Raw genomic sequence first — 72089 nt, forward strand, 5'->3', positions numbered from 1 at the left:
TAAAATTACTAAACTTATTCCCATATGAGTTTCAAATTTGTACAATATTCGATCCAAAATCAAAAATTTAAATCAAATCGAGCTTGTTTAGTTCAATTGGTTCAATTTTTCAAGATGGGTGATTTGATTCGGTTTTAAGTTTTAGATATTTCTGATTTTTCGATTTAGTTCAGTTATTGGAGTCAAGGAAAAATAATAAAAAAATGAATCGAACCGATTTCTCTTCTCTCCTTAAAGTGTTGCATTTTTCTACTCTCTTTATATATAACATTTTAATAAATCCTAATATACTTTTCCTTGTTCTTTTATTCTAGCCGGCTCCCCTTCCTAACCTAGCCCTCTGCCCCTCTCCTTCTCTTCTCTTAGAAACACCACGAAGTCACCATCACCTTCTTCTCTCATTTTCTTCTTACTCTTCGCATTATGCCATCACCATCACCATGACACCTCCTTACACTACTTCTTCTTCTTCTTCATACGTAACACCATCACCTTGGTTTTCACTCTTTGGTCTTCTTTGTCTTTGCCTTTAGTCTTTACCCTAAAATCCCAAAAAGGCAAAGTCAAGATGTTGTTTGAATTTGATGATCTAGGTATCGTTGCCCAGACACTTCAAATGACATTTTTTATTTCACCTTTTTGGACTTTAAACATTGAATCTATACATAATTTAATTTTTTTTCAATGAAATTTTATGAATCTATCTGATTGTACTGTATGAATCTTATGGCGACAATTGTATTGTATTGTATTTGGCTATTTGTTGGGGGTATTGAATCTGCATTGAATCAAGTTTGGTATGCCATAATCAAAGTTATGATGTAATCATGATCATCTTGCATATTTGATTACTTTATTTGATAACATAAAAAATTTTGACAAAATAAAATGACAATTACATAATGTAATTAATTATATTTAAAGTAACGTAATGGTTATTACATATAAAAATGTTATAGTCTTGATTACTTGTATTGTTTTTTTTTTTTTTAAATTTATTGTTAATACTATCACCATCATTATAGCTACTATCACCGATACTCCTACTTTGTTACCATCACCACTATCACCAACACCACCGTCTTGTTGCCACAATTGCTATCACTACCGTTTTCAACACTTAACTATTATCACCTCTACCACTACTTGGCAATTATCAGCATCACTATCTCACCTTGCAGCTGCCACCCCCATCTAACTAACGCTGTCAGCACTACCATTACTATCACCACTTAGCCACTACTACTACTCAACTACTAATCACTATAATTATTACTACTTATTATTAACATTATAAGTAAATTAAATACTAAAATAAAAATTATCATTACATTATACTATTTATATTTTTATTTTACAACCAAATAAAGGAATGTAATGACTTATAATTTTGATTGTATTAAATAATTGATTATATTGCATTATATTATGCCTTACCAAATGTAACATTATTGCGATGACTTGTATTGTATTGAATCTGTATGAATCATTGAATGTATTTGGAGATTTATAATTTAAGGTAACAAATTGAGAATTTGCGATTTAGGGCAGTTAATTGGCCATGTGAGAATAACCCATGGTTTTGAATCAAACTGAAACAATTTAGTTTGATTCAGTTCTTTTTTTAAATCAATTTAATTTGATTCTATTTTTTTTACGTGAAATTCATTATTTGGTTCAAACGATTCAGTTCGATTTTAAGTCAAACTGATCTAATGCTCGGTCGTAATTGGTTGGTTAATAAATTATTAATTTTAAAATAATATGAATGATGATTATTGCTTAATTAAATTACTAATTTCTTTCGTTTTCCCCCTTAATGTAAAATTATTGTTTAGGACTGAAGGTTTTTTTTTCTTCAGTTTTTTTATATCATTTCACTAGTGGCCATTAAAAAATTAACAAAAGGAAGGAAGGAGGAGGAAGAGAAGAAAAAGAATAAAGTGACGAAAAATTATTTTTATTAGTCTGAGCCATTGTCAACTTTCCTCTCCAAGACTCCTTCCACTCTGCCTCTGCATCTCTCTCTCTCTCTCTTGCTTTCTCTGATTCTCTCTACCCCTCTGCTTCTCAGAGCCCTGATGTTACCTTTCCCTCTCTCAAGAGCACTCAATCTCGGATTTTTTACTCTTTGCGGAATGATCCATCAATCTCTTGCCATTTCTTGTTCTTCAATTCCAATGCGTCTCTGATTTTCTCTCCGCATTTGATTTGCTTCCTCTCTTACTAGGGTTTCTCTCTCTCCCCCCCCCCCCCTTTCAGTTTCTTACTCTTTTTCCCACTACTTAGTATGATCCACCGCTATCTCACTACCCTTTATTTCTTACTGACCCAATTTCCCAATCCTCTCAATCTTCAAGCTATCAAAATCAAAATCTTGTGATTTTTTTTATCTTTTTGTTGTTGATTGCTGTAAAGTGGGTTTTGGTTTAAAAGGAAATGAGGGATGTTCTCGTGGCTGGCAAGGATAGCAATGGCGTGTTGGAGACCTGTCAGTCGATATGCCCGTATGAGCAAGGATGATAGTGTTAATAATGATGATGATTCTTCCTTCGGTGACTCACTTCTCTGGTCCAAAGACCTCGAGAAACACTCTTATGGGGAATTCTCTTTCGCTGTAGTTCAAGCCAATGAGATCATTGAAGACCATAGTCAAGTGGAAACTGGTCGCGATGCCACCTTTGTTGGCGTCTATGATGGGCATGGTGGGCCCGATGCATCTAGGTTCATTTGTGACCATCTGTTCAAAAATCTCATGAGTGAGTTTTTTTCCATTTCTTTAATCAGATTAGCCTGTGGGTTTATTATATTTTGGATTTTGGTGTTGATGTGAGAGGATTTTTGTGCTTTCTGTTTGAGTTTTAACTTTAGTAGTTTTTGGGTTCTTATTGAATTGGAAAATGTTGTTGGAGTCTCTGAGTTTTTGTTTGCGGTTGAATTGTTTTCTGATGAAAGTCTTCAGATTATGAAGGAAACCTTTTCTGTAATGGTCTTTAAGCAATCCCAGAAAGTTTATTGATTGATATCTTTGTGCATTATTTTCTACTGTAGGGCTTGCTGGAGAAAGAGGAACCATCTCCGAAGAAATCCTTAGAAGCGCCTTCTCTGCAACTGAGGATGGATTTCTTACTCTTGTACGTAGGACTTGTGGACTAAAACCATTGATTGCAGCAATTGGATCTTGTTGTTTGGTTGGAGTTATATGGAGAGGGACATTATTCGTTGCAAATCTGGGTGATTCTCGAGCTGTAATCGGTTGTTTAGGTAGATCTAATAAGATACATGCTGAGCAGTTGACTAAGGATCATAATGCATGTTTGGAAGAGGTTAGACAGGAGCTCAAATCCTTGCATCCAGATGATTCACATATTGTAGTTATGAAGCATGGTGTTTGGCGCATCAAAGGCATTATTCAGGTTTGCTTCTCTTCTGATGCTGCCTGCTGCTGTCCCTGTTTAGAAGTTCCAACACGTGTTGTCCAGCGTTTTTAAAAGGGTGAAAAAGTTTTGTGCATATACAACCACTTTCATTCAATTTGCATCACTAAAATGAGTGCAGATGTGGTTTTTCAGTTTATAATCTTTTCAATTTTCTTTCCAAGGCCATTCAGTTTGCATTTTTACAGAATGCAATTGACATGTACTAGAAATGCATCATTGTGTTTTATTGTTACCTTGACTTGCATAAGTAATCTATTGTTAATAACAAATTCAATATTTCTTTCTGACCCATCTTGTAGCAATCAATGGTTTAGTATACTTGTATAGTTTCTATTCTCATTTTCCATAGTATTATCGTTGAGATAGATGGTAGATTTATGTTAAGGAGATGTGGATGCGTTGGGTACCATTTGTGTCTGATGGATGAGTTTTGACATGTTTACATTGTAGGTTGAAGAATTTATTAATTGAAGATAAAACTTTAAGAAGTCTGGGAATATCTTCTCCACCATTTTTTGCTAATATTTTCTCCTCTTCCTCCCTTTTCAACTTTTGTTTTTCACTTTTCCAGCTTGTATCTGGAGTATTCAAACAGCAGTTTCTTAAGATATTAAATGAGAGAGTTAGTCCAGCAGTATCTGGAGTAACAATTGGACTCATGCATACAGCATTATTAAAACTCTCTGGACAAAGTTAAATTGGCAGAGGCGTGCCTCACAGTGTTAATTCTCCTACCATTTAGTGGTTTATACCATTTTAAACATAATGTTACATTTTATTCTTGTTACCTGTGCAAATATTTTTTAAGACGATTTAGAATTAATGTGGTTGTAAATGTGCCTATAAAACCATAATCTAGAGTCTTTTTTTTTTTTTTTTTGGTAATGAACTTCAGTCACTTACTGCTACAATGGTGTTTAACTATACTAATATTTTCCAAAAATGTCATCATCTTAGTATAGGAACAGTTAGAAACAGTGATAAAAATACTAATATTAATACTGTTGATTATGAGATGACATTAGTAAGATGTTTGAGATCAGAAGTTTCGCTAGCTGGAAGGATTTGCATGATGGTAGGAAGCACTCAGCCCTTCATCTGGAGTTCTTGTTTGAGAACTGGGCATTAAAATAAAAAGAAAAAAAAAAGAGCAGCTCTTGTATGGTTCAAATGAGAATTTCTTTATTCATCCTTGTTTGGCAAGAAATTGGATTGGATTCAACATTTTACATTATATATATGTGTGTGTGTGTTTCTGTGTCTTTCACCTGCCAAGCTCATTGTGCAAGTTGTGTATGATAACTTATGATGTAAAGTTCAAACATATTCATTTAACAGTTAGGAGGGTTTTCCAGTCCTGTTAAACTACTTTTTCCCCTTTATTTCTTGTACAACATATGTGCATTATGAATTTATCGGTTATTGATTAAATACATTTTCCCCTTTGTTCTTTTTCTCTTGGTATGTTATCAATAGGTATCCCGATCTATAGGTGATGCATACTTGAAGAGGCCAGAGTTTTCTCTTGATCCTTCATTTCCACGATTTCACCTTCCTGAGCCAATTCGCCGACCTGTGCTAACATCAGAGCCATCCATATGTTCAAGAGTTTTACGAACCAATGATAAATTTCTCATATTTGCGTCTGATGGGCTTTGGGAACACATGACAAACCAAGAAGCTGTGGAAATTGTGTATAATTATCCACGCACTGTATGTATTGTTTTTATGTATATAGTATATTCTTCTTCTTTTTTGTGTGTGTGTGCGCGCGCCTGCGCTCTTGATCTTCAAGGCACTCATTTTTGCCTTTCCTTTGATTTTCTTCAAATGTTAGGGAATTGCAAGAAGACTTGTTAAAACGGCTTTAAAAGAGGCAGCTAAGAAGAGGGAGATGAGATATGATGATCTTAAGAAAATTGATAAGGGAAGCAGGCGGTTTTTCCATGATGATATAACAGTGATTGTCATCTTTATAGACCATGAATTGCTGAGTAAAAATATCGCTGTACCAGAGGTATCAATACGAGGTTTTTTCGACACTGTTGGACCATCAAATTTTAACATTCTCCATGGAAATTGATGGTAATACAATGTCCATTATCCGAAGTAGCATGCATTGCTTGAAATGGTAGCTTTGGCCACTGAAGAGTTTGGCAAGTTTTTGCCTTCATTCCTCTTCTAGTCTCTCAAAAACATTTGAGTGCTGTTCCCTTACCCGCCCTCTTCTTTTTCTTCCCAATTTTCTTTTCAAATTTAATCTAGTTCATGGAGCCTGATTTCTTTTAACTTTGGTACGTACTGCATGGCGATAAGCCTGTCAAGGAAGCTACTGTCTTTTTTTTGGTTTAACATGCTGGACTTTTGTACACACAAGTTTGTAAAATTTATACACGATGTTTCAATAATTTTCTGCTTGTATTGTTAGTATTGGTTATTTCAGTTTCGATGCTCAATTTAATGTTCTACAGGTTTGGGATTCTCTATCAAATTTGATGGCCTACATGCCATCTCCCTTTGAAATATTTTTTAAACATACCTAAATGATAACAAGAATTTCATTTTATTTGTATATCATAGAAAGTTCGTCCATTTTCTTTCACATTTGGTTTTTCCTTTGTTCAAAATGATCTATCACATTTTGATTATTATTTATTATTTTTTTAATTTTAATTTTTATCTTTATTAAATATAATAAATATTTATTTAATTTTTTAAGTGAGATAAAAAATAATTTAGTCAATTACTAATATATTTTTAAAAGAACAAGATTATCTAATAATTTTTTTAATTATTATGTAAAATTCAAATATGACAATAAAAATAAAAGGAAATAATATATCATAAAAGTTATAAGTTTTGTGTAAAATTCAAATGCGACAATAAAAATGGATGGGAAATAATATATCATAAAAATTATAAATTATATATAAAATTATGGTACTATTTATCTATAATAATTATAATGATAAATTTAATAACATGAGTTAACTCATATATGATATTAATTCATCATTTTAATTATTCCCTCCGCCCAAAAATATATACTTACTTCTACTTTTATATGAATTAAGAAAATGTAATTAATATAATTAAAGTAATAAATTTTATTTAGTCTTTTCTAATAAACTTTCTACTTATATTACTCTTTTAAAAATTTATTATTTCATATTATTAAATTATGATTGAAATTAATAAATTTTATCTTTTCAACGCATACTAAATAGGGACAATATTAAGAAATTTAGAGATAACAATGGGTTTGAATCTAAACTCAATTTATATCTTCAAAACTCGAACGCATCTTAAATTCGATTAAAATTTATTTTTAATTATTTAAGCTAATTCCAGACCTGATTATTATTATTTAAAAAAATCTGAACTCGTTTAATTTTATATATTTTAATTAATAATCAATATAAAAGTTATTTTTATTAATAATTTATATTTTAGAAATTTAATAATTTCATAAAATAATTAATTATATTTTATTTAAAATAAAAAATATAAAAATTTATTATAAAAAACATATATTTAAATTTGATTAAGTATTTTATATAAACAGATTCAAATAATGGATATCTAGTTTGTAAAATTTAAAATTCGATCTGAATCCATTATGAATATTATTTTTCAAACTCGAACCTATTATAAACCTGATTATATACTACTTAATCTTATCTTATGAGGGTTTGATCAGGTTAGATATCATAAAACCCGATCAATTCCATCTCTAAGAAAACTAACAAATAAATTATTATATCAAAATATTATAGAACAGATAAAAAAAAGAAAGCTTATTTTTTAGGATGAAGGAGTGTTAAGTATTATTTTATACAAATTTTGTTTTATTGTAGTATATCCAATAATTATATTAATATTATATGTTAATAAGTAGATGAACTACAGCATAAGTTTTCAAAAATATAATATAATTAAATATATAATATTTTCTATCTTTTATAAATAGTAGTTTATAAATTAATAAATATTTTATATGTAAATTTAAATAAAATAATATTTTAAATAATATAGTTTAACTAATTAATTTATTATTTAATATATAAATAAAATAATTATCAATTATTTAATATCCATGCAAAACAATATTATAAACTTTAACTTGAGTCCCAAATTTATAAAGATTTTTTATTTACTATATAAATGTCATATTACCCTTTTTTTATAATTTATTTAGTGTAATATATATAAAACGCCTTTTTAACTAAACTACATCGTTTCAGTTTGAAGTGCAAAGCCAAAACCTAAAATCACACTCTCATGCCTACTTTGCAGCCGCACGCCCGCGCCTAGTCATCTGTGTCTCTCACTGTCCATCACTTCGCCGTATTCACTCTCTCTCTCTCTCTCTCTCTCTCACAGCCTTTTGGCGTTGTGCCCTTGAAGGAATCTTTGCTGTCTCACCTCCTCCAAGCCAGTAACTCTATTCTTCTCGCCGCCGCCCTAGATCTCGCTGCAAGCGCAGCTGCTGCTTGGCTGCTCTGTCCTCTATAGCAGAATCGTAGAATTGCAGGTTTGATTCTCAGAAAACCAGTGAACAAATAATAAATCTGCGGTTTATTATGAGCAAAATTCAGCATTTTTGTGTCTTGGAAAAATTATATCTTGAGCTTCTTATCTCAGGTTTGGCTCTGCATGTTTGTGGGTTCTTTTCTTAATTTTGTGGGTTTTGATGGTTGTTTACTGAGAAATTTTGTGTATTGTCGGCATGTGGTTTAATTTTGAAACATGTGTCCTCGTCTGCTCATATATTTCTGTCGGAATTGACTCTGCTTGAAGAACACACTGAATTCAATTCGTGTCTTCACTTTGGTCATGTTTTTCACTCGGAATTTACTCATGCTTAGACGTGCTGGGGCGTTATGGGTTTGAATTAATATTCATCATAAATATCATCAACTAATTAACTCTTGAGCATGCAAAATGAGAGAACTTTTTTTCTTTATTCATACTATATGAAGTTTTAGATTTTCTTATAAAAATTTTAGTCTTTATGTCTTGAAATGTAGTTTGAATATTTTATAGCAAAGTAGCTGATGAAAGAAGTTGCTGTAAAATGGTATATATATATATATATATATATATAACCGATTTAACCAAATTTTAAAAAAGTGGGTGGATAATATTGGTGCAATCAATAAAAAGTTTCATAGGTCCGATATGCCATTCACCATGAGCCCAACTAAACATATTCAAAGGCTTCTGCTATCATTTCCTGGAGGCTCTTTAATGCAACTAAATTATATCAATTCTTTAGGATCTAATATTTTTGTACATATTTTTTGAGATTTTGGGCAACTGTTTTATTTTTTGCGGGTGTCCTAATTATTTACTCTTACAGTTGCTTTTTGTACAGCTAACAATGCCATGATTAAGATATGAACTTGCAAAGTTAGCAAAATTTCAGTTTTTATATTGTAATTTGCAGGTGGATGTAGTTTATTCATATGTTATATGTATCCATCATTGTAATATGCATCCATTTATGTAAACTTTGTTGAATTTAGTGTGATTTGTTTAATTTTTGTTAAACTATTGATTTTTCGTTGCTGTTGTTTTGATTTTTTTTTTTTTTCAATTTTTAGGATTTGGATATGGTGGGTGCGTGACCCGTTTACTTCTTTTATTGAATTTCCTTAAAAAATTACGAAAAAAAGGAGTTTGGGTAGATTCATTTAAACTCATGAGCCATACTACAAAGTTGTGGAGCATCGACTACGTCATGATACTTCTATCTCTCTTAATCAATTTGGTTTCATGTCCGGTCGTTCAACTATGGAAGCGATCTTTCTCATTAGAAGCTTGATGGAGAAATATAGAGATGTGAAGAAAGATCTACACATGGTTTTTATTGATTTGGAGAAGGCTTATGATAGTGTTCCAAGAGATATCTTATGGAATATGTTAGAACAAACGAGGGTATCTATTAGATACATACAAATGTTGAAAGATACGTATGAAGGAGCAACTACTATTGTATGCACAGTGGGAAGGGACACGAGATTTTCCGATCTCAATTGGATTACATCAAGGATTAGCCATAAGCCCTTACCTTTTTACATTAGTTTTAGATGAATTGATGAAACATATACAAGAGAGTATTCCTTGGTACATGATGTTTGCGGATGATATTGTTCTGATAGATGAGACGGGAGAAGGAGTCAATAGAAATTTAGAGCTTTGGAGAAGTATTCTAGAGTTAAAGGGCTTTAAGTTAAGTAGAACGAAAACAGAATACATGCATTGCAAGTTGAGTGAAGGTCAAACTGGTGATAGGGAAGGAGTTAGTTTGGATGAAGTGGTACTGTCCTAAAATAATCACTTTAAATATCTTGGCTCAGTCCTTCAAGTAGATGGGGGATATGAGGAGGATGTTAGTCATAGGATTAAAGCCGGATGGTTGAAGTGGAGACGTGCCGTGGGAGTTTTATGTGATCGCAAGATTTCCAATAAGTTGAAAGAAAAATTTAACCGTACAATGATCGGCTATGTTATATGGTAGTGAGTGTTGGACACTAAAGGAGTCGTATGCGTCTAAGATAAGAGTTACAGAGATGAGAATGTTAAGGTGGATGATTGGCCATACTAGACTAGATAAAGTCTGTAATGAGAGTATTAGAGAAAATGTAGGAGTGGTGTTAATTGAAGATAAGTTGAGAGAAGGGAGATTGACGTGGTTTGGTCATGTGAAGCGTAGACATACGGAGGCTCCAGTTAGACAAGTAGAGCATATTAGGTTAGAGGATAGAAAGAAAAAAATGGGTATACGTAAATTGACTTTGGAGGAGAGTAGTACAACATGATCTAGAAGCATTACACATTTATGAGGATTTAACCCAAAATCATTTAGAGCAAAGAAAGCGAATCCATATAGCCGACCCCAAATTTTTGGGATAAATGCTTAGTTGAGTTGAGTTGAGTATAATCACATGATTATATTGTATTTGTATTCAGTATCTTTGAGAAAAAAAAAGTTTATTGTCTTTTATGTTCATACCATGTATTGTGTTATTATGTCCATTCATGGATTGTGTTTGTCTAATTTAGCCAATTGTAAAATTAATTTAATTTGATCAGATTTAAAATTAATTTAATCACATCATCTGTGCTTGGACATAAACAAATGTGCAGTACGGCATTATTGGTGTTCATTCTTGTGGGTTCTTGCTCAGTTGCTCGGTGGGCACCTACATTGTCATTGTCGAAGTTAACTGCTTTGCTTGCTACTTGCTTTCCCTTGCACTCAGCACTGAACCTTAAAAAATTCATAAGAGAAATATGTATGGCTTGATTACCTCCTCCGCTGCTACCACGTCCGCCACTTCCAACTCTCTGTCTTCTCGCATTCCCTTTGCCCTACTTCGTCAAAGAATCACCAACACCGCTTCGTGCTCTCAATTGGTAAATACAATCTCAACAAAACTGAAATTTCTCCAAAACCTTTTTCTTTTCTTTTATTTAAAGTTTGAAACTTTGCACTCTTGTCTTCTCTTCCATTCTTTTTCTTTGTGTTTTTGGGTGCCATTTTATTAATTTTGATGGTTTTTCAGACTTCAATTGTGTGCGTTCAAGTTAACGGTAACTCGTTGCGGTCAAGTTATAGTGCTATTAAAGCCATGGCTGACTCTCATACCCTTTCAGTGCCAAAGAATGAGCCTCAAGCCTCTGCTTCTGGTATGTTTGAATGCTGTCCTAGGATGTCAAGACTTGAGGTTCTTCAGTATTACTATCTGTGCAAGTTGTCTCTTGGTTTTACTAGTTTTATATTCCTTTTATTTTTTCAAATACAGTGGCTATGATTTATGTATGAGGTTTATTTGGATTCAGTCAGCAGGCAAGCTCTGATATCTTTATCGGACAAAAAGGACCTGGCTTTTCTTGGTAGCGGGCTACAAAATTTAGGGTAAGTTATCTGCAATTTCTTTTTTATTTGTTTCATCTTTTTAATTTTGAAAATTTTATATTTTACTGCATTTATCCTGGAATTATTGCTTTCAATTTGTTTGATTCTTTTGGGAAAAAAAAATATGAAAAAAAGGAGGAAAGCTTGGAAATCCATTTTCTATTGGATGCTGTTTGAAACTGGATTACCGAGCCCCTCTTCTCCATCCTTCTTTCATTTTTCATTCTATTTTATTTTTAAATTAAATATTTAAGCCTCATGGAATTTAATGTCTTATGGTGATCTCTTCTGTAAATTGGAGGTACACAATTGTTTCAACAGGAGGAACAGCATCTGCTTTAGAAAGTATTGGGGTGTCTGTAACTAAAGTGGAGCAACTTACTCGTTTTCCTGAAATGGTAAACTGATTCTTAGTTTGTTCTTTTTTATTTTTGCCTTTCTTTTTATGTGGTTATTCTAGCATAAGTTGCTCTTGCAAGTCGAATTACTGTGAGTGCAGTGTTATTTTCTTTTCTTCATCAGAATATGATTATTCATGAGGTTGAAATTTTATGGTTATGAGAATATTATGTTCGCTATTCTGATATATGCATGTTCTTTTGTGTAATTTATGGCTTATGGATTTTAGGCATGTACCAACATATGACATGGACACTATTAATCTTCTCAATTCATTTTGTTTCTCCTTATATTTGGATGATCAAGTTTGCTATCCAATCCATGTTTGTTCGAGGTGGCCTGTATGCATCTGACTTAGGTATGATCGGGTAAAGATTTGGATTATCTGAAAAGAGTTATGGTTCTAATCAATTCTTTAAATTTTATCTTGTTAAGAACATTACTGAAAATTTCAACTTATTAAACTTATATTAATATAAGAGACCGCTTTTGCATTGGAAAATGTAGCAAAGTGCATTACACTACATTCATTTAAGTAGCCATTTTTAAAACCCCTCTCTCCATTTAATCTCCCTTTGATGAAAATATTTTATTCAAAGCTGATGTCATTTCTATTCTCTTGTTATAGCTTGATGGTCGTGTGAAAACTTTACATCCCAACATCCATGGGGGTATTCTTGCTAGAAGGGATCAGAAGCATCATATGGAAGCTCTTAATAAACATGAAATTGGTGAGTTGTGGTAAACTTTGGTACTGTAAATCCTTGATTGTAAAGTATTGTCTTTTGGTACAATATATTTTGTGTAGTTGGTAGTCTTTTTCTGCTAAAAGAGTTGTCCTACAGGTGTTTTTGATGTAGTAGTGGTGAACTTGTATCCCTTTTACGATAAAGTTACATCAACTGGGGGAATTGAGTTTGAGGATGGAATTGAGAACATTGACATTGGTGGCCCTGCAATGATCAGAGCTGCTGCAAAGGTTGATCTTAGTATTAATACTTAAGCATCATTGATAAGATTGCTTTCGTTGCTGTTTTTTTTTTTTTTTTTATAGTTAAAATATACACCTGTAATGTTTAAATAAATTTACTATTTATGATACTAGTTTTTCATTTTCATGAGAATTGATAAAAAATGTGTTGGTAATCCACTGGGTCTTTGATTAAGCCAGCAATCAAACTGTACTGGTAGGTACCATTAAGTCTATGGTGGAAATCCAGCCTGGCCATAACTGTAGACTGGGTTTGGCTTGGGAAAATCTAGGCAAATTTTACTAATGGTGAGCAGTTGCCGCTGCTGCTGCTGCATATTAGTTGATTACATTATAATCATTTTTTAGTTTTATCATTTTGGAGACTTGACGAGGTGGCAATATCCAATTTCTTTCAAAATGTAGAAATGGCTATGCCACCATTGTATGCATACTGCTGTGAAATAAATAAATAGGGGCATTCTATTTGCAAGGAAGACCATAATGTTGCTTTTTTAAGCATTGAGTTGAATGCAACAAAAGTGATTAATTTGTGATATTCTAAGGAAAATTTGAATTTTTTTTTTCCTATTTCAGATTATAATTGATCTGTGTGTGTTGAACAGAATCACAAGGATGTCTTGGTGGTTGTTGACTCTCAAGACTATCCCGCACTGCTAGATTTCCTTAAAGGAAACCAGGATGATCAGCAGTTCCGTAGAAAGCTTGCCTGGAAAGCTTTTCAACATGTTGCTTCTTATGATTCTGCAGTTTCTGAGTGGCTTTGGAAACAAACTGTGGGAGGTACAATTTTGATCCTCATGTTTTTCAGCATGCATTCTAGCTCAGCACTATTAATGGGGCAATCATAAAACACATGCGAGAGAACATTTAATTTGTAATAAATGAAGACATCATCTAAATTAAAATAATCTTCTGAAATACAAATTCATGATGGAGAAGGAAAAAAGAGAGACAATAGACGAAGAAAAAATGTAAACAGATGAAGTTTTTCCTGTGACAATGTGTGGCAGTAAATTTGATTTTCAATTGGTTGTAGTAGGTATTTAAATTTGTAGATTGACTGGATTATTTATATGTTCGAAGATAAATTCCCTCCCAGTCTAACGGTGCCTCTCTCGCTTAAGAGTTCTCTTCGTTATGGTGAAAATCCTCACCAAAAGGCTGCATTTTATGTTGACAAGAGTATTTCTGAGGTTAATGCTGGTGGAATTGCTACAGCTATTCAACACCATGGGAAGGTGAGGCAATCTTGATGTATTTTGATTATGACCTTATACGCTATTGCTTGCTTTTATTATTATTATGGCAGTTATATTGGATATTGGGTGATGAAACCTCTCGAGTTTGCAGTGAAAATGTGTAGCATGTGTCTACTTTTGTAAGAACATTTTACCGATGGAAAATTTTTTAGTACACCCGGGTGTATATATACCCCATCAATAAAAATTGGCATACCATGATTTTAGATAGGATCTACCATATTTTTTAGGACCCATTATGATTTTAAATGATGTGTCATTTATAGATTGGATGAGTGTATACATACCCATTTGTAGGTAAGTATTTCCCTCTACCAATTGGCAACATTACTATCAATATAGACGTGAGTTTTGTTGTGGGAAGCACATAGTGAGATAAGAACTTTTATGTAGTAAAAAAAAATTATACTGGCCAGCTCTAATATTATTTTTATGCCCTTTTTTCTATGTGACCTTTGCTTTCAAATTGATAGCTTAAGGATGTTTTCTTCTGCTACTCTGTCCCATAAAGGTTGTAACCTTTCATTTTCCACAGTTTAAGAAAACATAATTAATACCATGCAACTCATATTTTTCATTTTGTAGCTCATTATCTTCTAGAAAAATTGGCATCTTTCTCGTTATTTAGAGTTGTTTGTCTTGAAATACACAAAGTTATAATTAATAGCATATTATACAGTGGAATTAATGAGGGTAGAATGCAAAGTCATTCTTTTTTTTTTTTTTTTTTTTTTTTTTAAATGGCTTATATTTTAGGACATCCTAAAAAGTAATCATGGACAACCTTTATGGGACAGATTGTTTGATTATCCTGCAAATTATGAACAATATTGCTATTTGCAGTTGCTGTTACTCTGACAGAAGATTGTGTCAATGGCATCTTCATGGTTTTATGCTTTTCAGTTATATAGAGGGTTTTTCCAGATAATATGCAAAAAAATTTGGAAAGCCCTTTTGTTTTGATATTAGCTGCACTTAAATATGTTCATGTGTGTTTTTTTTCCTGCCTTTTCTCAGCAGGAAACCTTTTCCCTCTTAGTATTCTATTTTTATTTCTCTTATTACACAGTTTCTTATTTTTATAAAATTAAAATACAAAAACTAAGTATCCTGCGGTGATACGTTTATATCCATGTTTTGCTCCACAGCCAGTGAAATTCTTTGTTTTGTCCCTTATTTTTGTAATGACCTTTAATTTAACCCATTTTGCTGCTTCCCAAGCACAAGTTTTTAGTGAGAAATCTTCAGTGTTAAATCATATAGTATGTGATGTTCATAATTTTGAGCCTTTGCCTCTTGACTTTCTTTGGATTAATCTGCATTTTTATTTTCTTGCTCCAAATAATTTGTATGAGATTTGACACACTTATGAGTTATATTGGTGCAGGAGATGTCATATAACAACTACTTAGATGCTGATGCAGCTTGGAATTGTGTATCAGAATTTAAGAACCCTACTTGTGTTATTGTTAAGCACACAAATCCTTGTGGGGTAGCTTCTCGTGATGATATCCATGAAGCATATAGGCTGGCTGTGAGAGCAGATCCAGTGAGTGCATTTGGTGGCATTGTAGCCTTCAATATAGAGGTTGATGAGGTAAGTTATTTTATGGGTTTCATGCCCCAACATAGGTTGTATTTTTTACCTGACTAACCTGAGAAGCCAGTCCGACAGTGAACTAAACTTGTTTTATGTAGGCTGAGCTTTTATTTTGCTTTGCTTCTAGGCTCTTGCTAAGGAAATCAGGGAGTTTAGAAGCCCAACTGATGGTGAAACTCGAATGTTTTATGAGATTGTCGTTGCTCCTAAGTATACAAAAAAGGGGCTTGAGATTCTCAAGGGAAAATCGAAGACACTAAGGATCCTTGAGGCAAAAAAGAATGAAAAAGGGAAGCTGTCTCTGAGACAAGTTGGTGGTGGATGGTTAGCTCAGGATTCAGATGACTTGACCCCCCAAGATATTCAATTCGGTGTCATGTCTGAGAAGGCTCCACAAGAAAGTGAACTTTGTGATGCAGAGTTTGCATGGCTGTGTGTCAAGCATATAAAGAGCAATGCCATAGTAATAGCTAAGGTTTGTGTTTTTCTGATGTTTAAATTTTAGAAAATTCTGCTTAAAACTAAATGTGGACACATAATCCAAAGGATTTTCTCATCCATGTGTCATTTTGGGCAGAATAACTGTATGCTAGGCATGGGAAGCGGGCAGCCAAACCGGCTGGAAAGTTTGAGAATAGCCTTGAGGAAATCAGGAGATGAGGTCAAAGGAGCTGCTTTGGCCAGCGATGCATTCTTTCCATTCGGTAATTGTTCCCAAATGGAGTCATTGCCATTTAAGTTGAATAAACTGATTTTGATAATAAATAGAAAGTTAATAATTCATGAGATTAGTTCTCAATAGACAATTTTAGTTGCTGATTATGATCTCTTATTCATGAGATTAATCAAGAATCAATACTTTTGTCTCTGTACTAACATGCTTAGACCACTGGTTCTTGAACAGCTTGGAATGATGCAGTGGAAGAGGCATGTGAGGCTGGGATTGGTGTTATTGCAGAGCCAGGTGGGAGCATCAGGGATAAGGATGCCATAGACTGCTGCAACAAGCATGGGGTTTCATTGCTTTTTACGAATGTGAGACACTTTAGGCACTGAGAGATTTCGGCAATCTCTACATTTTTGAGTTATAAACCTTGCGCCTAGTGCCCTCGCGGCTCAGTTTCATTGTGCAATTTATAATGATGTGCTGTAAGGGCTCCAGATTTTCAAATGCCCTTGTAATCAAATAATGTTCCTTGAAACAATGCTGCAAGTAAACTATAATGTCTGCACTTCGCAAGTTCTAATTAATGCCTTCTTGGTGCATTAAATCAAAGCTGGTTGGCAATGAATTTTCAGATGAAGCTGAGCTAGAAGCCTAGCGGGTAATCTTACGTTGCCCCTTTAAAAGAAATCAAAATCATCTAACATGGCAATCTGCTTATCAGAGAGGCTGAGAGAGATGGCAACTGAAGCCGATGCGTGAACAATGCAATCGTGGCACTTGACTTACAAATCTGTTGTTGATGGAGACCGGGAACGCTCGGGGAGATTTCTTGTGTATATTGCAATTTGTTTTTATCTGAAGTGAATAAATGACAATGGCAGCGGCTCTTTTCCTTTCGGAGTAAATTGCATCAATAATCCCACAATTTAAGTGATTATTTTATTTTAATTATTTAATTTTAATTTTATAAAATAAAATTATTTAATTTTATTTAAAAAAATCTCTTTAATTAATTTTTTTATTAACATTAAATTAATATTTAATTAAAATAAATTTATAAATTATTATTTATGATTATTATTTTTTCTATGAAAGTTAAAATATTAATAAAATATCATATATTAATAAAATATTATTTAAAAATTTATTATAATTATTCTGTTTATTATAAATCAAATTTTAATTAATAATAAATAATATACATATAATTATTATATTTATTGTAAATTTAGTTAAAATAAAATAATTTTATTCATAATAATTATTAATTAATTTAATCATAAAAATAATAAAGAAAAAAATAATAAAAAGAAAATAAAAGCGTAATTTTCTTTTTTTTAACTATGCTGTTAAAAAGACTTTTTTTTTTTAAATTAAAATTAAAAAAAGTTATTTTAATAAATTAAAATAACCACATAAGTAGCACTTTCCATTTCCACCTCCATCTAATATCATACCTTGCTCACGACTTTCTAGTTCATGGCCTTACATGCTCAAGGCTTCCATCTCAATTTGATCTCAACTCAAGCTACAGGTCACATCTGGAGGCCTCTGAACATTGTGACCTGCACAACCGGCTTTGCCAAGCCCAAGCAAACTAGACTAGTCAAATTATTTCCCCACCCCACCACCACCGCACCCCCCCAGCGCCCCCCTTCCTCCCAACAACATTTGAGTTCTAAGAAAACCCTTGTAAAGAAGATGGAATGGAATTGAGACTAATGCACATAATCATGATTACAAGCTTAAATCAGGAAACCATACATTACATGTATCATATGAATTTTTGGATAATTTCTCTCACTTGTTCAATCACAAGCTCCTCCAATTACTTATGCTTTCATCTCTCCATCCGTCCATAGCTGCAATAATACAATTCATTGAAGCGTTTGCGTCAAACTTTATCAGGCAAATTTAATACAATAAAGCAAAAACTTGAGGGTGAAAGTACCTGAATTGTAGGCATCTTCTGGCAGAGAGAAGAAAGAAAACAAAGATCATTAGAAGAAGAAAACTTATTTAATGATCATAATTAGAAGGAAATAATTAATTAATAGAGAGGTGAGAATTATCAAACATACAGATATGTTTCCTCTCTTGACTAGAGATTAAGGTACCTTGTTGACATCCACAGAGTAAAACTTGATCCTATGTATTCATATATGTAAAATTTTTATATGAAATCTATTGTTAACCCACCAATTTGCATTAAGCACACAGGAGAGCTAGAGGGAGAGAAGGGTTACTTGGTATCATATTCAGCAGCTAATTTCTCCAACTTGGGCTTCAAATGGATGCATTTCCGGCACCTAGCTGTCATCCTATATATTAGAAGCACAAACCCATAGTTGATACCTAAAAGCATAAGTAAAATTACCATCTAATTGAGATCATCATTGTGCAAATTCGTTGAATCAGTAAACATAGAACAATTAATTAAGGCTAGTCATATTAGTTATATACCAGTCAATGAGAATGGGCTGAGAGATGTTATGAGCCTGGAGTAGAATCTGATCGAGCTGCTTAGAATCGTTGATGGGTTCCATCTCTATATATGGTAGTAGGTCTTGTCATATCTGGCCAAAAAGCTTCTACTCTTAAGTCTCTCTTTGAAATCTTTTTGGAGCTTCCATTGTTTACGATCAAACCAATTGCAATACCTATAAGTTGTTTGCAATAAGAAGCAGCTGCCACCACCTCCACCCCTACTATACAACTACTGCTGCTGTTGGTATACGTGGTAATGCACTTCTCTGTAGAAAATGTGGGAATTCACTGCCAAAATACATCTTAATTTCTCCTCTTTTGACTTTTGCAAGAAAGAAAAAAACCAAAAATATAAGGAAATGAAATATTTAGGCTGGTGGGTAAGGAGGAAAAGTATCCAAGAAAATCACGTCTTTTTGAATTTTGAAGAATGAAGTTTTAAAGGTCTCACTTTTCAAGAGTTGGGGATAAGAGTCGTTGAAGGTTGCTTTCCCTGGTTTAGTTTTTCTCAATTTGCGCCCTTTGGACAGACCCAGCTGGTTATGTTGTATTATCAATTTTTCTACACAAGATGGATCCTTGCCTGTGTTGTTCTTCTATCTGTTCTCGTTTTGATAAATAAGCATTTAATAAATTGTAATCATTTAGCTTACTGTAGAATCATGAGATGCCAATATTTTACTTACCCAAATCTTCCAGGTTAGGCAGGTCAATGTCCTGAGTAATTTCCCATGATTTGAAATAAGTTAATTTGAATTGAAAATGACAAACAAGAATTTTTTATACCTGCTTTGGTATATATATTCAACGACCGATTAACTATTCTGTGTGTTCGTCCTTTCTTTTAATCCAAGAAAATAACCAAAAAAAGAAAGAAAGAAAGAAAAGAGAAGGAGGCATATGTACATGGCAATGTTCTTCTAATTATTAGAAACCTACAAATTGTTTGTGCCTCTAGCTACTAGCTAGTAGCAAGCAAAGGCACTGTTCGGTCAAGTATAGTGCTTATCATCAGCATCCTCCTCCTCCTGCTCCTCCTCTTCTTACCAACCCTAAAATCTTTTCCAACTTCCTGCTGCTGATTCGATCCCCAGTACCTTCGGGATGCATTTGATGGAGGATTTCGACGCCGTTTCTGATCTCTCATCCTTGAGTGATTAATGTGGTGCTCACACATGGCATAGCCTTCTAGTCTCTGCTTGCTGCATCTCCATCCAACACCATTTGCCCTTCTGCACCTCCAACTGGCATTGGTGACCTCCTTCATCTCCTTGTTCTTGTTTTCACATTCTTGAGTTGTGAATCTTTCCAAGCTAATCCTTCTTTTCTTCAATGGAAACACTTTCTCTTCCTCATACCACCATCCTATCACCACCATTAATCAATTTCATGCGAAAATTAACTGAATAATCATTATATTATACAGTATTTTAAATTTGTAGTAGTGTATAGGAATGTCTCATACCATGGCGAGATAAGGATGAAGAAACCGAGTTTGCAGCTGATGTTTCTGTACTAATGGAGCTGCTGCATTTGTCATCATTCACACTACACACGAACATGAAAATTCGTAAAAAGATCTATAAAAACTTGAGATTAAACTAAACTATAATGTTAAAGCATAATTAAAGAAATTAACCTCTCGTTAATTGCAGTGGACCTTTTCTCCTTTGTAGCAACCCCTCCTCCTCCTCCAACGCCGGTTCTTGGGTTCTAATTTATAGCGTCAAAAACGAACAATAATGTCAGCTTTAAGCTTGAAGGAGAACAAAAAAAGCTTCAAAGGCAAGCAAGAAGAATAAAGAAAACCAGTTTCTTTCCATTTTATATGCACCTGATTAGAGCAAATAGAAACGTTGATTCTGCTTTGCTGGTGCAGCAGCTTTTGTGGTCTGTGGGTTCTTGGCCATGGAAGCGGCCGCGGTGGTTGAGCAGTTGATGAGACGAGATCCGGTGGTGCTGGAGGCGGTGTAAGTGACGAAAAATAACGAGGAGCATCCCAGCGTTTCCTGATCCTCATTGATGGAAAATATGGAAGATTATTGGAGCGTTAGCTAAAACCCTAATGATCAGCCACCTACCTCTTTGTGTGTGAGTTGCTGCGGCTGTGGAAAATGAAGGTGGTGGCTTTTTCTTGGTGCTTTGTGTTGGCAGTGGTGGCACACTACGGTGCCACGAGGCACTCAGGGAGCGTCTACGTACGGATTTTTAAAAATCTATCGTACAGAAGCCACGCCTCAAGAAGGCTCGTGGAGGACACCCAATGCTTAGGGAAATTGTGTTAAATTCTGATTGGCTAAAATTGCTCATGTTAGCGGTGAGGGAGCAAGCATTGGAGCCCAATCGAATCTTATTATCTTAATAAGATGACTTTCAATAGTGTATAATAATATGTTTAAATTTGTTGGAATTATATTTAAATTTTATATGTAGATTATTTATTATATGAATATATTTATATAAATATTTAATTAAATATAAAATATATTTTTTATAATAATATTTATAAATTTTATATTTTTATTATAAATAAAATAAAATTTAAATATTTTATAAAATTATTAAAATTTTAAAATATAAATTATTAATAAAAAATAATTTTTTATATATTTTATTATTTAAAATATATAAAATTAAATAAATTTAAATATTTTTTAAATAATAATAATTAAATTAAGGACGAATTTAAATTTAAAAAATATTAATTAAATTTAGATTTAGCAATTTTAATGAGTATTATCAGTAGTTGATCGTTAGCATAACTTTCTGAAACAGTGGAAAAAGCCTTAGCCTAACCTTTGGGAAGACTCTTGTTTTAGGCCCAAAAATGATTCCATTTCCTAAGCCCATTTAAGAAAGAGAGATTTTTTTTTAATGTTCAATTTCACTCATATATCCATTGAGAATATTAAATTTAATTATTTTTATTTTTTTATTAAAATTAATTTAAAATTTTTAATTTTTAAATTTAGTTTAATTTAAAAATAAAAAAATTGAGCTTCTTAATTTTTAAGTTAAGTAAATAAATTTACTTAAAAAATTAAAAAATTAAGCTTTTTAATTTGTTATTTAAATCAAGAAATTTAATTTAAAAATTTTAATTTTAAATTAAATTAAATTTAAATTGAAATGTTTAAATTAATTTAAATAAAATTTAAAAATGAGTTCTTGAGTGGCTTGCTGGGCTAGGATGGGCTTCATCAAAAAGATAAATGGAATATTTTGAATTAGTTTATGTATGGCATCAATTGAACATTGTATTCTCATAATTATGCAATAAATTCTTGAGATTTTATTTTATTTTATTTTATTTATAATTATATAAACACATTATTCATAGAAACTACTAGAATATAAAGGTGGCTTCATTACAGGTGGAGCTTATACCTTTAATTATAACTTTAAAAAGATGAGAGACTCAAAATGCTTTGCCCCAGGAAACATGCTTTAATCACTTTTATACATTGCTAGAGTGATTTATTCACATAATTATTACTGCATAATCCATTTATTTTTTTTACCTTTTGTGGGCAGTTATTTTGTTCAGAGGTGAATGGTGAAAAAAGATCATATAATTAACCCTAATTAGTTTGGAATTCGTTCAAAAAGTACTCGCAAAAATATAATTATAAATAAAAAAAATTGATTATGAAAAAAAAAATTTATATTTATATAAATGAGAATTATATAGGAATAAGAAAAATTTTGAATTCTTTTTAATAAAAATAATAATAAATTTTTTGAGAAGTGAAGAAATTAAAATACTTAACTTCCCATTCCCCAATGCTCTCATGTTAAATCTACTGATGGGCATGAGCCCTAATTTTTTTTTTTTTAATCTTGATGATTTAATTAATTGACTATAAAAGGAATGAAATAAATAAAAATAATAATTGAGTAGAGGATATTTTATTAATTCTCTTAAAAATAATAAGTCATATATTTTATACCTCGAAAATATAATAGATAAAGTTTAAATAATAAAATTTCATAAATTATCATTTAATGAATTTTGAGCTTTTAAAGTTTCGTATAACTCTATTAAAATTTAAATTTAAGATTTCATAATTTTAAAGATAACTCTAATATTACTGAGTTAAAGTTCATTGTAGACTCGTTTATTCACCAATGTATATATAGCTCTCTTTATTTTTAACAATAAAGGTGAATAATCTTAAAAGAGATAAATAAAATGCTCAAATTCGAAACATTCTCGTTCTTTATACTTTAAATATATAAAAATAATAAGTTTTATTTGACGCTGAGGTTGTAAGGGTCAAAACTAATTTTTAAGAAAAGAAATTATTATTTAATTATTTAAGTTTTCTTTTTATCATAACTTATTAAATTTAATTTTAAATTATTTTTAATACTCTTTTATTAATGTATTTAAAGAAGTATTTTTCTTAATAACATCTCTAGTAATAATACCAAACAGATCCTAATCGGACTATTGACGGTCCCCTTATTGGCAATTTTAAACATATTTAAATGGAAAAAAAAGAAGCAATTTTATAAAGTGTACTGTTTAATGGCATTAAAACCTAAGGCATCACATTGTTTCTTTGATAAAGGTATTCCAAAGAGAGCAAAATGAATAATTAAATTGTTGCTAATTTTAACTTTCCCGTGCCATAATGATAAATAAGATGTCTTTATTCCATCTGAGGGAAGGTGGAGGTGAAGCTTTTTGTGATAGTTGTTGAAACAGTGGAGGTGCTTGTTGGACTTTATTCAAGAAAAGCCATTATAAAGGTTGTGTTCATTAGCAAACAAGCAAATAAGTGGGATTTTTTTCTAAAAAAAAAAAAAAAAACTTACATTAAAGTTTAAGTTTAAGATTTTACATATTTTAAAATATTTTTTTTATAATTGATTTTGATTATTTTATAATTTTAAAGACTGTTATAATATTATTGAATTAAAATATATTAATATTTTAAAAATAGCATGAATATTATTAAATTAAAACTTATTAATATAAAATAAAAACCTTTAAGCCATTTATATAAAGTTATATACATGATGTGAATATGCTGATTTGGGTAATACTGGATTGCCTGCAGCTACAGGGTGCTAAACATTTTCCTTTACAAAAGAAAACATATGATGAAAGGAGGAAGGCATGGATTTTCAGCTTACTTGGACCCCAATTTGATGCTTGCAATCCACTCCTACCTAAGTTGCTGGTTTGCTTAGCATCATGAATAGAAGTAACTGTATGCTATCATCCTAATTACATATAAGATAACTTACATGAAATGATAAATTAATATTATAATAATAAATTAATATTTTAAATTTTTTTTTTAATTATAATTATTTTTTATTTAATTGTCACATTATGATTAATTTGTCGTTACATGTGTTAGCTGTACATAGGATAACAGGAATATAATATATGTAATTTCTCCATAAAGACGCTGTTTGGATTGAGATTGAAATTGTTTTATTTTTTAGTATACTTTTACATGTTAGAAAATTAATTTGAAAAATGTTAAAAAATAAATATTTATAAAATAAAATTTTCTCAATTTCTAATTCTTCGTCATACTCATGAACTCTTGAATTTTCTCCAATTAAGTTATATAAAAATACAATTTTTATTTAAAATAAATAAAGAGTTTAAATTTAGAAATTTGAAGCCATATAACCCATTTATAAAATTTATTTCAAGAGTTTAAATGATATATGAAGATTTGATTGATAGTAATTTGATTTAAGTTCAAATTTATATGATCTCGTTAAGTCAATTTATAGTATATATATTTTATGATTACTTGATTTTATTATAAATTAAAATTATTTTGTTATTAAAAATAAAATGATTTAACAAAATTTTACATTCATCTTAATTATGAAATATTAATTACGAAAATTTTATTATTTTAATAAAAAAATAAAAATTAAATTTTCCATATAAAATATGTATATAAATATTTTTTAAATCTAATAAATAAATTATATGCGTCAAATTTCATAAAAAAGTTATAGTAACATGTACACTTTCATCATTGGAGTATTTTTGAAAAATGATCATTTTTTAATATAAATTAAATCAGTAATTAAAATATTTCAGTTAATTTGATTTAATTCATTAATTATTTGATTAAATATATTTTTTATTTCAAATATAATATTCATATAAATATATTCAAAAATTTATATAAATTGATTCAATTCATTATATTTAAAATTTTATGATCAAATTAATTTATTTTCTTAAATAAGATTAAGAGTATATATATATATATATATATAATTAAGCATTAATGATAAAAATCATTTAAATTAATTCACATAATTTCAACATTATTTTTTGTAGAATCCCCATAAGGCCAAAGGACTATGTGAAAGGGGAAAAGAAAGATGATAGGTGGAGTTTGTCTTCTTGCAAAGCCAAAAGAATATGATGCAATTGTTAATAATATATATATGGTAGATAGCTATGGAGCAGCGCATAGTCGGTGGACAAAAGTGGTTGAATGTGGGACTTTAAATGGAGCTCTCTCTCTACTTCTTATATTGTCATTTTCTCTTTGCTTTCATTGCTTCTGCTTTGTGGGGTTAATATAAGACCTAATTTCCACCAAATGATTATCAAACTTTTTGAAAATCGTCTCTTAAATAACCATCCATAATCCCATTATCATAAAAATCAATAAATATCATACATCAAATGTAACTACATAGATATTTTGAAATTTTTTTAGTAAAAAAACTAAATCTTTTAAGTGAGTGATATACTTTTAACACTAAAATAAGTTAGACTAACTATTTTGAAGTAAACCACTCAGGCATGTGGCAAAAGTTAATTATAGTAAGTTACTAATATTGATTTAGGTGTCGTTTGTTTGAAGGAAAATGTTTTCCTGGAAAATATTTTCCTTCTTTTTTAATGTTTGGGGGGTGTTTGAAAAATTTAGTCAAAGAGAAATAAATTGTTGATCAAAGGAATTTGTTTTGTGGAAAATATTTTTCTGAAAAATATTTTTCACATTTTCTGATATTTGGGATATTCAGAAAAATTGATTAATAAAAAAATATTTTTTTAGTTAAAGAAAAAACTAACTATTTTCCTTAAAAGAGAAAATTATTTTTTATTTTTTGAATTTTAATAATATTATAAAATGTGAACACACTTATACATATATAAAATAAATATATATAATTAATTTAATATTATAACTAAATAACTAAAAATATTTTCACTGAAAATAATTTTTTAGAAAATATTTTTTTTAGAAAATATTTTTTACAGAAAATATTTTTTATATATAAGCTATTTTTCGTGAAATAAACGAAACCTAAGAGAAAATAATTTTCCATTTTTAAAACCGAAAGTCATTTCTTAACCTCACTTTTTCAACTTTTACAATACTTGCCTTGATAAATTTTATGAATAATGATATAAAATACTAGACATATACTAAATAACAAAAAATATTTTTATAAAAAATATATTTTTTTTAAAAATAGTTTTCATAAAAATATTTTTCACATATAAATAATTTTTAATCAAATAAACAAATGCTTAATTAATTAATCATATTTAATGTTCTTTCAGTTTCAAATAGAATCTACTATAGTTTTAATTAGTGTTCAAGGGTTGGTTTTTATTGTGCTGAAAAAATAGATTTAATACATAATATGCAATATTATTTTATATAATATTGGCAAAAATAAAAATGAGATATGTATGAGCAAATACTAAATATTTGACAGAATATTCAATTTAGTCCCTTTATTTATTAGGAAAATTTAATTTAATTTATTTTTTATTTTTTGTTTAAATTAATGTAGAAATTTTAATTTAAATTCAATTTAACTAAAAATTAAAATTTATGAGTTAAATTTTTTGATTTAAATAAAATATTAAGAAATTTAATTTTTAAATTTTGTGAATAAATTTTTAATTTCTTAATTTAAACTTAAAAATTAAGAATTTAATTAAGATTAAATTAAAATTTTTAATTTAAATTGAATAAAAAGTTAAAAATAAAAATTTTTTAATAAAAAAAGGAATATAATTAAAGTTTAAGCCGTAAATATTCCTCACCGAATAAAATAAAATAAACAATGAACTGTCACCTTTTATAATTTGGTATGATGATCTGGTATGCGTGCATGGCAGCTTTTGCAGATTCAATAGGCGCCATTACAGTCCAACTCATATTCTGGTTGCATTATTGCTTATGGAATGGTCAGCTCCCTCTTTTTATGAGACTAAGCTCATCAATAAATGTCCATGTGTGAAAAAAAAAAAAAAAAGCCCATGTGTCTTCTGTTATGGAGCGCATATATATATATATATATATATATATATATATGAAATTTGGGAAATCTCATGTTTTCCATAACCATGTTATATGGTCATGTAAAGATGTACTGCTACTTTAAAGTTAAGAACCTTCAACAACACAGATAAATTATTAAATACATTATAAATGCTAAAAAAAAATATTTTCTCTGAATCCTTATAATATGAAAAGTGAATCTCATATAATTATAAAAAATGATGCATGTACACTGGATAACCTAATAATTTCTCTTCAGTGCATGCATCTAAGAGATATTGTGCTAGAAACAAATATGGTTTTCAATATGTTTTTACTGTTCTTAAGAGAATTATGTTATCACTGTTGTTCTTGGATTGATATCTTTTGTATTATTTATATATGATTTTTTTTTATCTCTAATTACATATATAGTGGGTATTGCATTTTTCAAAAATTTTCTTTTAAAAGTTTTTTCTACTATTATTTTTGGAATAGTCTTTAGAGGAATGTGATGCTACATTTTTATATATGGCCATATCATTAGCTAGTAGTTGAATGCAAAGATAGATTGCAAGCTTCAAGCAATGAGAAAAGAGGAAGGAGAAGAGCACTTTTTGTAAAGAGAGATTCCAAATGTTGTGTTTCCTTTATATCATTAGGTACTGGAAGTTTCTTTCAAGTTGGAATTTGGGTAAACTTCCCCCTTCAATGGATGCCTTTTTGTTTGTTCTTCTCTAAAAGCCCTTTGCAACAAAGTCAAAAGATTTCCTATATTATCGCTCTCCAGCATGCACACAAGTTTAATTAATTTTCTTTCACAGTAGTAAAAGTTTTAAAGAAAATAGCTCAAAATCTCCCTCCTTTAAAAATTTCAAGTACGAGGAAAATGATTCTTCACACTGAAGTCGATGATAAATATTGGGGTGCTATTTTACTTAAAAAACTTGATGGAAAGCGACAAATTTATTGTCATGCAAGTGGACAATTCAAAAAGTTTGAAAAATATTATCACACTATCAAACAAATCTGGAATGAGATTGAGATGCCCTTTTATATGTTGGACGGTATAGTCATAGTTATCAAATCAGCTTTTGAGCCCCAGCAGTCATGGTATTAAAGCCCTAAGTTGTTTTAGGAAGAGGATACGAGTAAGGTTTAATTTGAAATGAGTAAGGGGGATCAGTTAACCATGAGTTGTACAACACCAATACCATATTTAAACATTATTATTGAACTAGCTTCATCCTCTTTATCATTTTCCTCTGACCCAATCAATCTCACTTCTTTCCCTATCACCTTCTTGTAGACGAACCTTAGCCTATAAAATAGATAACCTGGCTGAAATTTCACACATACCTGATGGTGCACAGGTTGAACAATCTCTTCTTCCTTTGATAAGTCCATATAATATCTACAGACACTCTGGATCTTTTACTAAAAGCATTAGAACTCTCATATCCTCTAAAAGATCTATTACTAAGAAATATGTTCAGACTTTAAATCTAAATCAGTGTGCTCTTAAATCCACAATTGCAGAATAGTATGTGACTCTTAAAATTCCATCAACCCTTATCCCATCATGGAGAAGACAAGGATATTCTCATCTCCATTATGGAGCTGTTCACCTTGTTCTCACCCTAGATGGTAGACGAGACCTTCTAGTAATAGCTAGATTGTCTTTATTAGATACCATGTTTTTCAATTATGAACATGCTGTGATTAGCACATGTATAACCACTCTCCACATTGAAACTGTGGTTCTTACTTTTTTCCCGAACTATAACATGTCTTTTCAAGACCCTAATCTTTTCACTACATTAAAAGTCCAAGTTTAGCTTATTTGGAGCAGAACAGACTGTCTCCTTTATGGTAGCTACCTTACACTACCAGATAATCTATAGGTTTCAAGATCATGCCATAGATTTATCTCAGCCAGGAGTATCCTTTGATGCTCTATTCATTCTTGCGGACACAGAGACTATACCCACTATTGTCCAAATTCCTCAACAACTGTCAAAAGAATATTTGATAAAGATCATTCCACGAGAGTGGTTTACAACTATGAATAGTTGCATGACAATTCCCGACATATCCAAGTAACAAAGCCCATATTTTGTAGGCAAACAGATGGCACAATCAAGATAGTTTTTAAACTATGATGATTTCTCTAGTTTAAGAGACAAGATAAAAGATTCATGTTCACTCCTTTCAGGTAGAAGGACAGCCAGTCTATACAAGCAAAATCCATGGACATTTCATCTGGGATGCTCCAGGATAAAAAATGTATGATGAAGGGTGCAATTGTCATCTAGAACACTGGAATGATGATGATGATGATAATTATCGCAGTCGCAAGAAAGAGGAAAAAAAAATAAAATTCTCCTTACAAAACTCTAAGAGCTAGAAGGGATTTCTCTCCAAACTCAGGACCCTGGATTGGCATCCATAAGGACGTTAAAAGGAAAAACGCTTTACAAATCTAGGAACTGGGCTTAAAAATATTGAGAAAAGAAAGGGAGAAAGAGAAAAAGGTTCTACCTTCACCACCTCCAGTACTTCCTCTTATATAACCCTGTATGATGTTCTCACAAGAAGATGTATATGAATCAGACTTTTTGCCACTCAAATACTGGATTGACCTAACACAACAGACCATTTATTCAAACATCTGTTATTGGCCCAGAAGGACAGCCTAAGCTATTAACTCATACTGAAGAAGTCCTAAGCTAGCAAACTTTGAATGCCAAGGCTCAAAACGCTTTCTTGGAAAAAATTGATTCAAAAATGGACTTAATAGTCGAGCAAGCTTAATTAACTGAAACAAAGGTTGATAATTTGTCACCCAAGTCAACAAGCTTTATGTCGATTTTCAGTTTAGGGTTAATTAACTTGATAAATACCTCAGAGCCTTACTTTAGCAAAAAAAATTTGGTTATGAATTTGATCAAAAGAAGTGAAAAATCAAAAGTCTAAAAGCTCAAATTGCATAGATTAAAGCTGATTTAGTTAAAAAGAAACAAACACCATTTGACTATAATCATAACCCGTTTTTTCCCTCCTTTAATTATGATCCTTTTTCTTCATTTTATACACATTCTAGCTATAAGCCATTCTACCAGACAAACCCTTAATCCTTTCTAAGAAAAGCCTAAACCAAAAGTTCAACCTTCTTCATCTACTGCTCAACCTTCCAACAAATGGCAATTTTAGCTAGTCTCTTAATTAATGAGATAGACTCCTCATTAGAAGATGATTCTGAAAAGGATCTGGCAGATATTACAAACTTGCTGATAGCAACTTCAACAAGCTCTAATGATGGGATTGCAAAACTTCATGTAGAGCAACCAATTAATACTCATGATGGAGAAAATCTAGATAAGGTCCTCTTTAAGCCAACTTTTGATCCTTGGTTCACTCTTGATAATATTTCCCCAGCCAAATAGAAGTATAGAATGATGAAATTTTATGCTTAGCTTGATATCTAAATGTCTAAACTAGATGCAAAATTATCGAGTGTCTTGAAAGAATTGTCCTATAGATTCATTAGATCATTAAGAGAATGGTTCTAGAGTTTTAGAGATTATAAACGTTTCCTATTTTATCAAGCATCAATCATAAGAGTCATGAATGCTCTCTATAAGGAATTCATTAAAGACTACACACTCTACAATGGACAAGTGCAATAAGAATACTTTGAGATGAAATGTTACTCTTTAAAGAACAAAGATATTGAATTTCATTATCAAAGGATGTCTCAGAGATACTATTTATTGAATGGGTACAATAATGTCAACTTGAAACACAGTTATATTGCTTCTTTGATAGAATAATTACAGCCTAAATTACAATAATCTATCTTGGCAACTTGCAAAGCCATGACATAAATAACTCTGGGAGAAATTCATCAAATGACATTAGCCACTCTTGAAAAGATGTGTGATCAGCAGCATTTCCTGAGGGATATGTTAGATAATAACAAATCTTTGCAAAAAATGTGCAAAAAGTCTTATTTTTTAATCAAATGAAAAGAAAAGAATTGCACCTGCAAATCCAAAAAGAAGAAGCATATGAGGCATTACAGAATCAATAACGGCAAATACAAAAAGAAAGGAAAATCTATTTGATTTTTTGAGAAAAAATCAATCAGGGGAAAAAAAAGTTGAAAATAGATAGATGTTTTATCCATGGATAAAAGGGACATTTTTCTAAAGAATGCCCTCAAAAGCCTAAACAAGCAGCAAAATTGATCCAATAAATTCACCGAAGTACACATCTAAACCTGAAAAATGTCGAAATTGAATCCTTATTTTTTGAACAAGAAGAAGCTGATAAAGAAATTGTCGTTGCCCTAGAAGAAATATTTTTAGATGAAGAAAAATCTTCATTAAAAGATGATTTCGAATACTCAGTATCAATACTCTTCAATCATGCCATCTAGTACAACTTTTGACCTTAATTCCATTGATACATATTCATGTACGACCTTCCAAGTATAAGAAACCAATTCCTATCATTGGTTTTCTTGATACTGGTGCCCATAGAAGTATGATGAATCCTGCAATGTTACCTGATGAAGCCTAGATGCCCCATTTAGAATATTTCAAAACTATAGATGGAAAAGTTTTCTGCACCAACCTCATCACTAAAAGGCCCATTGGAATACAGTTCTTTCCAAATTGAATCATATGGACAAAAGTGATTGGGACAACTTTGCCTAATAAGGATTTATTAATAAGATTTGATGTCTAACAGCATGCTTGACATCTTCAAATCCTTCCTACAAGTTTAAAATACAAAAAGTTTTTCAAAACTTTCACCTCTGTTCCAAAGTTATTCTCATTGTCTGAAGTTTTAGAAAAATTTACCAAATACAAAGATTTGCTTATGCCATCCTGAAGGAGCGGAAGCATGAAAAACATAAGTTTATATCATTAAATTCAAAATTTTTTCACCTAGGGTCATATGCATAATGCAAGATTCATTTTTATCTATTTGATTTCAATGATAAACAGCGTATTAAAACTCTTTTAATATGTTTTTGGATCTATATTTGCCATTTAAGATTTTAGAATTAACAGATTAATTTATTAGAACCCTAGGTTAGATAAAAAAACAAGTGCACTAACCTTTTTGATGCACTGCGGTGTGTTTGGCACTTTTGGAATGCGCGTAGGACACCAGATGTTGTCCCTTTAGCTTGTCCACACCAAGATCACCAATGGCAACCCCTTGAACAGCTTCTAAGCTTTTTCAATCAATTAGAAAATCAAGTTTTGCCTTTTGAGAGGTTACAGATGTAAACAGGACACTAAAAACGATTTTTAGTATTTTTAATTCAAGAGATTGTTTGCTAATCTCTTTAAATTGATGAGAGATGAAGAAGAAGAGAAGGGAGAGGCAGCCAAGGGTGGCGGCACCAAAGAGAATGAACAGCTTGTTATTTTTTTCTTTTCATAACAACACATTATAAAGCTAGGTCACCACTTAAAACCCTTGCCACATTTCACCTTTTGATTAGCTCTAGGTTTAATTGACCCAATCACATTGTGCCAAGTGTCAAACCTATATTTAATCTTGACTTTGATCATCTTACATGATTAAAAGACATATGACAAGCTTATGTGTAGTGCCATATGTCACCATCTTATGGTGCTACATGTCACCCTGTGAAATGACCAAAATACCTCTGTGTCTTAATTTTGAGTTCTCAACCCAAAATAATTATTTCTCTTCTTCTAATCAATTTATATCAAATATAAATTAATTAATTAATCTTTATTAATTAATTTCTCATTAATTAAATTCATATTTAAACACTTTAAATATAAATTTAACTTATACTATACATCTATTAACCTAGATTTGGTTTCAAGCCATGCTAGGGACTTTGCAATCTAATTGCAAACCAAAACTATTTAATTAATCAATTAAACTCTTTAATTAATTAATTAAATCATATTTAATTTGGTGATTACTTGTGTATGTGTGTGACTTACTAGGCTCATCACTAATTGGCAATGAGACATGATATCAACTCTTAATATCATCAGAACTCTTTCTTACCATAAATGATTTCTCTAAATCATTTTATGCACCTCATAGACCATGGTTAACACTTAGTATAGCATGCCATGGCCACCCAATTAGTAATAAGGTTTACGTTAAATGAACCTATAATCATATGTTACCATGCACTAGAATCTCTCTGTTACAAAATCCCAATTCGAGCTGGAGTCATGATTTATGTCAAACCCCATTTGCTATGAATATTATGTTCTCTTTTAATTCTAGTTCTTGATTAAAAAGATTTTCTCATCAGAAACTCTTTTCTGATTAAATCTATCTGTCTTGGCCAGGAACTTGAAACATCAAGAACAATTAAATGAACATAAAATTTTATCTCTATTTACTTAGAGGAACAGATTCCATCTTGATCAACACCTACCTCCATATATAACTAGTAGGAGCCAACATGTAACACCCCAAAATTTTAAATTTTATGAGCATTTTTGGTATTTTAATTTTATTTAAATTTTAGGAATTTTTTTGAGATTTTTCGGATTTTAAAAATCGGGTTCGATTTTCCGAAAATATAAACTTTGATGATTTTTAAAAATTAATTTAAAGACCACGTGGCAAAACTAAAAATATATTTGGAGTCTACGTATTTTTCTGAGTTTTCTGAAATTTTTTCGAAATTTTTGGACCTCGTTTTCGGTCCCGAGGCAGAGTAAAAATTCAAAATTTTGTATTTCGAATCGAACCGGCCGAATCGAACCGGACCGGATCGGACCGGTCGAATCGGACCGGTCTTCTTCTCTTTTTCTCCTCCCTCCCGCGCGCGACGACCCTCTCCCCTTCTCTCTCTCTTTTCTCTCTCCTCCCTCCTCCCCTTGCCGCGCCGCCGCCTCCCCTGCGTCCCCACCTCGCCGGCGCCCCACCTCGGCCCTTCCCCACGGCCGGCCGCCGCCTGGAACGCCGGAAAACGGCCTTGGAAGGGACGCGCAGCGCGCGCGCGCCGTTTCGGCTTCTCCGGCCAAATCCGGCCGATCCGGCCACCAATTGGACCGGGTCTTGTGTCTAAAATCATCTACTCGGCGAGAGCTTTCCATAGACACCAAGAACGCCGAAATCCATCGAGCGGTTTGTCCGATTTTTGCTCGGGAAGATTTTAGCCCATTTCGACTTTTGGGCTAGATTTCTCGAAAACCGTGAATCCCACGAGAAAACCGAGGCTACCAGCACGCTCCACTCGTCGAGAGCTTCGCAACGACATAAATTTCGAATTTTTTCGACACCGTTTTTTGGTGGGTCCCATGAAACTTCGCAGTGTTTTTCCGAGCATTTAATGAGCTTAGAAAATTCTAAAAAATTTATGTACTAACCCCCGTGTTATGGGCTTCGTGTAGGTATCCTCGATTCGCGGAAATTCGACAGTTGACCGGGTCTGCAAATTTCGGGCCAGACAGACCCGTTACCGGAAAAGTCTCCGAATTGGACCGAGGTTTTGGCTAGCCTCCCATTGTCAGATGTCCCGAGCGCGTTCCGAAAGTCGGAATCGACAAAGGTAAACCCGAACCTTGTTTTTACGTAATTTTCTAGTGCTTAAATAGGATTAAAAATCCGTAAGATATTCGTGGTAGCTTAGAAAATTACGATTCTTCTTGCAATAGCTTAGTAATATTGCTAAGGACCCCGGGGCAAAGTTTTAGAATTTTTAGAGCTGATTTGAGCAGTTTTTGCAAAAATGGTCAATTATAGGGACTAAATTGAAATTTTACATATTGTGATGGATGATTGATTTGATGGGCCCAGGAGGGGCTGTGTGATGTGATTGAGTTGTGGATATATGGATTGTGAGTATAGAAGTGTGTTTTGAACCCTTTTGCAGGTTGGGTAGGTTCTAGGTATAGGGGAGACTCACTGGGATTTTCTACACGACTTAGGACGTAATTGGTCTTTTTCTTTGCTTGTATTGAGTCAGATTGTATTAAATAATTGTAATATAATTGTCAGGTGAGCCGGGACAGCCTTCTTCCTCCGCCCAACCTCCACAGTGATTGTCGTCAAGTCTGTGAGTAAAATATTAATTTTAATTGTAATTTCGATATTATTATATGTTCAACATGCCCATGCATCACTTATATGCATATATTTATGTAGTTAAACTCTAGGCACGATTTATGATGCATTGATAAATGTTAAAGTGCCATGATGTTGTTGTGGTAATTTGGAGCAGTGTGCGTGCGTTGGCGTGCGTGTGATGTGGTGTGGACTATGGATAGGACGGGTAGTCACGGCTTGAGTTCTTCGCTGGGACCCGATCCTTCGAGGGGTAGTCATGGCTTGAGTTCTTCGCTGGGACCCTCGATTTGGCTTATTAAGCGAAAGTCCGGCTTGAGTTCTTCGCTGGCACCAGGTTGGATTTAAGAGAGCTGTATAGGGGATCAGCTCCCATATGTTATGATTGATGCTACAGGGTGCGTGAGTGCTCCAAATTACCTTTTTGATGTAATGATGTGAAAATGACGTGGATGTTGCATTTCACTCTACAGGGTGCATTAGTTTTAGATAGTTATAGAGATTATGGTTAAAATTGATATTTTACTCTCTGAGTCGAACGCTCACTCCTGTTCAATATTTTTTTCAGGCTACAGGAGGATTTTATTTTGGTTAACCTGCTTTTCTCCTTCGCAGGTTGTTTATCAATATTTGTGTAATTTTATTTACTCCTAGAAATTTTCGCATGTGTTAGAAGTATTTATTTGATTATGGTCTGTAATATTATTATCATGTTGGACCTGTAAACGTATAATGATATGCATGTTTGATGGATTGGATGAGGGAGCTGAGCTCCCATTTATTATTATGTTGATGAGTATGTGGAGGGTGAGCTGAGCTCCCCAATTGACTATATATTGTGTTTACAGGTCGGGTGAGTCGAAAACTCCCCGTTGGTAAGTCCATTTTATGGCCGGACTCTGTCCGTTTGTTTTCTTGAAACTGGGCCCAAATGGGCCTTAGAGTTGGGTAAATGAATAGTTAAGGCTTACTACGGGCCTCGGGGGCTTTAGGCTGGTCCAGGTCCTAGTGCCGGTTCGGCCCATAGGTTGGGTCGTGACACAACACATGCCCATATACCCATACACAGTACAAGTATGAAAGCATTATCAAACTCAAACCACCTATATATAAGATAACTGTGCTATCTCAGGTCTAAAGATTATATGCACTAATATGATTTATGACAATACATTGACAGGAGTAAACTCCATGTGCTTATCATAAATGTCACTGGTTCGGCCTACTTATCATGTATAAGTCCTATCATGTTTGTTATATGGCATAGACTCACCATTCCATCTTATTTATATCTCATATAAATAACTTAGGAACAAATATGATTACAATCTTTCTAGATAAGTAATGTCCTTATTGTGAAGTATCCTCGATTGTGAGCCAATTTATAATACTTTGTACTAGAAATACTGTCACTCATATTCTTAACAACTTAAGAATAGAATTTCTTATAAAATATCAATGGACCTTTTCTATTACACATAAATATATTATGTAAATCGAAAAGTGAAAATGCCTTTTATTAATAAAATATGTACAAGATACGTACTAAATGAGATGCTCTAGGGCATACTACTAATAATCTCCCACTAGCAATAGAGCCATTCATTACAATATCTTAGACCCATCTTCTCAAGATGTCGGTCTAGTTGAGTTTGTGACATAGGCTTAGTGAATGGATTAGCTGGATTTTCAGCTGATGCTATTTTTTACATGGCTACATCGCCTCGCCCAACTATTTCTCTGATAATGTGGTAGCGCCTTTCTATGTGTTTGGATTTCTGGGGAGACCGGGGTTCCTTAGCCTATATGACTGCTCCATTGTTGTCACAGTGAAATGAAACTGCTGACTCAATGGAAGGAACTACTGCAAGTTCTGTCACGAACTTCTTTATCCAAACAGCTTCCTTTACAGCATTTGATGCATGAATATACTTAGCCTCGGTAGTGGAATCTGTAGTTGTACTCTGTTTGGAACTCTTCCAACTGACTGCACCTCCATTACAAATGAACACATATCCAGAGGTAGACTTTCTATCATTGATATCTGATTGAAAATCAGTATCAGTATAACCATCTAATTGCAAGTCTCCACCTTCATATATCAAGAATAAATCCTTAGTTCTTCTCAAGTACTTAAAGATATTCTTGACAACTATCCAGTGTTCCAAACCAAGATTGGATTGATACCTGCTAGTCAAACTAACAGTATATCCGATATCCAGCCTAGTACACAATATTGCATACATCAAACTTCCAATAGCCGAAGCATATGAAATCCTGGCCATTTTATCTCTTTCTTCAGGTGTCTTTGGAGACATCTCTTTAGAAAGGTGGATACCATGTCTCACTGGTAACAATCCTCTCTTGGAATCAAGCATGTTAAACCTCTTTAACACCTTTTCCAAGTATAGACTTTGGGATAAACCAATTATTCTTTTTGCTCTATCTCTATAGATGCGAATCCCAAGAATATAGGTTGCCTCCCCTAAGTCTTTCATGGAGAATGTATTTCACAACCATACCTTTATAGTTGTCAACATACCTGTGTCATTACCCATCAACAGAATATCATCCACACATAAGACAAGGAAAGTGATAGCACTGTCACTAACCATCTTATATACACATGGCTCATTCTCATTTTTGATAAAGCCAAATGACTTAATAGCTTCATCAAAACGAATGTACCAACTCCTCGAAGCTTGTTTCAACCCATAAATGGATCGCTTTAGCTTGCATACTTTGGAATCATCTTGGGATTCAAAACCCCTAGGTTATTCCATGAAAATGTTTTCTTTAATATATCCATTGAGAGAAGCTGTTTTGACATCCATCTGCCAAATCTCATAATCATAGTATGTAGCTACTGCTAATAGAATCCTAATTGATTTAAGCATGGCAACAGGCGAGAAAGTCTCCTCATAGTCGATTCCTTGCCTTTGGCAAAACCTTTTCGCTACTAGCCTTGCCTTATAATTCTCTACCTTTCCATCAGAACCAATTTTCTTCTTGAAAACCCATTTGTTCCCTATAAGTACAATACCTTCGGGTGGGTCAACAAGATCCCAAACTTGATTCTTATACATGGAATCAATCTCGGATTTCATAGCATCAATCCATTTTGAAGAGTCTATATCTGATATAGCTTCTTCATAGATAAGTGGATCATCTCCATGATCAACTTCTTCATAAGTAGACAACTCTTGTTCTTCTTGTAACACCCCTATTTGCATAAGTCTGGTATATGTTACTGTTCTGATGGCCGGTATCGGTCCAGACAATTACGAGGATTAGAATTATGTTTAAGACACCTAGTTAAGCCCTGAACACAAATAATTAGTAATTGTCAATTAGTTAAGTATAAATAAGAAAAACAGAACATAAGAAATTAAATGAGCCGAGAGTCACAGCGATGGGTGACCTTCTCAAAAAGGACTGCGAGGTCGATTTAAACTCAAATTTCGAACTGTAAAATGTGACGTTGCGGTCCTTAGGACTATTGCGAACACAGTGAAAAAGAGAAAATCACAAAAAAGAATTGTTAAGCCAGTCAAATAATTAGGTCAGGGATCCGGAAGAAATATTAAATTATTTGCAAATCGGGTCGAATCGGTGAGGGGCAATTTAGTCAATTGACCCCGAGAGCTGACTCCTGACCTAACTGTCAAATAAAATCGGAGAAAAGAAAATTTTAGAATCAGAAATTAAATTAAAGAACTAATAGAAAAAAATAAATAGAAAAAAAAAGAAAAGTGAAAAGTGATGACATCATGCATGATGCAATAAATATATAATTAATAAATTTAATTAATTTAAAGTTTATGGTCTTCCATAAGACTAAAAACATAAAAGAAAAGAAAAAAAAAAACAAAAAGAGTTATCTTCAACCCAAGTGCCATCCTCCCTCTCTCTCCACAAACTCCATTAAAGCTCATTTTTGAGCTTGTATATTACAAGATTTCACCATAGAAAAGTAAGCCACCATAGTTAAAACTTGTCTAGGCAACTTGAAAAGAAGTTTGAGCAAGGAAAGAAAAGAGGAAAAGGAAGGAATTGAGGAAGAGGAAACTCCAAGTTGAGGTAAGCATTAGATTGAAATTTAATGTTTAAATTTATATGATTTGAGTTACTTTAGCTTAGAATTTTAATTTAAAATGAAAAGAAAATTATTGTTGAGGGACCATATGTGAATTCGGCCAGCAGTAAATCTAGGTTGAAATGAGTGATTTTGATACAAATTATGAAGTAGTTAAGTGTGATTGAATGTATAAATACTAAATATGCATTTAGAATTCAATAAATGTAACAAATTGGTGAATTAGGGTTTGGACCTAGGGTTTTGGAAGGCAAAAATGTGAGAATTGGTTAAATGGTGTGTTTGACCTTGTTTGAGATGAAAAATGTCATTTGTGACCAATTGAGATGTGTTGGAAGTGTTAGAAGTGAGTTTAAATTCGGATTGAAAATGGTCATACTGCAGGCAGCAGGACCAAGGTCCACTTCAGGGACCAAAACTAAAAATTTACAAGTCCAATTGGTGTAAGGTCAATTGGGAATGAAAATAGACACAAAATGGAACATTTTTCATTCAGGAATCATGCCCAAAAAGTGACCAAAACCTAGTGAACAAATTGATCAAATCCGGATTAGGCAATCTAACCTGTACAAAAATGACCAAATGAATTCATTTGTCCATAACTTGGGCTAGGTAGGTCTAAATGACCTGAAATTTTACCAGTGGATAGCTGAGATATAGACCTAAAGCTTTCATGAAGAATATAAACCAAAATTATGCCCTTAACCAAGTCATTTGGCCACCCAAAATTGGTGACCTAAAACTGCCAGAACCAGTTTAGTGCCTAGAAATCTGGGTTAAGTCCAATCCGACAGCCATGATTCAAATGGCTATAACTTGAGCTACAAAACTTCAATTTGAGTGATTCAAAAAGGAGAATAAATTTAAGACAAAAAGGAACAATTTCTATGAAGAAAACTTAGCCAAATTCTAACAGCAATATGACCAATGGAACAGTGCAACATAAGACACAAAAACTGAAAATTTGCAATTTTGCCTAAAAGACTTAAAATTTGAGAAAACAACCAAAACTAACAAATTAGGTAATCAAAATGTGGTATGTGGGTGAAATTAGAATTCCCATACCTATTAAGCATTAGAAAGTCAACAAATTAACTTGAATAGTGTCATGAATAGTAACCCCAAAATATAAATTTCAAAGAACATAATGTTTAGCATATTAAAGCTAGGTATAAGTAGATTTGAATTTGTTTTTGGAGTTATGATAAATGGTGATACTGAAACACTGTGAAATTGTGTGTTTCAGTAGAAAAGAATACAGAGAAAGAACCCGAGACATCGAGTCAAGGCCGAGAGGCGACTCGTATATGGTTTGTGCACAACTAACTATTTTGTTACTTTTCACTTCTAAATTGATTTGAACAAGTTTATTTTATGATTTATAATTTTATTGTGTTGAGGATTTTAATTTATTGAATGAAATTGTATAAATTAAATGTAAATTTTCTTATGCATTTAAGGATTTATTGCATGGTTTTGAGGATTGTAAATTTTAAGTTTGATGTGTTGCCAACCTTGAGCATGAATTTATGATGATTAAATATGTTGATGATTTATAAACACTTTGTAAATATAAATTATTTTGAATATGATTTGAAATCACAGTTGACATGGTAAAATATGTTGTGAATTATCATTAGCTTGTCTAGTGAGATATCTCCACCACTATATGGGGCGAGTTCCTTCCTCTCTGGCTTGCCAGTTGGGGAAGAGTTTGAATGAGTACTCATATATACTAGCTAGTCTTTGTTCCTCCCTTTTAGCTTTGGTTATTGGGAGAGTGTGAAATGTCATGGTGTATAACACGGCATCTATTTGAATTTTGGGTCATGGGTTCAACTGTATGAATTGTTGGCAACGCCCTTTAAATTATGCATAGTTTGATAAATTGTGATTGAAATAAATAATTTATCAGTGATTCAAAATATTTTCGTATTGTTTCGAGATTTAAAAGAAATGTGGATAAATAGTTACTATTTGATTAAAATGTTATTCAAATGAATAATTTGCATGAATGAAAATATTGATTTCTGATTGTTATGAATTTTGAAGAATTTAGAAATTTTAAATTTTTATTTGTTATGAATTGTCAAGCATAACTTGTATTAAGTTTTAAATTATTAGTTTGTGCACCACTGAGTTCATCACTCAGCGATAGCTTTGTATGCTGTCGTAGGTGAAAGAAAATATAAAGCAGCTGAGCAAGATTACTGAAAGGCATAGTGAGACTATCTTCGTGTATATCATAGGTATACTTTTGTACTTTAGATTTTGATGTAATTCTGTAATTATATGTATGAAATTTACTTTGAGCAGTTGTACCAACTCTTTTGTAATATATTTTTGGATTGTAATGAAATACAAATTATTATAAGGTTATCTTGAGATTTTATGTATTTATAAAGTTTTGCACTACTAAATTTTTTATGATGCCATGAATGTAAATATTAATTTTGTTACCTTAATGAGAGGTTTCAATGTTTGATTTAATTTAAACTGTGTATTGAGTTGCTTGTGTTAATTTGTGAAATGAGATTGAATAATGGAGTTGTGATTGAGAAAAATATTGGGAGTGTCTTTATTTTCAGGTTTTGAAGAACTGTTTTTTCAAAATACAGACGGCACTCTGCCAAAATCTTTGAAAAAATTGTGGAGATTTTAAATATCTAAAAATTTAATTTATGTTTGGACTTTAAATAAATGTTTTTTAAAATGTTAAAAAAAAAAGTAATTTACCCACCAATTTAAAAATAAACGAAAATTATTTTAAAATCTCTTGTAGTATATTTAATGAGTTACCGGTAGGTGAAGTACGGTAATTCATTAGATGTACTACGGGAGCATGTTACATCATACGAGGAGTAGGGTGTGACACTTCTTCATGAAGAAAACCATATCTCACTGGTGGGTGAGATACCCTAGTTGTTCTACAAGGAACAACTGTAGATGTTTCATCAATAGGTGTAGATTGACTTGATGGATCTATATCCATCTGATCTGTTGGTTGGTCAGAATTCTCCAATTCTAACTCTATTTGCCTTCCTTTGCCTCCTTCTTGAATAAACTATTGTTCAAGAAATGTTGCATCTCTACTTATCACAACCTTTTGTGAGATAGGTAAATAAAAATAGTATCCAAAACTATCTTTTGGATATCCAATAAATCGACCTTTTCTGATATAGTTTCCAATTTATCAGTGTTTAGCTTTTTTATATAAGCTGGACAACCCTGAATCTTAACATGCTTAAGACTTGGTTTTATTCTATGCTTTATCTCATAAGGTGTGGAAGAAACTGATTTTGATGGAATCCTATTCAGAATATACAAAGCTGATTCTAATGCAAATCCCCAAAAGGAGATTGGCATATCAGTATAGCTCATCATACTACATACCATATCTAATAGGGTACGATTTCCCCTTTCAGATACACCATTCAGTTGTGGTGTTCCTGGAGAAGTCAGCTAGGAAACAATGCCAGGCTCTCTCAAGTATTCATCAAATTCAGTACTCAAGTATTCACCTCCACGATCTGATCGAAGAGCTTTAATACTTTTTCCTATTTGATTTTCTACTTCAGATTTAAATTCTTTGAACTTTTCAAAAGATTCATGTTTGTATTTCATCAAATACAAATACCCAAACCTTAATTTATCATCAGCAAAGGTAATAAAATAATAAAAACAGCCTCTAGCCATTTCTTTAAATGGACCACATACATCACTATGTATTAGCTCCAAAATATTTTCAACTCTTAGCCCTTGTCCTACAAAAGGTGATCTAGTCATTTTGTCCTGAAGGCAAGATTCACAAGTTGGAGTAGGTTCAGAGCCCAATGAAGATAAAATCTCCATTTTCTCCAGTTTTGTAATCCTATCTTTTGCAACATGACCTAACCTTAAGTGTCAAATATATTTCGAACTTGAGTTGATTTTCACCATGGCATTAAATTCATTTAGATCGCTTACATTCATTTTGTGTTTGTCATTATTATCCAAATAATAAAGACCATCATTCATATAACCCGAACCAACATATTTATTTTCAAAATAAATATTGCAAACATTATCTGTGAATTGAAATTCATAGCCATTTCTAGTCAAACTAGATATAGAAATGATGTTCTTAAAAGCATCAGGTACATATAAAATATTATCCAAACACAAAACATATCCAGACATGTAAAAAGATTTAGATCCTATGGCTAAAGCTTCAACAGTTGAGTCATTGCCAATCCAGAGTCTAATATCTCGAGAATGCAAGCTGCTACTATTTGCTAGTTCCTGCATATCATAAGAAATGTGAGAACTGGCACCAGTATCTAAAACCCAAGCTGTAGAAAAACTATGAGTATCATCAGAATCTAAATAACAAGATATTGACATACCTTCCGAAGGTGTATCCTTCTTATCCTTCAGAGAAGCAAGATACTGCAGGCGTTCCTTTTCCGAGGCCCATCCTTCCGATGGAAACACTTTCCTTTGCCTCCATCAGCTTTAGTCTTCCCTTTTTGTTTAGCTATTTTCTTGGAAGGACCAAGAATCTGAGGTTTCTTTTTCTTATTGCCCTTCTTCTTATTGGACTTTCTAGCAGAAGAAGATGCAATCAAAGCTACTTCTTTTCCTTTATTGCCCGGCATATTCTTTTGGGTAATAACCAGCATGTTGAGTAAACCAGCCAAGGTGCATTCCTGTTTAGTCATATGAAAATTTGTTACAAAATTCCCAAGAGACTCAAGAAGGGACTGAAGGATCAAATTCGTCTGCAGTTGGAAATTCATGTTAAAGTCAAGTTGTTCCAACTGCTCAATCAGCCGAATCATCTTGTGGACATGATCTCCAACATTCTGTCCCTCAGACATCCTCATACGGAATAGCTGCCTAGATATCTCATACCTATCATTCCTGCTGTGCTCACCATACAACTCTTGTAGGTGAAGGAGGATCTCACTTGCACTCTGCATGTTCTCATGCTGCTTCTGTAACTCATTACTCATAGAAGCAAGCATGTAATACTTTGCTCTCATATCATGCTCCTTCCACTTATCCAAAGTTTCATGTTCCTCTTGTGTGGCCTCTGGAGGTAAGGGACTAGGAACCTATGAGTCTAAAACATATCCAATATGTTCAAGGTTTAGGACAAGTTTTAAATTTCTTAGCCAATCAGATAGATTAGGTCATGTCAACCTATTACGATCAAGTATGCTTGCAAGGATATTAGATGGTGGTGGCTGTTCTGTGCTTATTATTATTAGAAAATTAACTGTAAAAAATAACCAAATTAATTAGTAAATGTATCATATAATTAACCAAAATAATTATGGTCTTTTAATCAAATTAGTCCTCCCACTAACTTATCGAATCCTACACTTCCAAAGTAGAAAACGGAAATCCTAGTTGGATAGATTTCTATTGGGTGATTGAATTCTTATAATTCTATTGATCATCCTCAGGTACATCTATTGTCGACACCATATTTTGGCCGATCCCCAAAATCAATAAAACTTTGAAACCGATCCCCGGTACTAAGTCTCCTTTGGACAGCTAATCACATTTCCGATCCCTCTTTGATAGGCAGTCACAATTCCGATCTCTCCTCACAAAGAATTAAATCAAATTGTTAAGTTCTCGCATCAGTCAAAGCTTTACCAGTCTATCGCTCACCGATCTCTCAAACCCATTGTCGAAATTCAGGACCCGTCAAGTATATTCCTGATAAACGAAATGAACTGGCACTAGATCTTTTCTTACCAGTTTTATTGCCGATCTCCCTTTCGAAAGTTTAAGAGCTAAGTTTTGGTTCGGTTTAATGAGGATTCCGATCTTAAGTGTTCGAGTTAAATTTTCAATTTTAATCAAGTCCCATTCAGCATTTCTTCCCCACCGATCTCATGCTTATTGTGCTTTCCGATCTCTTATACTTAGATTAATAATTGCATTTAGTTCTTGTTTCGCTATGCTCATACAATCAAATATTTAGGCAATTCAGAGATTTTCCAATCACATCCATTCACTGAACAAAAGAGACATTCCATTTCATTTCATTTTTTTTTTGTACAAGTTATTCAGCTGGAGGATCACCCCCAGCCTGATTTACATTTTGCTCACTCTCTCTCTCACCCTCGGCTTCCTCCTCACTGTCCTCATCGTCGCCCCCAGGAGCCAGGTCGGCCATCCAAGAGAAGTCCTCCTCTGGGTAACGCTTCTGGAGTTCGACCAAGAGGTCCTTGTGAGCATTCACATAGGCTCCGGCTATTCCCGTCACCATCTCTTCATCTTTCTCCTTAAGCTCCTCGTCTTTCTCCTTAAGCTCCTCGATGAGTTGAGCGACCTGAGCAGCTTCGTTGGCCTGTAGCGCCTGGACTTCTCCGAGAACCCGATTCCTTTCCGCCAGGACATGAGACTGTTCGGCCAGCTTGTCTTCATAAAACTTCGCCCGCCCCTCAACTTGAGATATATAATCCTGAGCGGATGAGAGTTGAGATCGGAGGGAAGCCACTTCCTGATTTTTTCTTCCCGATCTCCTTACCCAGACGCTGAACCTTTTCCCGAACCATGGTCTGATTCACCAGGCACTCCACGTTCAGGCTCATGGATTGAGTCAAGATATCATCAAGGCTGTTCGGGGATAGCCTGTCCCGATCCTCCCGAAGGAAGATAGAAGACCCCAAGACTTTGGCAAAACCGGGGTTCTCCCGAACAGTCCGGTTATTCTTCAGGGAATCGATCAGTACCTGAGCGCCATGAGAAGAGGCCCTCGCAGAAGATTGAGAAGGACCCCTTTCTGTGCTTGGAACAATTGGAAGAGGTGGAGGCTGCTCTTCCGATCTAGGAGGAGATCGGACAGCTCTGCGCGGCGGACCGAGGGTTGAGGCAGTCCCCTTGTACTTCCCGTGTTCATGACTGTGTGTTCAAGCATTTCCGAACGCTTCATCTCCTTTATTTTCCGTGAGATCTATTTGTCCTTCTTCCGCTTACTAGAACCCTAACCACCCGCAATACCTGCACAATGAAAAGGTCAGTGAGATCGCTAAGGTGCTGAGATCTGAGATATAGTAAATACCAATGCTGAGGTCAGAGAGCGGAAGTTCGCGGTCTTGGCCGGTGAGCAGTTGAATAGTCCAATGGTGCAGCTCGGCAGTCACCGCATCCAAACAAGAATACTTTTGAGTGGCAGCCTAACTCTTCAGATCCATCACTATTAAGCTATCCTCCTGGTTTAGGGTAATACGCTTCGGAAGCAAGGGCCCCTGGTGCCACCAGCTACGGGGGAAGTCCTCAAAGCAGCTCGGATCTTTGCTCCTCAGAATGAAGAAACGGTTCTTCCAATTCTTAAGGGACGAGGCGATCCAAAAGAGCCCGCAATGAGGCTTCACTGAAAGAACCGATGTTCGTCATCCTTTCAATGAGTTAGCCTATGCATTCGGCGAACACCTTAGCTGTAGTCCGATTCCCTTAGCTCAAGCACGTGCCTCGGAAGGCTACTAAGATCCTCCACGAGTTAGGGTGAACTTGAGCAATGCACACTCGGTGAAGTTTTAGGACCTCCTTGTAGAAGTCATCTAGAGGGAACCAAAGACCGGCTTTTAACTGTTCCTCGTATACCATAACTCTGTCATTCTCCTCAAAAAAGTAATCGGCTCGGTGATAGCCGTGACATCGGATAAGTTCATACGAATCAGGACGAATACTGTACTCCTGGCCAAATGATTGCAGATCGGATTCTCGAAGAACCAACGGTAGCTCGTCTATAGGGAGAGTCTCCCTCCCTGAAGAAGGTGCACGCCTTGATGGTGCGATCTGCCCCCGAGCTGGAACGGAGACCCTAGGGGGTTCAGGTTGGGTGATTGGCCCGACCACCTCTTCTTCATCGGACGACCACGAGAACTGAATGGAAGGAGGGCTCGCCGCTCTCTGACCTTCGGCGCCGCTCATTTTCAAAAGAAACAAAGAACTAAAACTAAAAAGAAGATCAAAGCCCTTACCGGAGTCTGATCGGCGTCGGAAGAAACTTGAGAAAATGAGAGAACTTCGGAGTTGTGAGCAAGAGACTGAAAATGGAATGAAAGAACAACTGGCTAACCCTTCACCCCTATTTATACTAGTCCGAGCATTTAATGCTCACGAGGTTCTAGGCAGTGCATCGGTTAACGGGATTCGCCAGCTGTTCTGACACGTCTCTCGAACATTCCGAGATCGGTTAATTGGAGATCGGCATAATAAGTTGAATATTTTGAATAAAGGATCAGTTAAGAGTCGTTTTGTTAGGAACCAGATCGGACAAATATATCAGAGATCGGAAAATAATCAATAAGATAATAATTGGAGAAACAAGATTTTTATTTCCAAAAGATCGGATTACATCATTAGGGCGATCTCTAGGGATCGGATTACAATAAAGGTCTAACTACATCATTTGGGCGATCTCTAAGGATCGGAATACACTAGAGATCTGATTATATCAAAAGGCTGATCTAAGGATCAGTTTATAACTGATCCCAAGGATATGGCCGACCGGATGCTTCATCCGCTGTCGGAACACCCAATGTGATGAGAAGCCGAATGAACTCAGTTGAGCGACTCGAGATCGGTACAATCGAGGTCCGCAATACAGATCGGTCAAATCCAGTTCTCTCACCATCATCAGTTAAGGTCATTCGATCACCGGGATCGTAAATTTTCAGTCGGTGAGTAAAGAAGTCCATCGGAAAAAGATCAAAGCCACAGTTGTAGCCGGAACTTCCGCCGGAGCAGCTAGAACAGGAAAAGTAAGAAGGAAGAGAGGAAAATCAGATGAAGGAAATGTCTCTGTCGACAGGGGTATATATAGGGGAAAATGAGCATTTATTCTTTGAAGCGAAAACGGCTTAACGCCGGGAATCGAGGGGCAATTAATGCTTTGACCAGACTGGATCTGAGGAAGGGAAAGATCGGAATAATAGATCGGAAGATAGGAGACCAGCATGAAAGATCGAAAAAAAGCATGTGAAAGAGATCAGAAAGAGGAGGGATCGGAAGGCAAAAAGAATAAGACAAATCCCAATAACCGTCGTCAGAATCAGAGCCGAGGTAGTTAAAGCGTGGCAGACGAGATCTCCACCGCACGCCTAAGAATCGCCCACAATGCTGACAGGTGCCAGGGTATGTCATGACAGTCCTGTACACCCCAATCTCCACCGTTGATCTCACTTGTAAGGACAAACCCGGAACCCTTGGATCAAGAGAGAAGACGACAATACCAGCGCCTTTCGCTCTTAGCCCTCAGATCGTTCCGGACAAGAAGATTTGGGACCGTTAGATCGAAAGAAGAGAAGGACAAATATTCTGAAGAGAGATCTCAGCCATTCATTTTGATTCTCTTTAGTTCCTGAACATCCGATCATGTCCTTCGAAATCTTGACCCTCCATCTCCCTTCAAATAAATCCTGACCCTTCATGGGGAGCACCCGATTTCAATAAATACCAGCATGAAAAACTGTTCAAGGGAGGACGGGGGAAAAAAAAGAGAGGCTGTTATTATAGCGGAGGAACTCTGAAACTTCATTCAGTTTGTTACTCTGCTATTTAGAAGTGTTGATTAAAAAAAAGGACTTTCGAAACTAGTTTTCTGAAGTGTTTTCTTGAAAAGGATTCTGAATACTGGAACTCTACATTTTCAGTTTGTTCATTATCTGGTCATACTCTCACTTTCAGCCCTTTATCATCTCTGTTTTTATTCCCATTGTCCAAGCTCAACTTCATCCCACTCGGTTTTTATCTTAATCTGACGGCATTTTAGCTAAGCACCCTCCAGTTCACGGTGAACATCAGCTCTCAGGCTAATCAGTCTACTGTCTTATTTCTATTTGCCACCCCGTAATTATTCCTATAGATTTGGCTCCTCACAGGTAAGAGCTCATATTACTGTTTTATTAAGTGTTTACGTTTACTTTTCGCAGTTTCTCTGTCCTTCTTACGTATGCGATTTTCTCCAAGTTCATTTTGTGCATAAAGGACCCCAAAGAATGTTACTCTCGAGTTATCTCTTTAGTGATTAGTCCATCATTTTATTAATCTTCGTCATTTCTGAATGCAAGTTCTCTAGCTCCTAGTAGCGTGTAAATGGTCAGGTAAGACGTAGGTAACCGCAACTTAAGGGTCTCTTTTAAAAGAGAGAACCTGAATAACACGTCAGGAAAATAGCCAAACCATTAGGCTGATGTAAACAACAATTTGGCAGGATGCCATAAAGTGGAATAAAAACAAAGTAAACGAAACAGAATAGATCGGTCATTAATAGGTATTGGTAAAATGACCACATGGAAGGTCGGTAAATCGAGTCTAAGTATTCCCCATTTAGTCACAAGGTATCAAGAAGCCTTATCCCCAGCATCTTTGAATGCCAGAATCCTTAGTTTTAGGCTCTTATAATATGTAGTTGAAATTAAAATTCGGGAGATCGGAAAAGTCCTTTCCAGGCTCCTGTCAATCTGAAAGAGATCGGAGGAGAGTTCTTATTCGGTCTCAACTCAAAATTTTAATAAACATTAAATAGGGATCGGAGGAGAGTTCTTATCCGGTCTCAACTCAAAAATTTTAATAAACATCTAGAGGAGATCGGAGGAGGGTTCTTATCCGATCTCCCCTCAAAATTTTAATAAACATTAAATAGGGATCGGAGGAGAGTTCTTATCCGGTCTCAACTCAAAAATTTTAATAAACGTCTAGAGGAGATCGGAGGAGGGTTCTTATCCGATCTCCCCTCAAAATTTTAATAAACATTAAAAAGAGATCGGAGGAGAGTTCTTATCCGGTCTCAACTCAAAAATTTTAATAAACGTCTAGAGGAGATCGGAGGAGGGTTCTTATCCGATCTCCCCCCAAAATTTTAATAAATAACTTAAAAGAGATCGGAGGAGAGTTCTTATCCGATTCTCACACCAAATCTTAACCTGTACGTAAAATAATCCCAAAACCAAGATGATTCGCGACACCAACTCACTAAGGTTGTCTCATTTACTTATGTATCTGGGTAATCCGAATTTAGTGAAAGATCAAATATTCCTTTTACTAAAAGGACTAACATTCCCATTCAAGCCCTCCTAACCAATTTATAAAAAACGCCAAAATTAAATCTACTTACCCTTATTAAGGGACGAGGTGGGGTGCCTAACACCTTCCCCACCCGTTTACGGACCCCGAACCTAGAATCTCTGTCTTGAAGTGGTTTCATTTTTCCTCCAAATGGTTTTCTTTAGTTTCCCTCAAAACTAAGGTGGCGACTCCTCACTCCTTCCCACTTCGGTGAGTGATCGTCCAGGCGACCGCAAAATCCCTTGCGACATCTATTATTGGAATTACAATAAACTATAAGTGAGCAACTCCTTGCCCATCACATCTCATGCGAGGTTCAATCCTTTACCTAGCCCCTAATGCTCAAAATCTCAAGTACATTCATTATTGACTTATCTTGCATTAGTTAAGTTGATCCCATTGAGCCAGTAATTATGTAAATAATTTTAATGTCCTCAGGTACATCCAATATTGGCCACCAAACCATTTACATATTTACAACATCTCATGCTTAACAATTATTCTTAAGAAAATCTCTTAAATTAATTGCATCTTATGCAAGTATTTAAAATTTCTTAAAATAATTGCCTCAATGGAGGGCCCATATTATAATTACTTTAATTATAGCATTTCCAACTTAATTGTTTATTTGGAAGATTTTGTGGTCATCCTAATTACTATTAAGGTCTCACTTTGCACATTATCCAATTAGCATGCATATATCATATACTTGCATACATTTCCATACATCTCATGCATTCATGGATAATTAATAAATATGGTATGATCATGGACTTTTCTAAGGGATTCAATTCTGAGCCACCAAGAATTGAATCAGGGCATTGCTAGGTGCATTTCATTCATTCATTTTATAAGAGTTGCTGAAGGAGTACATAATCAATACTTGATCTTGAATTCCTCCCATTAGTCCTGCAAATGCTCTTGACCTCCTTGATCTTCTTGCAATCCATTTACATAGTAATTCTTGGCATACTAAGGCGAATTTACAAGAACTAAATAAATGAAATTACAACTCAAAATTATTACAACCTTAATAATATATGCCCAAAAATAAATTAAAATTAATTAATTAATTTACAACCCAAAGAAATATAAAAGAAATAAATCCAATCACATTGGTCTTTTATAGTCCATGATCATCCATCATGCATATCACTATTTAACAATTAAATAAAACATACATACTTAAATTAAATTGAATATCTCATATTCAACTTAAAAATCCAGATTTGAATATGATTCAAACAAATTTAAAAATTCAGATTTGAATCTCATTCAAAAAAATTTAAAAATTCAGATTTAAATCACATTCAAATAAATTTAAAAATTCAGATTTGAATCAAAATTTAATTGTGTGATTAAAACTCTAATTAAACAATTTAATTAGAAATAAAATGGATAGATCATACAACACTTGCTCACACAATAATCACATTCAAAGAAATTTAAAAATTTCATATTTGAATCAAAATTTAATTGTGTGATTAAAACTCTAATTAAACAATTTAATTAGAAATAAAATGGATAGATCATACAACACTTGCTCACACAATACCCATCACTTACCATGCCAACCATGGTGGTGCACAAACCATGCGCACCATGGTACATCCAAGCATGCCGCCACCTTATTCATTGCAACCAGAAATGATTTAATCATCTCATGATCAAATCACACAATTAAATCATATAATCAACAATCTAAATGGCAAATATAGTGGCTCTGATACCAATTGAAGGAGCTGAAGCATGAAAAACATAAGTTTACATCATTGAATTCAAAATTTTTTCACCTAGGATCACATGCATCATGCAAGATTCATTTTTATCTATTTGATTTCAATGATAAACAACATATTAAAACTCTTTTAATATGTTTTTGGATCTATATTTACCATTTAAGATTTTAGAATTAACAGATTAATTCATTAGAACCCTAGGTTAGATCAAGAACAAGTGTACTAACTTTTTGATGCACTGCAGTGTGTTTAGCACCTTTAGAATGAGCCTAGGACACCGGATGTTGTCCCTCTAGCTTGTTTTAATATCCTCATTTTCGTAGTCTGTACGTCCTATTATTCCGACGGCTAATGTCTGCTCTAGAAAGTCGAAATGTCTAGAACTACACTATAATGACAGTGAGGAAGTATAAAATAATGAAATATGTGATGAGAAAAATTAAAGAAAAATAAAAGGGATAAAATGTGACTAAGTTAAATGAGCCGAACCCGTAGCGATGGGTGACCGCACCGGGAAGTTACGGCGAGGACCGTTGACTAGCCCTGGACCGCGAGGAACCCAGGAAAATATTTTCGAGACATAATTAAAGGTCTACTGAGGTATAATTGACATTGAAAATGTCAAAGAAAAATTAGCAAGTCAGCACAAATAAAAACAAAAATTTAAGAAAATCGGCGGGACAAGGATTAAATCGGTATTACCAAAAAAGTCTGAATTTGACCCGAAGAGGGGCATTTTGGTCATTTGACACCTAGAATTGACTTTTGACCTAAATTTCCATGAAAAATAAGTGGTATTATATTTTGAAAATTTAATGAAAAATGAAATTCAAGATAACATGTAATTTAAGGGAATTGGAGGGCATAATTGCAATTAAAGGAAATCTTAAATTAATCAAATTTTTAATTGTGATTAGTGGGGCATTAGTGGAGAACATAAGGACCACTAGGACAGATTTTTCCACTAAAAGATTCATCTTCTTCTTCATTCTTCTTCTTTGCCGAATGTGATTTTCCTCCAAGCTTCCTCCATGGCCATTCATGCATAAGCTTAAATCTACCATGATTCAAGCCATATTTCTTCAAACTCCCTTCATTAAAAGTGGTCCTCACACCATGGGCAGTATGTGGGCAGCAAAAAAAAGAGGAAATTCCATGGATTTGTGAAGCTCAAGTTGAGGTTAGTGCTTAATCTTTCCATTTTCCTTCAAGAATCCTTGCGTTGAGCTTTGGGTAAGTTGAATTGCTAAGAAAAATTGAAGAAATGATGAGTATTGATGAACCTTAGTTTTGGCAGCCATGAAAATGCATGGTTAGTGACTTATTCTTATATGTATTTGATGGGAATTAAGGTTGATTAACTCAAATAGAAGTTGTAGTAAGTTAATATCCAAGGATGTGCTTGTTAGTGCTTGAATTAAGGGTTTAAAAATGGGACTTTGACAATTTAGTAAACTGCCATGTTGGGCAGCCTTGAATCTCATGAATTTGTGTGTGAGTTAATGAAATTTATTGATGAGATATGATGGTGTTGAATTGTGGGCAGCATGTGTAGTTGCCATGGAAGTATATGTGTACTATTGGTATTGAGGTATGTTGAATTTTTGTGGAAGTAAATGTTGACCTTGAATGGTATATTATGTGCATTGAGCACTTGAGTGTTCTGCCCAAAATGCTTGCTGGAAATTGTGTACAATATATATAGAAGTGTCATGGTTAAATGTTGAAGTATTGGGAGGAGGAGGATTGACAAAGACAAAATTAAAAGTGTAATGTTCAAATGCAGGTTGTGTGTGTTGGCAGCACCTAAATTAGGTCATAAGTACAAAACTGTGAACCCAATTAGTATGAGGCCAATGGGGGTGAAACTAGAAACCAAATAGGCTAACTTTCATACAAAAATATTGTCAAAATTCTGCCTAGAACTGACCTTAAAAATGACCAAATCCGGAATGGCAACCTTGCAAACCCAGATTTTTGACCATATGAATAGTAGTCATGAGGATGACCATAACTCACTCAAAACAGGTCCAATTGACCTGAAATTTTTACCATGGATAGCTTAGACATAGAGCTACAATTCTTATGAAGACACTAAAGCCCAAAAATGGCTAGAACCAGGTCAAATAGCTTGCACAAATTCAGGTACCAAAACTACAAGAAGTAAAAGTGACCTAAAATTGACTAAATTTTGCAATAAAGGTGCAATCTGTCCAGCTTTAGTAAATTGACAATATCTTGTTCTATATAACTCAGAATGACCTAAAATTTTGCTCAGAGTGTAATAAGACATAGAGCTATAATTCTTATGAAGACACTAAAGCCCAGAAATGGCCAGAACCAAGTCAAATAGCTTGTACAAGTTCGGGTACCAAAACTGCCAGAACTAAAAGTGACCTAAAATTGACCAAATTTTGTACTAAAGGTGCAATCTGTCCAACTTTAGTAAATTGACCATATCTTGGTCAATACAACTCAGAATGACCTGAAATTTTGCCCAGAGTGCAATAAGACATAGAGCTACAATTTTCCTTCTTTGACCCAAGCTAAAAACCAAGAAAAATAGGACTTTAAAGTAGACCAATCTAGCACACAAAAATTGAGAATTTGACATTTACATACAATGATGCTTGAAGCAATTTGACAATGAATGCCAACTTGTAAAAATGATAAATTACACTATATTAGCAACATATTGAATTACGAATTGTGACATGTTGATACTAGAATAAACTTATGCATGATGTATGAAAAGGTTAACATTTTCCTTGACTAGTGAATTATTTAATGACCAGTAAACCCTAAAAATAAATATTTAATCTTGTACTATGCCCTAATTTGCCTAGTTGACTAGTTTGGATAGGTTGGCATGCCAATAAGATTCTGACAGCTGTTCTGTGAATGACTTTACGTCATATTGTGTTTTATGGCTTATTATGCCATACTATGATTTAAATAGCTTATGGCTATATGGATTGTATTATTATACGCAGCTTAATGCCTGATTGATTATATGGCTTTTTAGCCACAGTGTTTGCACACCGAGAGATACTTTGTGACCGATGGTGTGACGGCCCGAGATACTAGGTACCCAATACTAGTATATCCGTTTATCCAATCCGATCAGTGTATAGGCTATATGGACAGTCATTTAAAACATTATTCAATTTAGGAAGCTAAGTTAAGTTAAGTATAATGAAATTTCAGTACAATTAAATTAAGTATTGAATGAATGAGTAAAAGAGATTAGCAAAGGAAACATAACAAAAATATAAATTGCAGAACCGTAGAGACTTGAAATACAATACAGTTAGAATAATTTGTATATGAGTAGTATTACTGAAAAGTTATAAACTAAGCACTTCCAAAGAGGAACAAACTAGTATATAAGATCGTTGATATTAGAAATACCATACTAAATTAAATTGATTCCTGAGTATCCGAATTATGATTTATTTCTTTCTTTATTTGTATATATTATTTCTTATTATACTATTGCACCACTAAGCAGAAATGCTTAGCGTGATGGAATTGCTTCCTCGCACAGGTACTAAAGGTAAAACCAGTAGACTGTCGACTGAGATTTTTGGAGTCCAGATCTGCAGAAGTGTCAGAAGAGTTTAAAATTGTCGCCTCCTCAGCAATGCATGTAGATAGGACTCATTTTAAGCTTGTTTTCTAATATGTACATTATAATTACTGCTTATATTGTAATGTGAATTAGTAACTATAATTTTATTTGTATATCCTGTACTTGACAAATTTATGTACTTAATTGGCAAATTATATACGTTAATGAAATATAAAAATTCTGATATCTGAGTTGATTATGTAATCATAATGATCCTGAATAAGATTGAGTTTGAGAAATTTTGAGACTGAATCTGAGTTTGAGAAACTGTTGAGAATGCTTTGAGACAATCTGAGTTATGAATTTGAGTATATATTAAAATTATTTTTAGCAGGTTCAAAAGAACTGTTAGTTCAAATTACTGCCGGCACTCTGCTAGATTGTCATTAAAATTTTTGAATTTTCCAAATTAGTCAGATTTTGATAAACAGTAAAAATAGCCTAAACCTCAGATAAAGTTTTTGAACAAGTAAATCTAGAACTATAATGAAATCAGGTAAGATTAGGTGCTCCGACACTCTGTGTGACATGCCTTGCTCGGCTACACTGTAGACGGGTGAGGGGTGTTACACTTGTCCACACCAAGATCACCAATGGCAGCCCCTTGAACAGTTTCTAAAGCTTTTCCAATCAATTAGAAAATCAAGTTTTGCCTTTTGAGAGGTTACAGATATAAACAGGACACTAGAAATGATTTCTAGTATTTTTAATTCAAGAGATTGTTTGCTAATCTCTTTGAATTGATGAGAGATGAAGATGAAGAGAAGAGAGAGGCAGCCAAGGGTGGCGGCACCAAAGAGAATGAACAGCTTGTTATTTTTTTCTTTTCATAACAACACATTATATAGCTAGGTCACCGCTTAAAACCCTTGCCACATGTCACCTTTTGATTAGCTCTAGGTTTAATTGACCCAATCACATTGTGCCAAGTATCAAACCTATATTTAATCTTGACTTTAATCATCTTATATGATTAAAAAATATATGGCAAGCTTATGTGTAGTGTCATGTGTCACCATCTCATGGTGCCACATGTCACCCTGTGAAATGACCAAAATACCCATGTGTCTTAGTTTTGAGTTCTCTACCCAAAATAATTATTTCTCTTCTTCTAATCAATTTATATCAAATATAAATAAATTAATTAATCTTTATTAATTAATTTCTCATTAATTAAATTCATATTTAAACACTTTAAATATAAATTTAACTTATACTATACATCTATTAATCTAGATTTGGTTTCAAGTCATGCTAGGGACTTTGCAATCTAATTGCAAACCAAACTTATTTAATTAATCAATTAAACTATTTAATTAATTAATTAAATTATATTTAATTTGGTAATTACTTGTGTATGTGTGTAACTTACTAGGCTCATCACTAATTGGCAATGAGACATGATATTAACTCTTAATATCATCAGAACTCTTTCTTACCATAAATGATTTCTCTAAATCATTTTATGCACCTCATAGACCATGGTTAACACCTAGCATAGCATGCTATGGCCACCCAATTAGTAATAAGGTTTACCTTAAATGAACTTATAATCATATGTTACCATGCACTAGAATCTCTCTGTTATAAAATCTCAATTCGAGCTGGAGTCATGGTTTATGTCAAACCCCATTTGATATGAATATTATATTCTCTTTTAATTCTAGTTCTTGATTAAAAAGATTTTCTCATCAAAAACTCTTTTCTGATTAAATCTATCTGTCCTAGCCAGGAACTTGAAATATTAAGAACAATTAAATAAACATAGGATTTTATCCCTACTTACTTAGAGGAATAGATTCCATCTTGATCAACACCTACCTCCATATATAACTAGTAGGAGCCAGCACATGCCCATATACCCATACACAGTACAAGTATGAAAGCAGTATCAAACTCAAACCACCTATATATAAGATAACTGTGCTATCTCAGGTCTAAAGATTATATGCACTAATATGATTTATGACAATACATTGACAAGAGTAAACTCCATGTGCTTGTCATAAATGTCACTGGTTCGGCCTACTTATCATGTATAAGTGCCTATTATGTTTGTTATATGGCATGAGACTCACCATTCCATCTTATTTACATCTCATATAAATAACTTAGGGACAAACATGATTATAATCTTTCTGGATAAGTCATGTCCTTATTGTGAAGTATCCTCGATTGTGAACCAATTTATGATACTTTGTGCTAGAAATACTGTCACTCATATTCTTAATAACTTAAGAACAGAATTTCTAATAAAATATCAATGGACATTTTCTATTACACATAAATATATTATGTAAACGAAAAAGTGAAAATACCTTTTATTAATAAAATATGTATAAGATACATACTAAATGATATGCTCTAGGGTATACTACTAACACATCCTATGCAGAATTCATGCTGACTTCTCTCACCCACCACCTCTGTAAAAAAAAAAAAAAGAGACTTATTTATTAAGCTTCCTTTCAAGCTTAATGACGATGTCAACCCTACAAAGGTAACTTATCCAGGAATGACTCCAACAGACCTTCTGTTAGCTCAACAAGAATGTCAACAGGTGCTTCAACAAAGTCTTATTGAACACACCAGTTCAAAATGAGCCTGTCAAGCTTTTTATGTTGAAAAAAGATTATAAAAAAAAATCAAGACAAAAAGAGGCTAGTCATTGACTAGAAGCCCTTAAATCATTTCTTAATTAATGATAAATTTCCACTTCCCAAGATCAGTTTTCTATTCACTCACTTACAAGCAGCACATATCTTCTCAAAGTTTGATCTAAAGCAGAATTTTAGTAGCTGATAATTAATCCAGCAAAAAGATATAAGATAGTATTCTGCATTCCTAATGCTCAGTATCAATGGACCGTAATGCCTTTTGTGTTTAAAGTTGCCCCCTCATTATTCTAAAAGGTCATGGTTTGAATCTTTGAGCCTATTCTTTATAGTGCTCTGATTTACATTGATGATATCTTGCTATTTTCAAAGGATAGTTCAGCTCATAAACAACTCTTGGCCCAATTTCACTCTTTGTTCTAATAATATGGGATTATGCTATATAAGAAAAAGAGCTATCTGCCCCAAACTAATATTGAATTTTTAGGAATGAAATTTAAAAATAGGAAGTACCAGCTTGGATCTCACATTGCCCAAGAATTGCTCATATTTTCATATACAAATCTTATTGTCAAACAGATTCAGCAATTTTTTGGAATTATCAACTATCTCAGAGATTTTATCCCTCATGTGTCCAAATACACTAGCCAGCTTTCTAAAATGCTAAAAAAGAAGGACCCACTTGGGGTAATGAACAGACTATAGCAGTAAAAGTTTTAAAGAAAATAGCTCAAAATCTCCTTCCTTTAAAAATTCCAAGCACAGGAAAAAGGATTCTCCTGACTGACGCCAGTGATGAATATTAGGGTGCTATTTTACTTGAAGAACTTGATGGAAAGTGATAAATTTGTGGTCATGCAAGTGGACAATTCAAAGAGTCTGAAAAACCCTATCACAAGATTTACAAGGAGATCCTAGCCATTAAAAATTAAATCAAGAAATTTGAATTTCATCTTATTGGCCATCGTTTTTTGTTAGTGATGCACAATTCATCTTTTCTAAAGGTATTTCATTTTAAAAATAAGACTCTTCCGAAACTATAACTGCTGAGGCTCAAATGCTAGTTTGATAAATATGACTATACCGTTCAACATATAAAAAGGCATCTCAATCTCATTCTAGATCTCCTCACCAGACCTCCAAACATATCCCTACTCACTTCTCTTCAAACAATTCCTCTCATCTTTATGGTAGACTCCTCTAGCTTTTCTAAAGCTCAAATACAACAATTCCTTATTCCAGTAACAGAAACATTTCCACCTGGATGCACATCAACAATGACTCTATCCCAAATTATTGAATTTGCAAAAAACCATCTGTTCATTTTCAAAACTTATCTAATGTTCTTAGATAACATAAAGACAACCAGACTCAGTTCTGTCTAAATGCTCCATTCCTGATAGTTTTTTATTTTAGTCCCTCAGATGACCTGCTACTTGAAGAAAAATGGTTCTTATGGTTCATGATAACTCTCCATGCCATTGGTTTTGAAATCTCCATCATTCCCATGTACTATTTCCTAAATAATAGGAACAATTAGAAAAAAAAAGTAATATGGAGTTTTCTTGAATGGTTCAAGCCAATCTCTCAATGGTGTAATGACTTAAAAAAAATCATCAATCACTATAGCCTATGGCATAGATCATCAGATGATGGTAAAGAATTCTATTCACTATTCATCCTACATCATCCTTTCTTTAAAAATCCTGAAGGGATACTCTAGACTCAAAATTCAGTCTATGAATATCAGACTTATTTCAAGTCTGTCACCATAAGAGATATCGCCATTATTCTTAGAAAGAAAATTACAGCCTATCTACATGAGATCAACCACTTTAAACCAAAGGCTTAGATTTTGGAATCAACCTCTATAGGTCCAAAAGCAAAGCCTGAAGAAGTTCTAGACTATAATTCAAAGATATGGCAAGATTCACAGGATCTAAAAGATATGGGCCCTGAAACCAAGCCCTTTGATGAGCCTGAAAGCTCTTGGCAGAAGGATCTATATGGCAAGGACATCAATTCTGATGACTTAAACTATTACAATAATAATTTAAGTCCTAGTCAGAATTCCTTCTAAACAGAACCCCTTTTAAGATAAAACCAAAGGACATCCAAAAAATCCAAAATTAAGCTTTTAGACTATACTGGCATAAGCTTCATAATATGTAACCCATGGCAGACGCCATCATAACTCCATGTGAATTGGCAGTAGACTGTCCCTCTAAAGTTGGAATAATATATATCTCTATAATTAATTTCAGTCAAATAAATTATTTATCTTCATATATGACTAAGTTAGGTATGAGTCATGTGCCTACCTAACTATGAGATAGACATGTGTTTGTATGAAAAGTAGTTGTAATAATTTCAACTCTCCTCCTATATAAAAGGAGCTTTGGTTTCATTTATAGCAAGACTTACCAAGAAATAACAATCCAGCTTTTTTGTCTTATGGCTTTTTAAATTTCTCTCTCTCTCCTGAAAGTAAAAAATTCTATCTTATTCATATAATCCTCTAACTCTCCTCTTATATAAAAGGAGCTTTGGTTTCATTTATAGCAAGACTTACCAAGAAATAACATTCCAGCTTTTTTGTCTTATGGCTTTTTAAATTTCTCCCTCTCTCCTGAAAGTAAAAAATTCTCTCTTATTCATATAATCCTCTACTAAGGTATTAGTATGCTCTACACTTACCGCTCTTTGTAGATCCTGTACATCAAAAAATGCTAGTTTATTAATCCATTACTATGGTCCTCCAAATCTTGTTCTGTATAATAATACAAAAGGGCAAAACCTTGAGATTTGTTTGGCCATGGTGGCTTATTGTATCTTTGCATCGCATGAGTATTATTATGCTTAACTCAGGTTTGGGTGTTCCTGGCATTCAAGGGAAAAAGAGGCTGGTCATTGACTATAAGACCTTAAATCATTTCTTAATAGATGACAAATTTTCACTTCCCTCCACTGTTCTTAGAAAGAAAATTACAGCCTATCTATATGAGATTAACCACTTTAGACTAAATGCTCAGATTTTGGAATTAACCTCTATAGGTCCAAAAGCAAAGCCTGACGAAGTTCCAGACTACATTTCAAAGATATGGCAAGATTCACTGGATCCAAAAGTTATGGACATTGTAACTAAGCCCTTTGATGAGCCTGGAAACACTTACAAGAAGTATCTATATGGCAAGGATATCAATTTTGATGACTCAAACTATTATAATAATAATTTAAGTCCTAGTCAAAATTCCTTCTAAACAGAACCCCCTTCTAAGACAGAACCAAAAGACACCCAAAAAATCCAAAATTAAGCTTATAGACTATACTGGTATAAGCTTCACAATATGTAACTCGTGACAGATGCCATCAAAACTCCATGTGAATTGGCAACAGACTATCCCCTTGAAGCTGAAAAGATAAATATCTGTATAATTAATTTCAGTAAGATAAATTATTTATCTTCACGTATGACTTAGTTATATATGAGTCATGTGCCTACCTAACTAGTTCTTATCTTGTTAGATGTCCTTATCTAACTATTAGGTAGACACGTGTTTATATAAAAAGTAGTTATAATAGTTTCAGCTCTCTTCCTAGATAAAGGGAGCTTGGGTTTCATTTGTAGTAGGACCTACCAAGAAAGAACATTTAAGTTTCTTTGTCTTATGGCTTTCTAAATTTCTTTCCCTCCCCTAAAAATAAAAAATTATATTTTATTCATATAATCCACTATTAAGACATGAGTATGCTTTATACTTGCCATTCTTAGTAGATCTTGTGTATTAAAAAATGCTAGTTCATTAATTTATTGCTACGATCCTCCAAATTTAGTTCTGTATAATAATACAAAAGGGTAAAGCCTTGATATTTATTTAACCATAGTGGCTTGTTGTATCTCGACACCGCATGAGTATTATTATGCTTAACTTAGGTTCGGGGGCTCCCAACTAGTCATGGTATCAAAGCTAAAATCCATATATATAAACAATTTGGATTGAAATAAATACACTTCTAACAAGCATCTTTCTAAGATCTGTCATAAGACTCATAAAGTAATCATCTTTAAGATAAAAACATAATTTTTTAAAAAAAAAAAACTTGAGAAATAATATAGATCAACTTTAATTCTATAATCTAACTTAGTTTAATAGTAAAAAACATATTACTTATTTAGTAAATTCAACAACAATAGTAGGATTTAAATTTAGGAGGTCAGCAATTGATGCAAGTTGTATTGCCATTTGAATGTCGGAAGTTAACTACAAATATAACATTTAAACTCATGTGTCTTTTAATATATTTCACTCACAATTTGAGCATTTTTATAATTTATCTTTTAATTAATTAAAATTTTCAAAAATTATAAGTATTAATTTTTTTATTTTAGTTTGGCCAATAAAAAATAACTTTTAAAATTTTAAAATATAAACCAATTAAATTAATTATTTAATTAGGTCAATAAATAAATATAAACATTTTAATTTTATACAATTTTTTTTTTTGTCAAACCTGAGAGTTTATTAAAAATATATTCATTTTCAACTTACTTCTAATTAAAATTTAAAATTTAAAGGGCAAAGCGACTCTGTTAACTCTTTAATTCTATTATTAAATAGACTCAAATTTAAATCTCTACTCTTTCAATCTCCTTATTGAATAAACTTTAATTATAAATTCTTCTCTACTCTTTCAATCTCTTTATTAAACAAACTTTAATTATGAATTCTTACTTAACAATTTTTATTGATCAGATTAATGATATTACAATATTTTAAATCAAAATCACAAAAATGTATTAATTAGAATAAAACACAAATTGTGAAATTAAATTTAAAGTCCTATAAATTCATTATTATATATCCTTGACTTAGGAAAGAAAAACCAAAAATCTTAATATTTTGAGATATTTTCTTTTTTTTTTTTTTTTCTTTACTCCTATAATTCGTGGCATTGCATTTACTCTCAGAAAACTAGCTTTTTCGGTCTTCCTCAGTTTCATATAATGTATTGCCTCCATCAATATATACGATTTCAATTTCAACAATACAAAAAAAAAGGGTAAAATTTGCTTAAGTGGCAACTGCTCTCTCTTGGTAGGATGAAATTTATAATCCTTCAGCAGTCAACTAAGCAAAACCGCTCTATATTTTGATTTGAATTTGGCTTTGAATTTTTTTTTTTTTAAGGTGATTTTGATTTGTAACATAAAAAAAAAAAAAAAAAAAAAACAAAATTAGGCGCCGACAGAATAGTAGCATTGGTTTATTTATTAGCTCACGCGCATTCCAATGTGTACGGAATCATCGGCGGTTATTTTTTGACTCAAAATAATATAATAGTATTCTCTATCAATTTTAATCAAAATAAGTTCCTCAACTTATTTTTATTGAAGTTCAAATGAGTTTAATTTTTTAAAGTTAATTAAATCTAAAATTTTATATTTAAATCTAAAAACATTATGACATAATAAAATATTATTTTTTAATTATAATATTTATTTAATTTAAAAATATTAAAATTATTTACTATTTTTAATCTAAACAAAAAATTTAAAAATAAAAAAATTCAAAGAACACCAAGAACTAACAACACAACCCATTAAGTCCAAAATATAAAACTAAAATGCATCTAAATTTCAACCCAGATTCTAAAAGAATTCTCTTTCTTTACACAATCACATAAATATGAGTATTGTGGAGAAATTATTTGAATCATTTTTTGCCATTCAATTCAATTGAATACTAAATCCACATTAGTGGCAAATCCAAAAAACTTTAATTAATTAGTCAATTTTATTTAAATTTTAACAATTTGTGGTTACTTTAAGAAATTTTTAATAAAAATTTTATTTATTATCTAAAAAATAAAATATATTTTGTTACTAAGTTCAATTGTTACAAATAAATAAATAGAGGTAATTATAATAGAATGATATCAACTAAATGAGTTGAAACAAAATAAAAATTTTGATATACATTATATTAACATCCAACTAAATAAATTGAAATAATTTTTACATGATTAATTCACCAAAATCTATGCTAATTAAATGAAGAAAATAAAATAATATTTATACAATTAGGGAGTTTGTCTTAATTTATAAGTTGATCAAAATAACTTATAAACTCTATCCTATTTATTTATAATAATTTTTAAATTTATAATAAAAAATTAAACTGAAGACTCAATTTTTCATTTTGATACTTATAAATTCTGTACTTATAAGTTAATTTGATCAAATATTTTACTATATTATCTTTATTTAATTTTTAAAATTTTATTATAAATTTTTTTAATATTTTTTTAATTATTTTAATAAATATATTTATAAGCTATTTTTTATTAAACACATTAATTACTTAAAATTTTAAATATTTATAAATTTAAATTAACTTATAAATTAATTTTTATAAATTAAGTTAATAAATAACGGATAAATTTTAATTACTTATCTATTTTATAAATTGCACACCAATTTTTATATTTTAGCTTTTTACACATGTTTAAGTCGAGTTTTTTGACACTTTTTTCTTGAAAATTTTTATCTTCCATATTAATTTTAGATTTTTTTTAGGGAATATTAATTTGGATATTTAAAAACAGTTTTAAAAATTATTTTATTACATTAATATTTTGTTAATAAATATAGTAAATTTAACTTTTAATATTTTTCAGTTTTTTGGGTACAAATAGACCCATAAAACTTGGACAAGTGGCGCTGCTGACAACAGTCAACTTTATTGGTGGGACCCTCCTCTCTGTGAAGAAAAAGGAGGTGCACAGCCAACATTCCAGTATTCGGCCCACCGTCAAGTGACCGTATATGATATATCTACGGCGTTGGTCCGCCTTATATCACGACGGTTCCCTTTTTTATTTTTTAATGTCTAAGTCTTCAACACGTACGATTCAAAGTACGGAATAAAAAATTAAGAGTAAAAACAAAGGGAAAAAAAGAAAGGAAGTTATGTTATGGTAAGCTAAGGGCTCCACGCGGAAGGCCTTTAATTTAATGGGAACTAACTGGCTATAAGTGGAGCACTGCATGATTTGAATTGGAACTTTCAAGGGTATCGCTTATTTGGTCATGGTTTCTAATATTTACTGTTTTTGCCACTCATCAATCGTTTAAAATGGTTTGAAGAGTGTGTTACCTTATTGTGTCATTTTTTATTTTTACTTTTTTCCTAAAAATTAATTTATCATATTGAATATTATTTTTTATTTAAATATTTTAAAATTTTAATTACTAAAGATATAAAAATAATATTTATTTAAAATAAAATTTTATTATATTTTTAAGAATTTTTAAATTCCTAAATTTATAATTTTAGATGTTATAAAATTTTACTTGTCATATTATTCATCTCTAAAATTAATTATTTTTAAATTAATTTTTGATTGGGTTAGAAAAATATAAATTATTTTATAAAATTTATATATATAAATAATTATTTATAAAATTTAAAAATTTATTTTTAAAAACATTTTTTTGAAGTATAAGAATTTTAATAATAATAATTTTAAAATCATCGTATTGCATATGTATTTTTTTTATCATTTTATTGATATTGGTTGTCACAACTGATTCCACGGGCCGAACTGGTATTAGGACTTAAGTTGGCATAAAGTCTCCAAGGTTCGTGGTAAGCCTCACTATTCTCAAATCGATAACCAGAGCCAAAATTAAGGCCCAACATGTAAATAAAATAAAATAAAATATTATATTTTTATTTGAGCTAACCCAATCTGATAACCATCAGAAACCAAAGTTAGGAGAGCCCAGCTCAACCATAATACTATTATATACAAACTATTTAATATCATAAAAAATTTTCATTTATTAATACCATAAATATATAACTCAATGTCATAGCGGAGTTCTAATTATTAAACAAATAAATAAATATTCAAGAAACTATTAAACTAAGAAGTACAACTTGTGGAGAAAAAATATAGGTTAGACTCGAAGAAATAAACTCGCTTCTCTTATAACTTGGGGAAAAATATTTGAACAGAAATGAGTATTGGACTCAGAGAGTTTAGATATTGATTATAGATGCAATTTCTATAACTATCTAAGATTAGTGCAATTCTACCATGAAATACACATCCAACATATAAAAAAATAATTCACTCAATATTCACATGAGAAGTTAATTTAGAGCTACTCACATACCTAGTGTATCACATCAATTTATATATATCTGATTCCCTATATAACTCTTTAATCCAATACTTGCCAGCGAGGTCAATTCAAGCCGGACTTTCACTTAATAATCCAAATGTAGGGGTCAACGAGATCAACTCAAAACCGTACTCATCCCGACTTATCCATATATAAAAATCGGGTCCCAGCAAGTCAGAATCCAACCACGACTACCTGTCTTACCCATATCCATATTTATACCATACTCACGCCAACACACCCACATAGCTCCAAATTATCCTTAGGGCGGCAATCACAAGTAAATAATAATAATTATATATGTAGTAACTAAAATGCCTCTAATATATTAATTATACAAGTGCATAATTAAATATTTATAAAATGCATGAGCATGCTAGATATGTAATTAACATTGAAATTGCAAAAATAATCAATAGCCAACTCACAAACTGATCGACTGAACCGCAGCTGGTCTAGCTGGAAGGAGAAGACAACCGGTATTGATCACCTAAATATATGCACTAACCTCTATCAAAAGACTGGCAAAATATAAATAATTAATTCAACTATAGAATTAAAATAAATCCTAAGGTATTGTTGAAATTTTGATAAAGTCTACCATATAATTGGACCTCACTCTCCTGCAAGAAAAATGAACCAACAACAACACATAGGATCTCAGACTCACAACAATAATTACAATGCCCATCCGGGGCCTATAAGAAACCTAATATAGGTCAAATCCACCAAACTCTAACTTGAGTCTCTAACTCTTCTATAGTTTAAATATTTATTTTCAGCACTTTAAAAATTATAAAAATATTCATAGAGGTCCTCTACATTGTCCTTATATTAATTAAAATTATTTTGTTTAATTTTACTAAGTTAGAAATATTTTACAGATTTATCAACTAGCTTAACCAATGTAAAAATTATACAATTTAAGTTCGGGACTACCTTTATAAATTCTATTACTTGAAACTCGTCCAGGACGTCTAAAAATGTTAGGATCGACTGTAATATTGACTATGTTCTGGTACAGGCCCCCAGACAGCCGAATTAGGTCGAAAACTAGGTCTCAAGCGCCGGTGAGCTATCATCAATCCGATCGCACTTAAACGAAGTCTAAAAATTGTTAATAATTATCATATAATTATTTTAAATTTACAGGAATCGAAAATGATAAAAAAATCTCACAAAGTGATCTGTACCATCCGATGATCGCCTTTTTCAAATGATGTCCAATCGGAGCGAGGCCGATTCCATCTCAAAGATTTCATCACTCTGAGTTCAACAATGGTCTCGAATTTCTGATTCAACAGTCGGATCGTCGGGAAAATAGTCGAAAAGCCGTTGCCACCCATTTTCTCTCTCCTCTCTCTTATCGGAAAACTCCATGGAATCCAGTGAAGGAGGTTGGAAAAGGAACCTATAGAGTAGAGGAGTTATTTGCCACTGGTTTCTGGTCCAATCACTGCCGGAATCGGCCTTGGGAAGTGATGCTTCGCGTCGCTTTCCCTCCTCCAAAACACATCGAACCTTCGCGCAGGTAGGGTGCTGCAACTGTCGTGGAGCTTGCCGATCACCTCTGGAGTTTGATGGTCCACCATCGGGGTCACTGGTTTCGACTGCCGGAAGGAAAACAAGAGAGAGAAAGTGAGGTCAAGGAGAGAGAAAGAAAATTTTTTGGGGGGGGGGGGTCTACTGTAGTTTTGAAAATCTGGGTTTTTTTTTTTACTTTTAATTATCCTATTGGTCCCTAAACTTTTTAGGTATATACAATTAGGTCCAAAATTCTTTATTATATTTAAATTAAATAAAACTTTAATAATAATAATAATCTAAAGAAATTTAATTGTTGTTATTATTATTATTTTAATTTTATCTTAAATAACTTTACTTGATTTTTGATAATGATAATATTATAAATAACAATTGAAAATAATAATAGTAATAATAATACATGAAAAAATAACATTTATAAAGTAAAAATATCATTATCAATTAATAGTCTAATTTTTAAATATTTCTATATATATTTAAAAAAATCAGGTTGTTACATATGTCAACTAATTTAAAAAAAAAAAAATATATATATATATATATATATATATATATATATATATATATATATATATATATATATATATATATATATATTAATCAACTCATTTATTTATATAATATCACTTAAAATAAATTTATAATTTTAAAAATTTTATTATTAACATAATTTTATAATATGATTATAAAATATAAAATATGTATTAATTTATATTATTAAAATAAAATAATAAATAATTTACGTGAGACAGACAAAATAATTAGTTGTTTATTAAATACATTACGTTTTTTACTGTCTTGTTAATCTTGTTGATTTTTTTTTACTAAAGAAAATAAAAATACTATTTAGTTAAATAAAAAATTCCAAGAGAAAAATATATTTCTTAAAATAAAAATTCATTCTTTCATTATTATTTTTATTATGTAATTACATAACATTTCTTATTTTAGCGATATATAATTTGAGTTTACTTTATATTAAAATTAAAATATAAAATTACTTTAAAAGTAAAAGTTAAATAGGTTAAAAAATATAATTTTTTTTAGAAAATAAAAAATAGAATTTTCATTTAAAAAACAGAATATAATTCTAAAGTATAAATTTTCATACTACTATAATTTTACATAAGAAAAATTAAAATAAACTACTTATATAAAATATAATAATAATTATCTTAAATTAAAAAACCTAATCATATTGATTGAGTATCTGATTTAACTATTCAATAAGAAACAAGTTTCATTTAGTAGTAATTAATAATTGTTTGACTCCACGAATTGTTTACGAACTTGATGTAAAAGCCATTAATTTATAATTATTATCTTAATTTTTTAAGATTTATGATATTTTTTTATTAAGATTTTATGTGTAAAATCTTTTTTTTTCTTTTTTTTTTCTAAAGATTTCATGTACTCTTTGTTTTGATGGTTGAATTGGTAGAAATACATCGAGCTAAATAGTGACTGGAAATTGAAATTAAATAAAGTTTAATTTTCTAACATTTAGCCAATTCAAATACTTTATTAAATATATATTTTTAATCAAGATAAATTTACATATATTTAATTTTAAAAATTTATATTAAATTATAAAATGCATAATATCTTTGATTTATATGATTTTTTTTTCTTTTGATAAAAAATTTTATTTTTTAAAATAAAAATACAAATCTAAACAAAGTGGTTAATCCAAAAAGTATTTTTAGCTTTGCCTTAAAGTATATGTAGGGGTGGTCATGGTTTAAAAATTATAGATTATAATTTTTAAATTATCGGTTCAAATTCAATAAAATTACGAACCTGAATCAAATCATCATGGGATAATTTGATAGACGATTTTTAAACCACCAATTCTAGTTCAAATTCTAGTTTAAAACGGTTTGAATAACAGTTTGAAAAAGAAAAGAAAAAGAAAAGGTTCAAAATTATTTGAAGGCACGGTTGGAGAGTTTAGACAAAAAGGCTGAAAAAAAAAATTATTGATTTGAAATTAAGTTATATTTATAAAAATATTTTAATTTTTAAAATCTTTCAATCAAAATAAAATAAAAAAAATAAAATTAATTTATCTTTAAAAAAATTAATAAGAAAATAATTTAAACTTAATTAAAAAATTAGAGATGAAATTACATTTTTTCAAAGAAATTTAAAAAAAGTGTATGAACTTAATTTTGTCTACATATTCTCTTGGGATTCAGAAGAATTAAAGTTTCTAATTTTATTGTTTATCCTTTTTCTAAAATTGCATGATAAAATTTGATAATTAAAAAAAAGTATAAAAGAGAATAAAAATAAAAATAGGGGTATTGAGAATTTTACTGGGGATATAAAATAATAATAGAATAATTGAGATAGTATTTAACATTTCAGTGAGTGCATAAAATAATAAATTAGGGAAAATTTAAGAGTATTGGGAATTAAACAGAATGCAGAAAATAATTTTCTAGAGAAATTAAGATAGTATTGAGAATTAAAAAGAGTGTAAAAAATAATTGTGTAGAAAATTTGATATTTATATAAATGTTGGAAGTAGGGTAATGTATTTATTAATTTTTTTTAATCTAAAATCGGTTTCGTCCGATTTGGTACTATTAGTTTAATCCAGTTTAGAACTATAAGTTCACAATTCTTAAAAAATATGAACCTAAATTAAACTGTAGAAGTGTGGTTTTGGTCCAATTGAAGTCGGTTCCAATTTTAACTGATTTCGATTCAATTTTGATTGAGCTTGTTTCAATTCAATTTTCAATTCACAATTGAACCGTGGCCACCCCTAAGTATATGCCTTATATATTTCTTATAGAAATCTTGCATCTATCTTTGAAGCTCCATTTATTTTACAGAAAATATTTTTTAAAAAAATATTCTTTTTATTTTTTAATATTTGAGACACTAAAAAAATTATTGAAAATATTTTTTCAATTAAAATAAAAGAAAAATAAAGTTATTTCAAAAAAATAATTTTCCCTTTCCATAAATGAAAATCATTTTTTTAACTTTAACTATTTCATTGAAATATAAAAGTATTTATACATGAATGGTATAAAATGTATATATTTAATTTAATATTATAGTAAAATAATAAATATTTATAAAATATATTTTTCACATATAAATTATTTTTTATTAAATAAATAAAATATTAATTAAATGATAAATAATAATATTATAAAATATTTATTTTGACTATAAATATAAGAAATGTAGGGTATTTTTTTAGAGTATCATACAATAATTAATTAAATAACAAACCCTTTATAAAAAAAAAAAAAAAAACCGGTTAAGGGGGACGAGGAATAAAATATTGAAATTAGGAAAGGAGCAAAGAAAACAGAGAGACAGCGGCAGTGGCACTTGTGAGATTTTCCCTCAAAATCAGGACCATTTTCCTTGGACTCTTTTACTACTTTGAATCTCAAATCTACTTCTCCCCTTTGACGGCATTCGCCTTCGTACCCATCTGGTAAAACTCCACTCTCTCTCTCTCTCTCTCTCTCTCTCTCTCTCTACTGTAACACGATATACACACCTTCTCTCTAAAAAGCTCTTCCCTTTCCTTCTTTTTCTTGCTTCCCTAACTTCTCCATTTCCATTTTCTGAGACCAAGAAATAGAGAATCTAAACCTTCTGTGTCTGTCATGGCTGATGCAGCCACTAAGCACCTGTCCATCAATGGAGGAACCCTCGTTTCTGACCTGAAGAGCCTTTCTTCTCTTCTTAAAACTAGAAGAACTGTGGCGTTTGCTTATGGGTTTGCTTTTGTTTTCGTTGCTTTCACTGTTTTCTTGGCCTTCAACCCTTCTCCTAACTCATCTGCTCCTTGGTTTTATAATATCTTTACTTCTAGCTCTGTTGCTACTTCCTCTGCTTCTGATAGATCTCACTTCTCTTCTATTTTCTCTTATTTCTTTCCCAATAACTCATCTCCCCAGAAACAAGCACATGACTTTTCTACTTTGCCTCCGCAAAACATCCCCAGATCTAACACTACCTTATCTCAGCCTTCTCGTACAAATGATGAAGTGAAAGGCCTACCAACTGTACAAAATCACACTCAAAATACAGATGATT

The 72089-nt window shown here is 32.2% G+C and overlaps 4 protein-coding genes and 1 long non-coding RNA gene across 8 annotated transcripts in view; 3 read left to right on the forward strand and 2 right to left on the reverse strand.

The window, feature by feature from the left end:
- The first annotated feature begins 1993 nt into the window (after positions 1-1993).
- Positions 1994-5848, forward strand: LOC110646201 (probable protein phosphatase 2C 68). Its single transcript, XM_021799587.2, has 4 exons — positions 1994-2759; positions 3052-3416; positions 4917-5153; positions 5278-5848. The coding sequence occupies exons 1-4, from the start codon at positions 2447-2449 to the stop codon at positions 5521-5523; spliced, it is 1161 nt and encodes a 386-aa protein (XP_021655279.2). The 5' UTR covers positions 1994-2446; the 3' UTR covers positions 5524-5848.
- A 1845-nt stretch (positions 5849-7693) lies between these two features.
- Positions 7694-16867, forward strand: LOC110646200 (uncharacterized). Of its 4 annotated transcripts, none has more exons than XM_021799583.2 (13): positions 7694-7974; positions 10593-10862; positions 11012-11135; positions 11289-11364; positions 11666-11762; positions 12392-12494; positions 12609-12742; positions 13360-13537; positions 13841-13995; positions 15404-15613; positions 15744-16091; positions 16194-16320; positions 16521-16867. In XM_021799583.2, exons 2-13 carry the CDS (start codon positions 10740-10742, stop codon positions 16670-16672), a joined length of 1827 nt encoding a protein of 608 aa, XP_021655275.2. In that variant the 5' UTR covers positions 7694-7974; positions 10593-10739; the 3' UTR covers positions 16673-16867. The 4 variants fall into 4 exon arrangements, with proteins under 4 accessions (XP_021655275.2, XP_021655274.2, XP_021655276.2 ...); XM_021799582.2 differs by having other exon boundaries at positions 7730-7974; positions 10634-10862; XM_021799584.2 differs by having other exon boundaries at positions 7730-7974; positions 10709-10862.
- Positions 16868-17970: 1103 nt separating this feature from the next.
- On the reverse strand, positions 17971-19152 carry LOC110646197 (uncharacterized). Its single transcript, XR_009149052.1, has 3 exons — positions 18747-19152; positions 18235-18638; positions 17971-18145 (listed from the first exon to the last, which is right to left on the reverse strand). It is a non-coding gene; the product is annotated as an uncharacterized LOC110646197 (long non-coding RNA).
- Positions 19153-19673: 521 nt separating this feature from the next.
- LOC110646196 (uncharacterized) lies at positions 19674-21033 on the reverse strand. Its single transcript, XM_021799578.2, has 4 exons — positions 20605-21033; positions 20410-20483; positions 20236-20318; positions 19674-20135 (listed from the first exon to the last, which is right to left on the reverse strand). Exons 1-4 carry the CDS (start codon positions 20788-20790, stop codon positions 19732-19734), a joined length of 747 nt encoding a protein of 248 aa, XP_021655270.2. The 5' UTR covers positions 20791-21033; the 3' UTR covers positions 19674-19731.
- Positions 21034-71459: 50426 nt separating this feature from the next.
- The window catches only part of LOC110646199 (protein trichome birefringence), a 3366-nt gene continuing 2736 nt past the window's right edge, over positions 71460-72089 (forward strand). The window contains exon 1 of the mRNA XM_021799580.2: positions 71460-72089. This exon is cut by the window's right edge and continues 631 nt beyond it. Coding sequence (XP_021655272.2) covers positions 71657-72089 — 433 coding nt within the window. The 5' untranslated portion in view covers positions 71460-71656.

Source organism: Hevea brasiliensis, chromosome 5 (genome assembly GCF_030052815.1).
Source record: "Hevea brasiliensis isolate MT/VB/25A 57/8 chromosome 5, ASM3005281v1, whole genome shotgun sequence".
In the NCBI taxonomy this organism is placed as follows: domain Eukaryota; kingdom Viridiplantae; phylum Streptophyta; class Magnoliopsida; order Malpighiales; family Euphorbiaceae; genus Hevea; species Hevea brasiliensis.

What these genes read in the sequence shown, in the direction of transcription:
- LOC110646196 (XM_021799578.2), bottom strand. Translation starts at nt 20,790, where the DNA reads ATGAGGATCAGGAAACGCTGGGATGCTCCTCGTTATTTTTCGTCACTT. An exon ending in TTTCTATTTGCTCTAATCAG is followed by an intron (nt 20,484 to 20,604) that starts GTGCATATAAAA and finishes GCTATAAATTAG; the next exon opens with AACCCAAGAACCGGCGTTGG. An exon ending in TCCACTGCAATTAACGAGAG is followed by an intron (nt 20,319 to 20,409) that starts GTTAATTTCTTT and finishes GTTCGTGTGTAG; the next exon opens with TGTGAATGATGACAAATGCA.
- LOC110646200 (XM_021799583.2), top strand. Translation starts at nt 10,740, where the DNA reads ATGTATGGCTTGATTACCTCCTCCGCTGCTACCACGTCCGCCACTTCC. An exon ending in TTACTCGTTTTCCTGAAATG is followed by an intron (nt 11,763 to 12,391) that starts GTAAACTGATTC and finishes CTCTTGTTATAG; the next exon opens with CTTGATGGTCGTGTGAAAAC. An exon ending in TCTTAATAAACATGAAATTG is followed by an intron (nt 12,495 to 12,608) that starts GTGAGTTGTGGT and finishes GTTGTCCTACAG; the next exon opens with GTGTTTTTGATGTAGTAGTG.
- LOC110646201 (XM_021799587.2), top strand. Translation starts at nt 2,447, where the DNA reads ATGTTCTCGTGGCTGGCAAGGATAGCAATGGCGTGTTGGAGACCTGTC. An exon ending in GCATCAAAGGCATTATTCAG is followed by an intron (nt 3,417 to 4,916) that starts GTTTGCTTCTCT and finishes TGTTATCAATAG; the next exon opens with GTATCCCGATCTATAGGTGA. An exon ending in TGTATAATTATCCACGCACT is followed by an intron (nt 5,154 to 5,277) that starts GTATGTATTGTT and finishes TTCAAATGTTAG; the next exon opens with GGAATTGCAAGAAGACTTGT.